The sequence below is a fragment of the Oncorhynchus mykiss genome, chromosome 16 (genome assembly GCF_013265735.2).
Source record: "Oncorhynchus mykiss isolate Arlee chromosome 16, USDA_OmykA_1.1, whole genome shotgun sequence".
Taxonomy (NCBI): domain Eukaryota; kingdom Metazoa; phylum Chordata; class Actinopteri; order Salmoniformes; family Salmonidae; genus Oncorhynchus; species Oncorhynchus mykiss.
Window position 1 is genome coordinate 27,823,812 of NC_048580.1, and position 62,646 is coordinate 27,886,457.

Consider the following 62,646-nt stretch of genomic DNA (forward strand, 5'->3'; position numbering starts at 1 on the left):
TTACTGGAGTTTTGTTGGCAGCTTAACATTCACACATAAACATGTCTACACATGACGCGTGGTTGCAAAATGACAGTCCAACCCAGAGTTCTTAAATGTTCACAATTTATGTAGTAATGCGTCAAATTCTTTTATAGGGTATCGTGATATCATTTTGCCAATTTTATATTGATACTGTGACTGAGTATTGATTTGCTAGGTAGTTAACGTTAGCTAGTGCTAGTCGGCTGTATTTCTCATCATAGCTTTTTCTCCGTCTTCTTTTTAAATGGCGAGCCAACATGTTTTGAGTACTTATCTACAAATTGTGCTTTCTCATGGCTCTCTTGTCCCTCTGCAACAGACATATATAGTGAGCAATATGTTTGGAACATCAAATCGCAATGCATATAGAGATCGAAGTATCGTGGTAATATCGTTTAGTGAGGTCCCTGGCAATTCCCAGCCCTAATTTAGCCACTTATCTAGCAACAGGTATTGTAAATACAGTGCGTTCTGAAAGTGTTCAGACCCCTTCACTTTTCACATTTTTTATTACGTTCCAGCATTATTCTAAAATGGATTTAAATAGTTTTATTTCCTCATTCTACACACAATACCCAATAATGATAAAGCAAAAACAGGTTTTTAGAAATGTTTGCAAATGTATTAAGAATAAACAAATATCACATTTAAATAAGTATTCAGACACTTTACTCTGTACTTTGTTGAAGCACCGTTGGTAGCGATTACAGCCTCACGTCTTCTGGGATGACGCTACAAGCATGGCACACCTGTATTTGGGGAGTTTTCCCCCATTTTTCTCTGCAGATCCTCTCAAGGCCTGTCAGGTTGGATGGGGAGCGTCGCTGCACAGCTATTTAAGTCTCTCCAGAGATGTTCGATTGGGTTCAAGTCCGGGCTCTGGCTGGGCCACTCAAGAACATTCAGAGACCTGTCCCGAAGCCACTCCTGCGTTGTCTTGGCTGTGTGCTTAGGTTCGTTGTCCTGTTGGAAGATGAACCTTCGCCCCAGTCTGAGGTCCTGACCACTCTGGAGCAGCCTTTCATCAAGGATCTCTCTGTATTTTTCTCCATTCATCTTTCCCTCGATCCTGATTAGTGTTGCAGTCCTTGCCGTTGAAAAACATCCCCACAGCATAATGCTGCCACCACCATGCTTCCCCCAACCTGGATGGTGCCAGGTTTCCTCCAGGCGTGATGCTTGGCATTCAGGACAAAGAGTTCAATCTTGGTTTCATCAGACCAGAGAATCTTGTTACTCACTGTCTTTTAGGTGCCTTTTTGGCAAACTTCAAGCAGGCTGTCATGTGCTTTTTTACTGAGGGGTGACTTCTGTCCGGCCACTCTACCATAAAGGCCTGACTTGGAGTGCTGCAGTGAGAGTTTTCCTTCTGGAAGGTTCTCCTCTCCCCACAGAGGAACTCTGGAGCTCTGTCAGTGACCAGGTCTTGGTGGTTTCAAATTTCTTCCATTTAAGAATGATAGAGGCCACTGTGTTCTTCGGGATCTTCGATGCTACAGACATTTTTCGACACAATCCTGTCTCGGAGCTCTACGGATAATTCCTTCGACATCATGGCTTGGTTTTTGCTCTGATATGCACTGTCAACTGTGGGACCTTATATAGATTGGACATAATTGGGAAAGGAACACACCAATCTATTAAATTTACCACAGGTGGACTCCAATCAAGTTGTAGAAACATCTCAAGGATGATCAATGAAAACAGGATGCACCTGAGCTCAATTTTGAGTATCATAGTAAAGGGTCAGAAAAAGGTCATGTTTTTTTTTTTTGTTGCAAACATTTCTAAAAATCTGTTCGCTTTGTCATTATGGGGTATTGTGTGTAGATTAATGAGGAAAATAATACATTTCAGAATAAGGTTGTAACGTAACAATATGTGGAAAAAGTCAAGGGTGTCTGAATACTTTCCGAATGCACTGTACTCCCTTAATTTATCATGTATTGTCAATGCTCAATAGGGGGAAGCCTCTTGTATGATTGAATCCTCCTCCTCATTGTACTTGGGTGTAGACTTTGTGTGTCCCAAATGGAACTATTCCCTATATAATGCCCTACTTTTGAACAGAGCCCATAGGGAATAGAGTTCTATTTGGGATGCAGCCCTGCTCTTGATCAGTGGGACGGAACCATTCCCTCCAGGCATCTACGTTGACATGACAGTTTTTCTGTTACACTGTGACAGCGCCACACAGGATCAATTGACTTCCTACCAAGCGTAGTTACTTTTGGGCAAGACCGAGTACAGCGCCAATCCATGTGGTTAAGACAGTAAAACAGTATTCTCATTCTCTCACTCACAGATTCTCTCACACATTTTCTCTCTTCGTCTCCCCCTCAGTGCTTTATGGATCGTACTTGTCAGCTCCTGTGTGTGACAGGGCGTAGAGCTTTTCAGCGCTGCTCTCCAGCCGCTCCCTGTACTCCAGGTGGGTGTAGTTGCCGGGCAGGACGCCCTCCGTGCCATGGAGCAGCCCCCAGCAGCAGCAGGCGATCACCGCCGTACTGTCACTGTCACCTGGAATTGGGGGAGAAGTAGGTGAATTGGGGAGGGAGATGGATGTAGAAGTGACTAAAATAGATGAGGGAGGAAGAGGTGGGAGAGGGAGGGAAAGAGAAGAAGGAGGGGCAAGAGAGGAATCAAGTAGATGGAGGTGGGTGGGTTACTGAGGTGAAGTTATGTGGAAGTGGATTCTAAATGCAACCATGTGGCCTGGGGTTGGTCTTGTAGTTTGTGCCACCGCTGTCAGTGCTCACAGTTACAAATATGTCCCACTCCCCTTCTGGCACACTCCTATCTCTTATTGACTGGCTAGCTGTCCAATAAACACCCGACAATTATGAAGGAGTGAAAATAAATATGGTTTTCAAAAAAATGCACACCCAATCTGAATCAAACGCACCTCTTATTTGCTTTTGATTAGTAAGGCGGGATGGTAGCATCTCACAATTGGATTTGCAGGACTTCCCCCAGACAAAAAAAAAAAGAAAGCTAAGTAACATTATGCCTTCCCATTGCAGTCACTGTATTCTTTATATACAGGAGAACTATCGCCTTGTGGCGAGGATAGCAGAGTTGCAAACTTGGCTTCAGGCGCAATCGTTAGGCAAGGGCAATCTAAGTGTAGGAAAGGATGATGCAGCGTCTGTGCCACCAGTAAATACAGGTGGTATTGTTAATCCCTCTGCACCGTCTTAGCCAGACGATTTTCTCATGGCTTCTGGAAAGAAATGCTTTCGACATGCACAACCAGTGTCGCTCATTCTGCAGATTTAGAAACTTTTCAACCGGTTTTCCCCACTAAGCAACAAGCCTGATTCAGAGCCTGAGCCATCTCGGGTCTCTCCTCCACCCGTTAAGGGGTCTGAGCCGCCGAAGCCTCCCACCATTAGCTCTGACAAATTGAAAACCCAAGTCATTGGTGACTCCATTACCCGCAATATTAGACTTAAATAGAATCATACATTGTTTACCACGGGGCAGAGCTACCGATGTAAAGGCTAATCTGAAGATGGTGCTGGCTAATGCTAAAACTGGCAAGTGTGGATGGTATAGGGATATTGTTATCCACGTCGGTACCAACGATGTTAGGATGAAACAGAGGTCACCAAGCGCAATATAACTGTTAACAATCACTGTTTGAAAACTGTTTTCTGCCCCTCCCAAAAGATAGACTTTGTACATAACTGGCCCTCTTTCTGGGACTCCCCCACAAACAGGCCTGCTGAGGAGTGATGGACTCCATCCAAGATGTAAGGGCGCTCTCATCCCATCTATCAACATACACCAGGCTCTATCTCTTCTAGCTCCACAGGCTGTTAGCCAGCCTGCCAGCTTAAGTGGAGTCTGCCACTAGCACAGTCGGTATAGTCAGCTCATGTCTGTGCCTTGATCTGGGTCGGACAAAACTAAACATGCCGGTATACGCCTTGATATCTCACTGGTAATAAAGACCACCTCCATTCCTGTCATTATTGACAGAGATTGTGATAATTTTTGTTTTCCCTTTATTTAACTAGGCAAGTCCGTTAAGAACAAGTTCTTATTTTCAATGACGGCCTAGGAACAGTGGGTAAACTGCCTTGTTCAGGGGCAGAACGACAGATTATTTTACCTTGTCAGCTCGGGGATTCGATCTTGCAACCTTTCAGTTACTAGTCCAAAGCTAACCACTAGGCTACCTGCCGCCCCAATATCTAACATCTCAAAATAGGACTACTTAATGTTAGATCCCTCACTTCCAGAACAGTCATAGTCAATTAACTAATCACGGATCATAAACTTGATGTGATTGGCCTGATTGAAACATGGCTCAAGCTTGATGAATTTACTGTGTTAAATGGAGGCCTCCTGGTTACTTGTGACCGTATCTCCTGCGCAATTTACCCTCCAAGACAATTTTCGTCTTTTGAGCTTCTCGTCAAGAACTCTTTTCAGCCTACTCAATCACATTTTATAGCTACTGTTTATAGGCCTCCTGGGCCGTATACAGAGTTCCTCATTGCATTCCCATCGGACCTTATAATCATGGCAGATAATATTCAAATGTTTGACTTGAATAATCACATGGAAAAGTCCACAGTCCCACTCCAAAAGGCTTTCGGAGCCATCATCGACTCAGTGGGTTTGTCCAACATGTCTCCGGACCAACTCATTGCCACAGTAATAACCTGGATCTAGTTTTGTGCCGTGGAATAAATATTGTGGATCTAAATGTTTTTCCTCGTAATCCTCGAATATCGGACCACCATCTTATTACATTTGCAATCGCAAGAAATAATCTGGTCAGACCCCAGCCAAGAATGATCAAAACCTGTGCTATATATTCTTGGACAACCCAAAGATTCCTAAATACCCTTCCAGACTCCCTCCGCCTACCCAAGGACGTTGGAGTACAAACATATGTTAACCGCTTAACACCCTAGATGCAGTCGCAACTCTAAAAACTTAAAATATTTGTCACAAGAAATTAGCTCCCTGGTATAACAGAAAATGCCAGAGCCCTGAAGTAAGCTTCCAGAGAACCGGAACAGAAATGGCGCTCCACCAAACTGGAAGTCTTCCGACTATCTTGGGAAGACAGTACCGTGCAATATCGAAGAGCCCTCACTGCTGCTCGATCAGACTACTTTTCCAGCCTAAATTTGAGGACAATAAAAACAAACCAAAATAAAAGTTCTATACTGTCACAAAGCTAACTGAAAAGCAGCACTTTCCATGTTTTATACTGTCGCAAAGCTAACTAAAAACCAGCATTCCCCAAGAGAGGATGACCTTCACTTGAGCGGTGATGAATTCATGAACTTCTAAGACTAAAAGATTATGATCATTAGAAAGCAAATTACGGACTCAGTTGTCCTGAATCTGCATAGGCTCACTTGAGTTTTTTAATCCTGTATCTTTCGATACATTCACGAAAATAGTCATGGCCTCTAAACCTTCCAGATGCTTTCTGGACCCTATTCCAACTTAACTACTGAAAGAGCTACTTCCTGTGCTTGAACCTTCTATGTTGAACATAAGTAACTGTTTCCTATCCTATGGATGTGTACCAAACTCACTAGAAGTGGCAGTAATAAAGCCTCTCCTGAAAAAGCCAAACCTTGATCGTGCCAATATAGAATCTCCCATTCCTCTCAAAATTTTGGGGAAAAGCTGTTGCGCAGCAACACACTGCCTTCCTGAAGACAAATAATGTATACGAAACACTCCAGTCTGGGTTTAGACCCCATCATAGTACTGAGACTGCACTTGTGAAGGTAGTAAATTACCTTTTAATGGCATCAGACCAAGGCTCTGCACCTGTCCTCGTACTCTTAGACCTTTGTGGTGATCGGTTGGTCTACAAGGACAAGTTCTTGCCTGGTTTAGATCTTATCTGTCGGAAAGATATCAGTTCGTCTCTGGATGGTTTGTCCTCCGACAAATCAATTGTATGTTTCGGTGTTCCTCAAGGTTCCGTTTTAGGACGACTATTGTTTTCACTATATATTCTACCTCTTGGTGATGTCATTCGGAAACACAATGCCAACTTTCACTGCTATGCGGATGACACACAGCATTACATTTAGATGACATGGTGAAGCCCCAAAAGTGCCTACCCTGGGAGCCTGTGTTTCATCCATAAGGAAGTGGATGGTGGAAAATGTTTTACTTTTACACTATGACAAAACAGAGATGCTAGTTCTAGGTCCTAAGAAACAAAGAGATCTGCTGTTTGAGCTGACGGTCTTGATGGTTAGTACAGTCTCAAATAAAACTGAAGGACCTTGGTGTTACTCTGGACCCTGATCTCTCTTTTGACGAACATATCAAGAATATTTCAAGGGCAGCTTTTTCCCATCTTCGTAACATTGCAAAAATCAAAAACGTTTTGTCCAAAAATGATGCAGAAAAGCTAATCCATGCTTTTGACACTTCTAGATTAGACTACTGCAATGCTCTACTCTCTGGCTACCCAGATAAGGCACTAAATAATCTTTAATTATTGCTAAATACAGCTGCTAGAATCTTGACTAGAACCAAACCATTTCATTATTTTACTCCAGTGCTAGACCATCTACACTGGATTCCTGTTAAGGCTAGGGCTGATTTCAAGGTTTTACTGCTAACCTACAAAGCATTACATGGACTTGGCCTTACCCATCTCTCCGATTTGGTCCTGCCGTACATATCTACACGTTTTGTTATACTCTACTTGACATGATCTTCCTGTCTTGTCTTGGAGGAGATCTTCATGGGCTATACTCAGCCTTGTCTCATGGTAGTACGTTACTGGTCTGTTGAGATCCCTCTAGTGGTGCGAGTGCTGCGCTTTTGTAAAGTGGATGGGGTTATAGCCTGCCTGGTTGGCCCTGTCTGGGAGTTTCGTCAGACAGGGTCACAGTGTCCCCACGTCTCAGCCGCCAGTATCTATCTTGCAAAATCTATTCTCTGTGTGGACCTGAGCCCTAGGACCATGCCTCAGGACTACCTGGCCTGAGATGACTCCTGGCTGTCCCCAGTCCACCTGGTTGTGCAGCTGATCTAGCTCATCTATGAAAAGCCAACTGACATTAACTCCTGATGTGCTGACCTGTTACAACCACTGATTATTATTTGACCCTACTGGTCATCTATGAACATTTGAACATCTTGAAGAACGATCTGGTGTTAATGGCCATGTACTCTTATCTCCACCCGGCCCAGCCAGAAGAGGACTGGCGACCCCTCAGAGCCTGGTTCCTTATCTAGGTTTCTTCCTAGGCTCCTGCCTTTCTAGGGAGTTTTTCCTAGCCACCGTGCTTCTACATCTGCATTGCTTGCTGTTTGGGGTTTTAGGCTGAGTTTCTGTATAAGCACTTTGTGACATTATGCTAATGTAAAAATAGCTTTATAAATACATTTGATCTTAATTGTTTTATCTAGAAAAGAGTAATGTCTGACTTATAATTTAATACAATCTCTACAGAAAGTCCTGTGAAGTAAACAATGCATGGAATGCGAGTATAAAAAAAAGTGGCCCAAGAGACCACACAAACCTTAATTTAAGCATATAGTTTATGTATTTCCTATATTCAGACAGTGTTGCCAATATTGTCCTTTCTAAGATGGCCATCAAGTCACTCACTACCAAGAAATTGTGACAAACACACAAGTGTCACATTCCCGGCGGATCACATTGCATTGCATCAACCAATGGTTGCATGCCACGTCCTTTACTGCGCAGTCGAGCATGAGATTGCTATATCATATGATGTGATTAGCTGAAATTTTAAACAGCTATCCAGATGTTGTAAGATCTGGCATGTGTCAGCAATGTAGTCAGACAGGAATGCGGCCAAACCATAGAGATCGATAGAACTCATCTTTGTATCTGTGCCATTATAGCGTCTGTGACGGCATCTCCATTTTGAAGTAGTCAATTGTCTTCGCGATTGGCTGATGACCTAGTTGGACAGGACTCCAACAGGGTCACCAGAAGGGATCAGCCAATGAAGTTGGAAGTCCCACCCAGTTAACTACATTAAAATGGTGGAAGCCCTCAATGGTGCTGCCTATGCTAATAAGGCCTTTTGGCCACTAGAAGCCTCTAGCATTCTCTAAGGCAAAACACTGCACTGTGAACTGACCTCCATGGAAGCCCTCACGGCTCATCAGCTCCTCCCAGTCTGACCCCTGCCCCAAGCAGGGCATCCAGGGCGATCATTGGAGCGCCGTGGCCGCTGCGGCCCGCCCAGCCCTTCAGGCTGAAGCTCTTATAGACCTCGTCTCTCTCCGCCGGCCCACAGGACGCCGGCCAAAGCACGGGGCCCGTCCTCTCGGAGAATACCTCTCAGCTCCAGGTACCTATGGAGGGGAAGGGGGTCATAGAAGGGGATGGAGGTGTGTGGGGAAGTTGCCCCTAGATAATAATCTTGGTTCGTTTTTTTTTATTTTACCCACTAATGGTTAGGGTTAGAATTGGGGGAGGGGAAGCTGATCCTAGATACCTCTGGGGAAACGTCACTCCAGAGCAGACTTGAATGCTTTTACATTGATTTTGTTTTTTCATTCCTTATTTACTGTACATCAGCATGTAATTAATTCCACCTTTCAGCCAGCTGCCTCGACTTGCTGAGGGTTATGGTTTGAAATCATAAGCTAAGATCTGTATCCATCCACATTATTGAAATGGAATGTTGCCAGTCATTTGATTGTGTATTATACTGTATAAATGTCATCCAATGTTATTGACCTTGACATGAAAAAAGTGTCTTGGCAAATAACGAACTTAAAATGATATGGCAGCTCAACCAAAACACACCCGCCCCCTATTGATTTTCATGTTATCATTGATGTTATTGTTTATTCTTACCACTCCCACTTCTCAGTGAAGTATCCCCAGTCTCTCTGTCTCCCTGACAGCAAAGCCCTGAAATTAAACAAAAGCTCTTGGCGATTGGACAGGCCTCCTTGACCAGGCCCAGCCCCCAGGTCGTGATTGGTCGGCACTGGACGGCGTATGAGGTGAAGAGCGCCGACACCACAGCACCGAGGAAAACGGTCGGGTGAGGGTGGGTCATCCTTCCTGTTTCCACAGCAATGGCCACCAGAGTGGACAGCTGCTCTGGACACGGGTACCTAGAAAGGGAGATAAGTGGTGGTGGATCTGAACATGGTAGGTGCATGTTTGACTACATTGTGACCCAATCCCTTCCACCCATCTGGAATGCTCCATGTGTATTTTCTGCCATGTTGGTAAGAGTGCATTTACATCTACCAGATGATGGATGACTAAGTACCGTCTCTTATATGTAAAAAAAGTTCAGTGGTGCAACTGTAATATTACCTTGGCCCATATTCCTAAAGCGTCACAGTAGGAGTGCTGATCTGGGTTCTGTCCATATAATCTCATTCATTATTATCTAAAAGGCAAAACTGATCCTAAAGCAGCACTCCTACTCTTCATTAGCTTAGGGCCTAATGAATTTTTCAATTGACTGATTTCCTTCTATGAACTGGCACTCAGTAAAATACGTATTTGAAATTGTTGCACGTTGTATTCATGTTTTTGTTCAGTGTATATTCTCTCTCTCTCACACACACACACACACACAGTCCGATGCACATAGACCTCATGGCTGCCCCACATCCGGTGCCATCAGGGCTGTAAGGGCACTCTGAAGCCCCCTTCAGTTCCCGGCCTCAACTGGGACACTCGTAAGGGTACAAGAGAGTGCAAATGAGGTCTAGAGTGTTTGTCACAGTACAAAAAATAAATGTAGGAACAAAGAAAAACATTTTGATAGTGCATTTGGAAAGTATTCAGTCCTCTCTACTTTTTCCACCTTATTCTAAAATGGATCAGTGTTTTTCCCCACCTCAATCTACACACAATACCCCATACTTTTTTTATTTCACCTTTATTTAACCAGGTAGGCAAGTTGAGAACAAGTTCTCATTTACAACTGCGACCTGGCCAAGATAAAGCAAAGCAGTTCGACACATACAACGACACAGAGTTACACATGGAGTAAAACAAACACAGTCAATAATACAGTATAAACAAGTCTATATACGATGTGAGCAAATGAGGTGAGATAAGGGAGGTAAAGGCAAAAAGGCCATGGTGGCAAAGTAAATACAATATAGCAAGTAAAACACTGGAATGGTAGATTTGCAATGGGAGAATGTGCAAAGTAGAAATAAAAATAATGGGGTGCAAAGGAGCAAAATACAGTAGGGAAAGAGGTAGTTGTTTGGGCTAAATTATAGGTGGGCTATGTACAGGTGCAGTAATCTGTGAGCTGCTCTGACAGTTGGTGCTTAAAGCTAGTGAGGGAGATAAGTGTTTCCAGTTTCAGAGATTTTTGTAGTTCGTTCCAGTCATTGGCAGCAGAGAACTGGAAGGAGAGGCGGCCAAAGAAAGAATTGGTTTTGGGGGTGACTAGAGGGATATACCTGCTGGAGCGTGTGCTACAGGTGGGAGATGCAATGGTGACAATAATGACAAAGCAACAAAGTTTTTTTTAAAGAAATGGATTAAAAATTAAAAACTGAAATATTACATTTACATAAGTATTCAGACCCTTTACTCAGTACTTTGTTGAAGCACCTTTGGCAGCAATTATAGCCGTCTTTCTTGGGTATGACACTACAAGCTTGGCACACCTGCAATTGGGGAGTTTTGCCCATTCTTCTCTGCAGATCCCCTCAAGCTCTGTCCGGTTGGATGGGGAACGTCGCTGCACAGCTATTTTCAGGTCTCTCCAGAAATGTTTGATCAGGTTCAAGTCTGGGCTATGGCTAGACCACTCAAGGAAATTCAGAGGCTTGTCCCGAAGCCATTCCTGCATTGGCTGTGTGCTTAGGGTTGTTGTTCTGTTGGAAGGTGAACCTTCCGGTTCTGCGTTCCGGTAGCAGGTTTTCATCAAGGATCTCTGTACTTCCCTGAGCTCAATTTCGAGTCTCATAGCAAAGGGTCTGAATACTTATGTAAATAAGGTGTTTCTGTGTTTTATTTTTAATACATTTGCAAAAATGTCTCTAAAAACCTGTTTTCACTTTGTTATTATGGGGTATTGTGTAGATTGATGAGAGAAAAAATATAGAATGTAACAAAATGTGGAAAAAGGGAAGGGGTCTGAATGCGCTGTACACATATCAGAGGAGATTTACTAGATTTAAAAAATACAAATATATCTAAACGTTGTTTGGACAAAATATTATGTGTTGCCTAAGATGCTTGATGGCCCTGGTTTCCTTCCTTCCATGTCTTTCATGCCCTCGACATAACGAGCAGCCACATCCTGCAGAAGCTCCTCCCCTTCCTTTCCTGCGAGAGAGTCAAACCAAACCTATTCACAGAGGCAACCCATCGAAACACAACACCCTTAGGTAAGTAGACATCTGTAAACAATGAGCAAACCATTTTGATTTTGGCCTCACCGGTGGCGAGCGCTTCTGCAGTGGCCAGGTGCAAGACTGTGTCATCACTGACCGGCCAATCAGAAAGCTGTGCTGTGATGTTCTTCAGCCCACCAAGCTCTTGCAACTCCTGAGGAAACAAAGATGTGAGTGTTGCCCAATTCTAAAATCAACCCTTTGCTCTAACACCTTGGTACTTCATGTAGAACTGAAAGATTGGATTGGTAGGCATATTAGCAGTGGTATGATAATGGCTCAACCTTTCTCTTTAAAAGGCTAGCTAGGTGGTTACACATTATACCCCTTACTACTTAAACATTATCCAATCCTTTCAGATGTATACTAGTGCCTGGTGTCTATAGGTCCTGAGGTTCAAGTTGGAACCAGTCATATGAATGGGAGTAGTACTGAATGCCATAGAATTATAACCTGAATCCACACTGTTTCACTTCACGATAAAGTAAAATAGTGCAATGCAGTTGGGATCCAGGCTCCCATCCTCCTGGGTCATTTCCAGATTGCCCACCTGGTGAATGGCTGGCTCTGAATCGTTATACTCCCACAGCTGGTTGCGGTAGCCCAGGGCATCGCCAACCCCACTCAGCAGCCTTGTAGTCCTGGAGGGTGGCAGGCCTGGCAGAGGGGAGGCGGGGATGGGTGTATAAGAGGGAATGAGTTAATACAATTGGTTGTGGCTCTGAGAAGGTTTAGTTGACTGGGTAAAATTGTATAACATTTTATGTAAATGTATTATAAGGGTCATTTCTACTGTCCGATGCCTTTTCTGTCCACCTGAAATATCACTTATTATTTAGTGTTAAATGTGGATTAAAAAAGGCTTTAATGATGAGGCTACCAAGCGGCGTAGCGGTCTAAGGCACTGCATCTCTGTGCAAGAGGTGACACTACAGTCCCTGGTTCAAATCCAGGCTGAATCACATCTGGCTGTGATTGGGAGTCCCAAAAGGCGGAGCACAATTGGCCCAGCATCATCCGGGTTTTCCCCCGGGGTAGGCCATCATTGTGAATAAGAATTAGTTCTTAACTGACTTGCCTAGTTAAATAAAGGTAACATTTTTTTTTTTAAAGGATTCAGTGCCTTCAGAAAGTATTCACACATTGTGTTACAACCTTAATTGAATCCATTTTAAATTAAGGCTGTAACTGGCCTACACACACTACCCCACAATGTCAAAGTGCAATTATGTTTGTAGAAATTTTTACAAGTGAATTACAAATGAAAAACTGAAATGTCTTGAGTCAATAACTATGAGGAGTAAAAATGTGTTGCATAATAAATTGCATGGACTCACTCTATGTGCAATAATAGTGTGTAACATGAGAATGGCTTACCAAGAAAAACATCCAGAAGGACAACTTCAAGGTAAAAAGGAGTTGGAGCGCTTGACAAAAAAAAGGTAGTGATTTATTTTTGTTGACTTTAATCCATTGTACAGGTTGCGAACAGTTGACGGACGTTTCAACATCAAGTTGATGTCTTCCTCAGGTGAATCACATGATTTTTCACCTCATCTCTTTACCCCACACATACTGTAAGGTCCCTCAGTCGAGCAGGGAATTTCAAACAGATTCAACCGCAAAGACCAGGGAGATTTTCCAGTACCTCGCAAAGAAAGTCACCCATTGGTAGATTGGGGGGGGGGGGGGGGGGGGGGGGGGGGGGGGAGGGACATTGAATATCCCTTTGAGCATGGTGAAATAATTAATTACACTTTAGATTACACTACCGTTCAAAAAGTTGGTCACTTAGAAATGTCCTTGTTTTTGAAAGAAAAACACATTTTTTGTCCTTTAAAATAACATCAAATTGATCAGAAATACAGTGTAGACATTGTTAATGTTGTAAATGACTATACTAGTTGGACATTTTTAATGGGATTTCTACATAGGCGTACAAAGGCCAATTATCAGCAACCATCACTCCTGTGTTCCAATGGCACGTTGTGTTAGCTAATCCAAGTTTAGCGTTTTAAAAGGATAATTGATCATTAGAAAACCCTTTTGCGAATGTTAGCACAGCTGAAAACTGTTGTCCTGATTAAAGAAGCAATAAAACTGGCCTTTAGATTAGTTAAGTATCTGGAGCATCAGCATTTGTGGGTTCGATTACAGGCTCAATGGCTAGAAACAAATCTCTTTCTTCTGAAACTCTATTCCATGTGAGAAATTGGCAAGAAACTGAAGATCTTGTACAACGCTGTGTACTACTCCCTTCACAGAACAGTGCAAACTGGCTCTAACCAGAATGGAAAGAGTGGGAGGCCCCGGTGCACAACTGACCAAGAGGACAAGTACATTAGAGAGTGTGTAGATTGAACAACAGACGCCTCACAAGTCGACTCCGCTAGCCCATTCCTCTCTCCAGTGTCTGTTCTTTTGCTAATCTTAATCTTTTATTTTTGTTGGCCAGTCTGAGATATGGCTTTTTCTTTGCAACTCTGCCTAGAAGGCCAGCATCCCAGAGTTGCCTCTTCACTGTTGACATTGAGGACTTGTGAGGCATCCCCCCAGACTTAAATTAGCAGACTTAAATTAGTGTTCAGTTGGCATCTTGAACATTTACAATGGATAATCAATCATGTAAAAGCAACAGAGGTGCAAATTATTAAACAATTGATTACTTAAGAGTTTATATTGCTCATGTATTGTTTGGTTGCAGAATTTTACGAATGAAAATCGGATATCAACTCGTTTTCTTATTTATGGTGTCCAAATGGGGCATCGATTAACAGAAAACAAATACATTCCAAATGTATCCCATTTTTCATTTTGTTCAAACCTGGAAGTACACACCCCCTAATAGAATATTTACTGACATGGTAGGTGTTTGTTTACGGTCTGGGTTGAGCTGCAGTGTCGGCAGCTCAGCAAAGCGATTAGACATTTGTGTGACAGGACGATAAAAATAGTAATATTAGTTAAGATAATGTAGTTAGCATCCCAATAGAACGAACTCAACAACAGCTGAAAAACGTTGGCTTGCACTACCTACTGACTAACTAGCAGGCTGGCTGGCCAGCCCTACCTAGCTACTGGCTATAGTCATGCTAGCTAGAAGTAACTAGTGGAAGTTAGTCCCTCAACCTGCTACAATATACGCCTTTTTATTGGTGTGGGTATAATTCACAAACATCATTTCCTGCTTACTGAAAGGCAGATGTAGAAAAGGCATGTGTGTGTGGGTACTAAATTAATTGCTAGAACAATTGGCTTACTTTTCTGAATATATACCTACCACCTTTTAGGGGGACTGATGATCAATGATATGGATTCAGTCTGATATTACTTGATTACTGATTCCCCCACACTCTCCCTCTCGCTCATTCATAGGACCATTCACACAGTCCAGTCACTCAGCCCTATCCAGAAACTCAAAGTTTGCATATTTCTCTAACCGTGCTGAGACAATCTGACTCGAGAACAGTATTACACTAGTTTTAAATTAAATGCTCAACAGTGATTATTGATCTCTCGCTTTGCCACCCTCGCAGTTCACTCACTCAGATGGTATGTAGGCTGGTTGATCGCACCTACAGGCCTGTTTGAGGGACAACTGGACAGAACATATCAGAATGCTTCCTTTACCCATCTTTCAAGGAAAGCACCTTCTTTACACTTCCTGTTTGGCATGATGCTCTCAAGGTGTCTCTTTTTCTCATGTTGTGTGGTATTATATATGGATGACTCCTAGACACTTTCAGATAGTCTCTTAATTGGTGTACATATCAGGCAGTTTACTTGTTACCTGTGTGTTAGAATGCTGTGTCCCTTTCACATAATTTGATGGATCCCTCCACTGCCACATGCTCTCTCTGTCTCCAGGATACATTAGGGGAAATTGCTTTGCTATTCCCACACTGCCAGACAACATCAACATGTTCCCTGTCCATCTAAACTTTGCTAACTCTTGTTCAACTGCTTTTTGATTAAATCTATAATTAAATGTTTACATTTGCTTCGATTGTGTTTTTTTTAGCTGAAATGGCGATAGATGTTTCAAAGGGTAGCTTGAAGCATAAAGCCCATTTTCCAGTAGTTTTAAACAAAGTAAAAACACAAATTCCTGTCCCAATTTCAATAATGTGTACCAATGTGGTATATTTGATATTTTTTGGGATAGTACAGTGTCACCACTATAGGCCATATCAAGATGCATTCTCACAACATTGATATCACTCATAGTAGATATGTGTAGGATGGTGCATTGCCCTTATCTGTTATGTCTAATACATACGCTGAGTGTACAAAACATTGCAGTTCTTGACATTCAAACCGATGCGCCTGGCACCTACTACCATAACCCGTTCAAAGGTACTTACATATTTTGTCTTGCCCAATCACCCTCTGAATGGCACCCATACATAATACATGTCTCAATGGTCTCATGGCTTAAAAATCCTCCTTTAACCAGTCTCTTCATCTAAACTGATTTGAAGTGGATTTAACAAGTGATATCAATAAGGGATTATAGGTTTCCCCTTGCTCAGTCTGTCATGGAATGAGCAGGTGTTCTTAATGGTTTGTACACTCAGTGTATTTCATAAGTGTTTCCAACGCAGGTTTCAAAATGGACATCTCTCTCCTATTTGGCAGTCACTTTTTCTCCAGATCATTAGTGTTTGTTTTTTGGGTGTTGATTTATATTTATGGGAAGGTCATCCAATTCTGGTGTTATATTTTACATGTACCTTGTAAACTGCTCTGTGTTCATATTTATTTTTACGAAACAGGAGGATGTGTTGCACTTTAGGTTGAGAGTATAGTGAGCACAGCAGGTAAAACGTTTCTGAAATGTGGGTGTGGGTTTAATGACTTCAACCCCAAGTAATGGCACTCAAGCTGCTTGATTAGGATTATAGGCACATTTGTGTGAATTTATCGACGTTGGATCTCAAGCCTAAACCTTGTGCTCTCTGCCCCTTCTCCTTTGGGCTACTCAGTTATTGAAGGTGGATTACTGCCATCTGCTGGATCATAAAACATACTGCTGCTGTAAGTCATTACATTTCCACTACTACATTCGTGCTGTTGATCACAACCAGTCATATTTAGTATCCATCGAAGCAACATTCACAAGGGAATTTAATTAATTTGGACTTTTGCTCAGTACTTGAAGGGTGTCATTTCCAATGCTACCGAGTTGCCAACACCGATTGGCTGGTGAGTGTTGAGCCAATATTTTCTTCTGTATCTACCTGCAGGTTCAGAGGCGCATATATATATATATATATTTTTTAATATGACAGAATTTCCAGACCAGGGGCACACGAGCGAGATTTACTACAAATAAAATTCCAGATATACCACATCAGTGCACATTGCTGAAATTAGGACAGGGATTGGTGTGTGTAATTGTATTTTACTTGGAGCCAAAAACAAAAACTACTGGAAAATGTGGCTTTATGCTTTAAGTTACCCTTTGAAACTTCTAACTCAGTGTCATCTGTCAACTTTTGGTTTTAAAAAAAAAACACACTTCAAGCTAATGTAAATATTTCATTAAACCAATGTAATCAAAGAGCAGTTGAACAAGAGTTAGCAAAGTTTAGGATCAGGGGGATAAAGTGGTTGATGTTGTCTGGCAGCACGAGATTGGCAGTGGTGGGAAAAGTGTCCAATTTTTATACTTGAGTAAAAGTAAAAAAATACCTTAAAAAAAAAATAATCACCCAGTAAAATACTAATTGAGTAAAAGTATTTGGTTTTAAATATACTTAAGTATCAAAAGTAAAAGTCTAAATCATTTCAAATGTCTTATATTAAGCAAACCAGACACAATTTTCTTATTGTTTTTTAAATTACGGATAGCCAGGGGCACAGTTCAACACTGACTAAATTCACAAACAAAGCATTTGTGTTTAGTGAGTCTGCCAGATCAGAGGCAGTAGGGATGACCAGGGAAGTTCTCTTGATTAGTGCTTGAATTAGACAATTGTCCTGTCCTGCTAATCATCCAAAATGTAAGGAGTAAAAAGTACATTATTTTCTTTAGGAATGTAGTGGAGTAAAAGTTGTCAAAAATATAAATAGTAAAGTAGTAAATAGTAAAGATACCCCAAAAACTACTTAAGTAGTTTACACCACTGGAGATTGGTGACAACACCAAAGCAGCTTCCCCTAATGTATCCTGGAGAGAAAGAGCATGTGGCAGTGGAGGGATCATTCAATTATGTAAAGGTAACAAGTACATGGCATGAAGTAGACACCAATTCAGAGGCAAACTATGTGTAAGTGTCTACGAGTAATCTATATGTAATACCTTGAGAGCATCATGCCAAACAGAAAGTATAAAGAAAGTGCTTTTCTTGAAAGACTGGGAAGGAGAAGGCGCTCAGCTGAGGTCCAAGCATTCTGATATGTTCTGTCCAGTTGTCCCTTCAAACAGGCATGTAGGTGCCATCAACTAGCCTATACACCATCTGAGTGAGTGAACTGTGAGGATGGCAGAGAGAGAATCAATAATCACTGTTGAGCATTTCATTTAAAAATAGAGTAGTACTGTTCTAGAGTCAGATTGTCTCAGCACGGTAGGGTACAGCAGGGTTAGAGATATGCAAACTTAGTCATGGTGCCAGGCCTTTTGCTTCTCGTCAGGGTGTTGTAGGAAGAAGTAGTGTAAACGTTTTTGGATCGGCTGAGTGACTGGACTGTGTGAATGAGAGGGTGTGACGGGAATCAATAATCAAGTAATATCAGACTGGATCCGTATCATTGATTATCAGCCCCCCTGAAAGTTGGTAGGTATACATTCAGAAAAGTAGGCCAATTGTCCTAGCAATTCATGTAGTATCCTCACACACATGCCTTTTCTACATTTGCCTTTTAGTAAACAGGAAAGGTTTGTGAAATATACCCACACCAATAAAAAGGCTGATTTTTAACTTACTGCATTGTTGATGTAACGTTAACTGGATGAAGTTCATGATGATCTGCTCAGGTGCCCTTCTCCTGCAGGCATATTCCCGAACCCACACACAATATCAGCATTGACTATAGCTTATCTGGATATTGTTTTAATGAATGTGTAAGAAATAGCTCTATAAAGGCCCAGATAGGTAGCCATTTACAGTAACTACAGTAAATTATTAGCCTACTCCATCAATGAGCACCAGCATCAGCCAGACAGAAGATCTAGCTAAGTTAGCTACAGAAAGTAATTTAGAAATATCACCTTGCTGTAGCAGGTACCTCTGGCTGGGCAGCTTCATCTTGTATCAGGTTGAGGGAATAACTTACTTCCACTAGCTAGTTACTACTAGCTAGCATGACTATAGCCAGTAGCCATGTAGGGCTGGCTATCCAGTCTGCTAGCTATTCAGTCAGCCAGCTAGTCAGCAGTTATGTTAGCCGGCTAATGCTAGCTAGCCAACTTTGCTCAGATGTTGAGTATGTTCTATTGGCATGCTAACTTCATGGTAAATTAAGCATTTTAGCTAATTTTACAATTTTTATATTCCTGTCACAGAAATCTCTGACCCTGTCCCTTTCTCAGCCCAAACTGTAGACAAGCACCCAGATCCTCCGTGAACCTCATTTTTTTTGCTTGATGCGTAACTCACAATTCTTCCCTGGATTGTGAGTTCCTCATAAAGCATAAATTGAGGTTCACGGGGGATCTGACCTCTAATTTGGACAGAACTGGTAGGCCTTTTATTGTAAATAATTTACACAAACACTTGAATGAGAAAAGGATGAACTGAAAATTTTTAAACTAAACACTAACTATGGGTGAATAGCTGCTTATTGTAAGGTCTACACAACGTCTCCCCCTTGTGTGAGTAAGAACAATTTGGAAACTTTTTGACCAGTATTTCATAGTTTTTTGTTGGAGGGGTTAATAATGGTATGGAAACCTTTTGAGATGCATATCCTTAGGAAAAGCTTATATTAGCATAACAAGGTGGTTGTTTGAAGGTTGTCTATCTGTTTGTTCAATTAATATCAGGGGTATTTGTAATTTACTCAAACGTAAGGCCATTTTCCTGTATTGCAAACGGTTTAATGCAGACTTTTACTTTCTACAAGAGACTCATGCTTGTTCTTCCGATCGATTTTTTGGGAAAAATCAATGGGGTAACAACCACTCTGCAGGTGTTGCAGTTGTAAGAGGTGCATTTAAAGGGAAGGTCATCAGTAGTAAGACTCACCACTCTGGATGTTGGTTAATTTTAAAAGTGAATTTCAACAGTGAAATGTTTTTATTAGGGAATATTTATGCATCCAACAACAAACAAAACAACAGGATATTATTTCAAGAATTTGAAGAAGAGATTCATGGAGTTGTGTGTGTATTTCAGGATATCAAAATTAAAAAGGACTTCACTTGGAGAAACCAGGACATGTCCAGACAGTCAAGAATTGACTTATGGGTGATTTCTAATTCATTAGATAACACTGTACTCAAGGTATTCTTTGAACCATTAATTCTTACTGATCATAAAGGGATATTTTTATCTTTAAATATGAATGGATCTGAAGTTAATAAAACAAATCGCAGTTATTGTAAACTCAATAGTAGACTGTTGGAAGAGGATAATTTCAAGATGGATGCCAAAGATATTATACAAGAAAATTGGAGGAAAGCCCAACTATTTAAGTCTTATTGGCAATATTGGGAATTAATGAAGTATGAAATAAGACAAACAGTCATGAAGAGGTAAAGTAATTGCTGAACTTAAAAGATTGAGGGAAGATCAACTTGGGAAATCCTTTCTCTAATCTCTATGGAGGCCCTTAATGAAGAAGGAAAGGGTCAGATATTTTCTTTACAACTAGAAATGGACCGACTGTTTGAAGAGAGAGCAAAATGGGCATTTGTAAGATCAAGAAGGAGATGGTTGAAGGTGAGAAAAAAAAATCAGAATTTACCTCTTCATAAGCTTAATATAGATGGCAAAGAAAATAAAAACCCCAAAGATATTTTTCAGAATTCTATGGTAATCTTTACACCAGTAATGTCACTAGTAGGACAGGCATATCTGCCTTTCTAGACTCTGTCAAATATTACGCAAAATTCATAGATGAAGACATTAAAAAGTCTTGTGATACATTTTTTTTATTTCATTAATATAAATTAATTAATCAGCAAGTTAAAAGATACATCTACAGGGAATGCTGGCCTTATTAGTGGATTCTATACATATTTTCAGGAGGATATTGTTGAATTTATATTTAATATTTTTAGCGAGGCAATTGATTTAGGGGACCTGCCTGTTTCTATGACAGGCCTCATTTCTGTAATCCCCAAACCAAACAAAGTTGTAGACCAATCACATTAATGAACAATGATGGAAAGATACTTGCATCCATCTTTGCAGAAAGACCTAAAGGTCTTGACCAAATCATTGATGATACCCAGTCTGGTTTTATGAAAGGCAGACATGTACAGTGGGGAGAACAAGTATTTGATACACTGCCGATTTTGCAGGTTTTCCTACATACAAAGCATGTAGAGGTCTGTATTTTTTTTTAATCATAGGTACACTTCAACTGTGAGAGACGGAATCTAAAACAAAAATTCAGAAAATCACATTGTATGATTTTTAAGTCATTTATTGCATGACATAAGTATTTGATACATCAGAAAAGCAGAACTTAATATTTGGTACAGAAACCTTTGTTTGCAATTACAGAGATCATACGTTTCCTGTAGTTCTTGACCAGGTTTGCACACACCGCAGCAGGGATTTTGGCCCACTCCTCCATACAGACCTTCTCCAGATCCTTCAGGTTTCGGGGCTGTCGCTGGGCAATACAGAATTTCAGCTCCCTCCAAAAATGTTCTATTGGGTTCAGGTCTGGAGACTGGCTAGGCCACTCCAGGACCTTGAGATGCTTCTTACTCCTTACATGCCCTGGCTGTGTGTTTCGGGTCGTTGTTATGCTGAAAGACCCAGCCACGACCCATCTTCAATGCTCTTACTGAGGGAAGGAGGTTGCAATACATGGCCCCATCCATCCTCCCCTCAATACGGTGCTGTCGTCCTGTCCCCTTTGCAGAAAAGCATCCCCAAAGAATGATGTTTCTACCTCCATGCTTCACAGTTGGGATGGTGTTCTTGGGGTTGTACTCATCCTTCTTCTTCCTCCAAACATGGCGAGTGGAGTTTAGACCAAAAAACTATTTTTGTCTCATCAGACCACATGACCTTCTCCCATTCCTCCTCTGGATCATCCAGCTGGTCATTGGCAAACTTCAGACGGGCCTGGACATGCGCTGGCTTGAGCAGGGGGACCTTGCGTGCGCTGCAGGATTTTAATCCATGATGGCGTAGTGTGTTACTAATGGTTTTCTTTGGGACTGTGGTCCCAGCTCTCTTCAGATCATTGACCAGGTCCTGCCGTGTAGTTCTGGGCTGATCCCTCACCTTCCTCATGATCATTGATGCCTCACGAGATGAGATCTTGCATGGAGCCCCAGACCAAGGGTGATTGACCGTCATCTTGAACTTCTTGCATTTTCTAATAATTGCGCCAACAGTTGTTGCCTTCTCACCAAGCTGCTTGCCTATTGTCCTGTAGCCCATCCCAGCCTTGTGCAGGTCTACAATCTTATCCCCTATGTCCTTACACAGCTCTCTGGTCTTGGCCATTGTGGAGAGGTTGGAGTCTGTTTGATTGAGTGTGTGGACAGGTGTCTTTTATACAGGTAACGAGTTCAAACAGGTGCAGTTAATACAGGTAATGAGTGGAGAACAGGGGGGCTTCTTAAAGAAATCTAACAGGTCTGTGAGAGCTGTAATTCTTACTGGTTGGTAGGTGATCAAATACTTATGTAATGCAATAAAATGCTAATTAATTACTTAAAAATCATACAATGTGATTTTCTGGATTTTTGATTCCATCTCTCACAGTTGAAGTGTACCTATGATACAAATTACAGACCTCTACATGCTTTGTAAGTAGGAAAACATACAAAATCGGCAGTGTATCAAATACTTGTTCTTCCCAATGTATGTAATAATATTTGACTAGTATTGAACTTGATAGACTACAATGAGCACATTATGGAAGATGGCTTTATGGCTTTATTTTAAGGCTTTTGATACAGTTGAACATTATTTACTTTTTGACTCTTTGATTTTTTGGTTTTGGTCAATATTTTCAAAGTGTAATTAAGACACTTAACAATAATAGTAACAGCTCTGTTACATTATCCCATGGAACTTCACAGAGATTCGACATTAGATGTGGAATTAAACAAGGATGCCCAATTTCTCTTTTTTCTTTTATTGGTCACACAAGTTAAGAAGTAAGGATTGCATTAGGAATATAATTCCTAATTTAATATTCCAACAGATTGGTGGTCAATAATTCTTACTCAAATGCAACTTTGATGTGGGTAAAATCATGTACAAACATTTTTTCACCACATAGGTATACAATCTGGAATAATAAAGACATAAAATACAAAAACAAGTCTTTGTTTTTCCACAACTGGTTTGACAACAGCATTATCTGGGTTAAACAATTATTGAATAATGATGGACAACTATATGATTATCCAGAATTCATGAGAACACACAATGTTACATCCACTACTGAGAAGTTTAAAATAGTTGTTAACTTCTTGATACTACCCATCCCGCATGCGTAATCATAGCCTCAAACTAATTAGCATAACGCAGCGGACATAAATACCCCCAGAAAATGTTCCTATTCATGAAAATCACAAATTAAATATATTGAGAAATATATTAGCCTTTTGTTATCACACATCTCAGATTTTCAAAATATGCTTTACATCCAACGCTAGACAAGCATTTGTGTAAGTTTATCATGGCATAATGCTATGCTAGGCTCTGCTACCAGCAGGCAACATTTTCACGAAAATAAGAAAAGCAATCAAATTAAATAATTTACCTTTGAAGAACTTCGGATGTTTTCACTCAGGAGACTCACAGTTAGATAGCAAATGTTCCTTTTTTCCAAAAATATTATTTTTGTAGGCTAAATAATGCCTATCTTTTTTCCAAATTAGCTCCATAATATTGACAGAAACATGGCAATCGTTGTTTAGAATCAATCCTCAAGGTGCTTTTCACATATCTATTCGATAAAATATCCACCGGGACAATTGGTTTCTCATAAGAAGTGATTGGAAAAATGGCTACTTGTGTACTTTACGTAAGATTTTCTGCGGGAGCCATCATGCTTGCTCAATGTGGTCCCTTACAGCTATTCTTCAACATAAATGCGTAAAAAGACGTATTGGGGGAATACATAGAAAACGTAAGCTCATTTGTAGCCCATTCACAGCAATATAAGGAGTCATTGGCATGAAGCGGTTTCAAAAAATGTGGCACTTCCTGATTGGATTTTTATCTGGGTTTCGCCTGTAACATCAGTTCTGTTGCACTCACAGACAATATCTTTGCAGTTTTGGAAACGTCAGAGTGTTTTCTATCCAAAGCTGTCAATTATATGCATAGTCGAGCATCTTGTCGTGACAAAATGTCCCATTTTAAAACGGGAACGTTTTTTATCCAAAAATGAAAATACTGCCCCCTAGTTACAAAAGGCTGTCCCTAAAGGTGTTATTCTTCTTTTAGGATAATATAACAATACTCCAAGTGCAACTGTTGACAATTTTGTAGCCTCAATACAGCTAGAAGGAATTTACATTTTAAACTATAAATGTAATAACGTGTATATAAGGAAACTATGTCAAGATGTTAACATTTCCTCTGCTAACATTTACTGGAATGCGACCCAAGGACAAGTGAACTGGAATTGTTGTCTGGCAAATATTGTATATCTAATAAGGTGAAAGAAGTATCATACAAACTCATTCATAGAATCCACCATGTAAAGACCTTTATTATACACAGATTCAAAATAGCTATTGATAACAAATGTATTTTTTGTGGTTGTGACCCAGAAACTCTACTTTATTTTGGGACTGTTCTTATGTCAAGAGTTTGGAGTGAGTTAGAATATTTTATTTTGAAAGAAACTGCTATTAATGTTAATTTGAGAGACTGATATTGTTTTATTTTGATCCAAATGATATGGACCATGATTTAACTTTCATTGTAAATGTGTTTGTTTTTCATGGAAGATTCATTCTGAGAAGTGGGCGGAGAACAAACCCCTCTTCACATTATTTAAGATCATTTCTAAATAATATTTCAATTATATCAGGAAATGTAAAAACAATGAAGCAATATGCACCATAAAACTTTGACAAATTGAATATGTATCTCGATATGTAGTACCCCTGTCTGTTAGGTTTATTTACTCTTGTTTGTATGTTTTTGTATTTGATATGTTCATAATAATACCAATACAAATTCTATAAAATAGGTCAAAAGACCAATAAATGAATAACACAAGGACCGACTATCCACAGTAAATATTATATTAGTGTGTGTGTACTACAAACGAAAAACAGGATACATTTTGTCGTTATTTATTTTCTGTTAATCGATGCCCCATTTGGACACCATAAACGAAAAACTAGTTGAAATCCAATTTTCATTAATAAAATTCTGAAACCAAACACATTAACTATTTCCAGTTTTTCTACTTCCTGGTTTGAATGGAATTACCAATGAACGGATGATGCATGGACCACAACTGACTTCAACTTTGCCGCGCTTTGCTTAGCTAGATGCAGGTAGACTAAAGTCCCTGATAGGCCTACATCTAATTTCAGGTAGCCTAGGCAAGAAGTACACTGAATGATTTAGCAGTTTGCTTAGTTCAAATTGAGAGACTAATTTATCCAACATGAATAGCGAGACAATTTCGAGGAACAGTGCATTCGGAAAGTATTCAGATTCTTGACTTTTTCCACGTTACAGCTTAAATCTAAAATTATTATTATTATTTTTTAAATATGGGATGGGGGTCTTAATTTCAATCACTGAACCAAATAATATGTCACTGACCGGCTAAAATCGGTCTTATGTAGCAAAATTTGAAATGAGTAGATACTCCGAGCTACAAAATGGTATATCATACACTGCATGTTTTAGGAAAAATTGGACAGTAATTCTGCTTTGAAAGTTGAACTTGTAAATTCACTTTTGAGAAAAGGGCCTTGAACGTTTTAGTATCTACTGGAGAGCTCTCCTTTGTCTACACCCATTCAGCATTGTTCACACCCTCTTAAGCTAGCTCCACCCATCTCTTTAAGGATTCACATGTGAGGTCATGTGCTAAACAGTGAGCAGTGTAGTAAAAATTAAAAGTGGTAGTAGCATACAATAAGGAAAAATTTCAGGTAAACAAAGTGTCCAGATAAAAATATTTTATAAATATTAGATGACGCTTACCAAGACACACTTGTCTAAATTAATGGGTCATGTGAAATAAATGCTATAAACCCCCAGCCACATCCAGTGGTGGAAAAAGTACTAAATTGTCATACTTTAGTAAAAGTATAAATCATTTCAAATTTCTTACATTAAACCAGACGGCACCATTTTTTATTGATGGATAGCCATAATTTACAAACAAAGCATTTGAGTCTGCCAGATCAGATGCAGTATGGATGACCAGGGATGTTCTCTAGATAAGTGTGTAAATTGGACAATTTCTGTCAATGTACATTATTTTATTTCAGAATCTAATGATGTAAAAGTTGGCAAAAATATAAATAGTAAAGTAATGTACAGATAACCCCCCCAAATACATTGAAGTACTTTACACCATTGCCCAAATGCCTTCACGGCAGTAAATTAGCGTACTTTATATACTGTTACACACGCACTTATCACATAGTATCCCATACAAGGTAAGGCCATGAAACCTGAGTGAGGTGCACATGTACAGTACATAAACAGATGCATGCACCATATATGTGGTGGACACTTGATACGGTTACATGATATTTTTGTGGTATGTCACAAAATCATGTTACGACCACACATATCAATTCATTTTATATATCAATATTTTGCTAAGTGGATGGGTCTCTACAGAAGGTGTAAACAGTACAGCCAAATGGTTAGTTGCATTGTAGCAATATCAGAAATAGTGTCAATATAAATACAATTAATATACAGCATGTACTAGAACAATATCAATAGATATCAGTGATAGACGAGGTAGTTACATGCATACAATCAGGGGTAAAGAGGCTGAGCAGCAGGATATAAAAAAATTGTAGCAGCAACGTATGTTAGGAGGGAGTCATTTGAATAGAGGCACTGTAGATAGTGCTGATGACTGGTCCGTCCGAACCGTGCATGTTTCTGTCCTGCCCTTGACTTTGGTGCAGGGCATGTGATGTCCAGTCCAGGTGGTGCTTGTACAGGCAGACCATCTATGGGAGGAAGGATGTCAGTGTTGCACAACATCAATTCGCCTCACAAGATAAGAAGAATAACCTCATACAATGCAATGGAAATGATTTTCACCTGAAGTGCTGGTACTGCTTGATCTGTGGCCGCGGCCTGAAGTACAAAGTCAAGTGTTATTGCCGGCCATAGCTTTCCACCAGCACCGTATCATCCTCCAGTCCAACCAGCTGTGGGATGTTGACCCCTGTCACAGTGCTGTCCTTCACAACACCAGCAATCTCAGACAGTGTTCACTCTGGTCTTTCTGAAGCGCTACTTGATGAGGCCGAAACACCAGTCGGGGGCAAACTTGGTGTGGCCTTTGATCTAGGAAGTGAAGTTCCAGACTGTTTGCTGGTTCAATAGGGGTCCCCTGAGACATAAATAATGTGAGATCAATATGATTGGTACTACTTTTATTGGTAGTCAATTAATCAAAATGTGTTTATGCTTTACATGCAAAGTGTTGATTCCTTGTAGAGAGGCCACACTGCTGCTTTTGTCACATGGGATGGCAGCAGCTTTCCACCAAAGAGTTTGTGTCCTGGGTGGAGTCCTGGTAATACTATTGCATTATCCTCTGCGTAGTTGTTGAAGTTCACCCCTTGCTGCAAGTCCTCATGCTTCAGATGTAATCTGTGCTTGCTGGGGCCAGCTCTCTTTTTGATGGGAAGCATTAGAACATTCTCCTTGTATGACTGGTGGGGGAGAGTCCGTGTTAATGGGATTTATCTGTTAATTGAATGATTAGAATATTCCACCCTGAAACCATATAATTGTATGGAATTGATTAGAATGTATAAAATTATAATAAATAAATGTGTAGTTCTAGTCAGAATTAGGGTAAAACAATATAGCTAATGTTTATAGTGTCTTAAAAACAACATTTGGTGCTGACCTGACTAGAGATTTGGGAAAGGACAGGGAGTACGTCCCAAGGTCTCCCTAATCTTTGTCAGCTGGTTAGTGGGACAGTATGTGCGTAGGATACCTACTGTTGTGTGTATGTATGTGCGTAGGATATCTACTGTTCGTGTGGAAGTATGTACGCAGCTATAAAATGGATGTCTTTGTATTCTTGACTTTAGAACGTTCCCGTGAATAAACCTTATTGATTATTTTAGCTGGACCTCTGTCTGTTTAATTTCAATCAGTATCTTACAAATCCTGATTTAGCAGACTGAGTAGTTTAATTGAATTGGTTTATGAACATTGAGAACATAATTCTCTTGACAGTCAGGCATGTTCTACTGATGCTGAAAGACAAATTCCAGATACAAATATTTTATCATTATACAATAGATATGAAATGGCATTGAGATATCACTACACACAGTTCATACATGTAATGTTAGCTAGCCAGCCATCTAACGTCAGCTAACGTTACCTAGCTAACAGCAGGCTTTAACTTGGTCTTTTGTTTATCTAAATAATGAACCATAAGCCCAATCCATAAAGACAAACCGATTGTCATTTCTAGCTAAAGTTGTATCCAGGCTGTATCACATTCGGCTGTGAATGGGAGGTGCACAATTGGCCCAGCGTTGTCTGGGTTTGGCCGGGGTAGGCCGTCATTGTAAACAATCATTTGTTCTTAACTGACTGCCCTAGTTAAATAAAGGGTCAATAAAAATAAGTCAAATAAAAAAGTTAAACAAATAAGTTCAATGTTAGCTAACGTTAGGCTATAATATAACTAGCAATGTGAAATGGCATTTGAGAAAACATCACTAACGTTGCATAGTTCATACACGTAAATTAATGTTAGCTAGCAAGCCAGCCGTCTAACCTCAGCTAACGTTAGCTAGCTAACAGCAATCTTTAATTTGGGGTCTTTCGTTTAGACATGTGACGTTAATGTTAGCTAGGTAGATAAACAATGAACTATAATCCCAAGCAATAGAGTACTAGCAATACAAACCGATTGGCATGGCTAGTGTGGGATCCTGTATTTTACATTATAGCCATTAGCATATATATGATTAAATATTATCTGATGTTGGTTGTGTGAGGTATCTGCATTTGTGCACTGGAGCATCATTATGAGATTAAACAACTGCTTGCTACTTGCCTGTTTGTGCGTGACAAGAACTGAGTAACATGGTGTGACCTGCATGTTGCAAAACTGTAGATAACAGCCCAGCAGATGCTTTGTCCTTGTGTTTGTATGTAACAATATTGAGCACATGGTGTGACTTGCTGTATCTTACAAAGTTGTGATAGGGAGGGGTGGTCATCACCAGGTTTCACTGAGATGGAAAAATACTGAACAACACAATAGCAGGAACTGAGCAACTGTTATAACTAGGGGGTGATACCAGAACAGTAGGAATCTATACATCGAAGGAGGGAGGACTCCAAGAAGCGCCAAGAAGCGGGGACCCGCCTGAGCACCTGCGATAGGCTGGGCAAGTTTAAACCACGCCCAGCCTCTACTGTGATAGGCCAACAGACGGGTTGGGACAATGTCTATCACAGTATAAGAACACTGTTTACATACATCTTGTCAGTTCTCTGTTTTGCTCTGCGTGGTATTACAGTGAGCCCGTATATACGAAAGTTGCATTTGCCATTTATTACTTAGCAAATAAAAAATACATAGTATACAAACGGTGACTCATTGCTATTTTTATCCTGATACCAGATTCGAATTTACGCAATTCTAACACTAGCTAAAGTTTTTTTCACTGACCGTTGTCGATAGCGCCTGAGAAATTCAGGGCAGCAATGTTATTGAGAGCAGTAGCAACATATTTGCAGTTCTCCATGGCTAACGTTATATCTTTTGAAAAGCAAATGCAGTAGAAAGGATTATGTACGCATAACGAGCAGCTAATTTTATAGACACAAGATGCTACACCGTAGACAAATCTGAAACTCATGTCCAGCCCACTCATTATCTCAGCCAATCATGGCTAGCAGGAAGGTTCCTTAATTTTTCTTTGGCTAAACCAACTAAACTCGTAATTTAACAACTTCATTCGTATTTACAGATGGCATGAAAGTTCACATGTTCGAGAAGGCATTTCTGCCAAAAAACGCATTTTGATAAAACATTATTATTTTTATTTTTTTTACATTCAAACGGCTCTCCTGTGAAGTCGTGACTTGCATTGTACGCCTAGTTTCCTGAAATGGTTCACAAATGGATATGAACTGAATATGCTCATCATCAACAGTCAGTAAAAAAGGCCGGCCCTCTCAATCTGATTGGCCTTCAGGATGTTTACATTGCTGATGTGTGAATATCCTTGTTACCCTGTATTATTATTGCATTTGTTGATATGCTTTTATCAGAGCATATGTTTACACATCCTGCTATTTTGTGTTCTTGCATTCCTATTTACAGTTGAAGTCGGAAGTTTACATACACCTTGGCCAAATACATTTAAACTCAGTTTTTCACTCAATTCCTGCCATTTAATCCTAGTAAAAATGCCCCGTCTTAGGTCAGTTAGGATCACCACTCTATTTGGTCAGAATAATAGTGGAGAGAATTATTTATTTCAGCTTTTATTTCTTTCATCACATTCCCAGTGGGTCAGAAGTTTACATACCCTCAATTAGTCTTTGGTAGCATTGCCTTTAAATTGTTGAACTTGGGTCAAACGTTTCGGGTAGCCTTCCACAAGCTTCACAGAATAAGTTGGGTGAATTTTGGCCCTTTCCTCCTGACAGAGCTGATGTAACTAAGTCAGGTTTGCAGGCCTCCTTGCTCGCACACACTTGTTTTAGTTCTGCCCACACATTTTTTTATAGAAATAAAAAAAATCCAACCTAAGTGTATGTAAACCTCCGACTTCAACTGTAGGTAGTATGGTAATCATCCTCTGGGTCAGTTGGGAAAGCAGGAGGGTCATAGTTGGGGTCAACACCAGGTCATCGTAGGAGGCAGGTAAAGCCAATACCATTAAACCAGGCATGGTCTTCTTCTCTGCCCATTTACTAAGACAACAAAAAACAGCAAAAGCCTATCAACACAGGAATTATAAGATACCCATTAAAATCTGGCCCATAACATTTCCAAATTTTCCAGTGAACCATTTACCCATCCTGGTCAGAACATCATCATCACTAGGGCTGAGAGCATTAGAGAGCTTAGACATATCAAGAAGAATTTTGGTCATGTTATTGGAGGAGTCAGGAAGTAACATTACACATTTGTCATCGAGATCCAGTCCCAGGGCCATACACTTGCCTTCCTGTGCTGACAGCAGGTAAGCCAAACTGTGCCTAGCCGTAACTGCCTTAATGACCAGATAACCTCTACCGCCGCAAATCCACATAAACCCCCAGGGTGATCCCATACCATCGTTTAGAGCAAGATAGGTCACTCTAGCGCTCTTCTTCAGGGAGTTAGCCTGCATAAGATCTACAATGCACTGTTACAGCCAAAGAGCCATTGTTACAGATACATAATGGTGGAACGCGTTCTTGCTTCAGATTCTCTAAAATTGGTTCAGCCACAGTGGTCCCCAGGTTTTCACTCCAACCATACATCGTTGGGTGAGTACACATAAGCCTTTTCCTAACTACCTTCTAATTATCATCATCCCGGGGATTATGCCGTGGCCAAAATCCACGAGTTACAGTCCCTATTTTATCCACAGCTTCTGGATTCCCATTTGTTAGACACCCTCCCCAGATCCCAGTCCCTTTTGATATGTTCTTATTACCCTGATCAATTTGCTTATGTCCATAAAAGAGTCTTTGGGTACAATTACACGGGCTCTGCTTGTCTTATGCCCTCCACATAAAATACAACATTCCACAGGCCTGATCTGTCTCTGCCATTGATCTACTCATTGAACTAAACAACTCTCTCATGGATTTGGGTTTAGACAAAATTAACACCGCAGTTCCGTTTGGGGACACTTTTCTACCTAAGTCTCGAACAAACTTTACCCACGTGTTGACAGGGCCGGCTTCACCCACATAAACAAGTAGTGTGGATAGACCCAACACAGTCAACCACCAACAACCACATGCGGTCGTCTTCCCTCTCTTATACCCCCTAAGGGTTTGTTTATTTACAACATAACCTTGCTGATCATGTAAAACAGTTGGTTCTTCAGGGCTTTGGTCTTGCCCTTCATCTATTTCAAGTCTTTGGTCTCGACTCACATCTGCTTCTGCCTCTTGTTTCAGGCTGTGTCTGGTACCATAATCTCCTGTGGGCTGAACAACTTCTGGCAGTGGGACAGGTGGTGCCAGCCAGACCTTTCCTGAACTCTGACTGCCTTTGGTGTTGCCATGGTTACCTTGAATGGCCCCATCCATCTTGGCTGGTTCCAATTTCTCTTGTGGACCCGGATTTTGATCCAGTCTCCAACCTCCACAGGCAAGTAGTCGGGGTCCTCACCTGGTACCATCTCCTGAGCTTTCCTAGTGTGAGAGTGGAGAGATCTGACAATATTAGTTAGCTCTTTCATGCACTCCAAGTGTTCTACTTCAGTTAGAGTGAGGTCTATTTTTCTGTCAGTCATGGGTCTGTGTGCGGGAACATTCATGGGTCTTCCTGTCAATATTTCATGTGGTGTACACCCCAGGCCTTTATTAACACTACTGCACATTTTCATTAACACCAGTGGTAAACAATCCACCCAAGATTTCTTGGAGTGGCATGCCTTAGCTAACCCTTTAATTGATTGGTTAGCTCTCTCGGTAACCCCATTACTCTGGGGGTGGTAGATAGACACAAACTTTTGGTCCACTCCCATAATTATGGCTACCTGCTTCACTACATCACCAGTGAAGTGGGTACCATTGTCTGCAGATAATACCTAGATTTGGTGTTCCTGAGGTTTTATCTCCCTCACTAGTAGCTTTGCTACTGTCTTAGCATCACAGTGTGTGGTGGGAAATGCCTCCACCCACCTGGTGAACCTGTCAATAAGAACTAAACAGTACCTTTTCCTTTTCTTTCTGAAAGATCCATAAAATCCACGGCAAGATGGACAAATGGTCCTCTTGGCGTAGGGAAATGACCTGGTTTCAGAGGTGTTCCTTTGGTAATGTTAAATTGCATGCACGTAGCACATCGAAATAGAAACAGATTCACATGCTGAGTCAAATTTGGACAAAACCAATCCAAAGAAATTGCCTCTATCATATCCCCCCTTGACAAATGGGCCACATGGCAAACAGAGGTGATAAGACAAGCTGGCAGACACAGTCTGCCAGACAGTCTGTCTCCAAATTTTAGAAACGTGGTCAATTTTACAACCCCGCAGTTGCCATACCAAATGAGAACCAACATCCAAAGCCTGTTTAGACGCCAAATCATCAGCGCCTTTCCCAACAGTAGCAGAGAAGAACATGGAGTGGCTATGACACTTTGAGGCAGCCAATTTATCAGCCTCAGCTGCCATGGCATTACCCATATTCACAAAATCTTTCCCCCCAGTGTGAGAAGCAACCTTCACAAGGGCAACATCATAGCCTCCAAGAGATCGAAAACCATAGTTATTTTACGAATAGGACTTCCACAAGCATTGTAAAAAACCCTACTCCTCCAGACACCACACCAGGACCCATATTGCATAAGCAGAATCACAGAAAATTGTAACCATTTTCCCTTATCCCATTTTACAGTCAGTGGTTAGTGCAAAAAGTTCAGCCTGTTGAGCTGAGAAAGTATCTGGTAATGGTTGTATCTCACATACAACCATTACCAGATACTTTCTGATGACCCTGGTTCTATCAATTGTCACAATACCAAACCCTGCATGTTTCTTCCCTGTAGTTTGATCTATATATGCAGAACCGTCAACGAAAAGCTCCAAGTCAGCATCAGTCAGGGCAGTGTCAGAGAGGTCAGGTCCTTTTTCCCATCTTCGAATATGTACTGGGGACACTGGAGGAAAGGGTCTGGGCCTCTTCATTGCTGAACGTCAGGAAAATTGGAACTGGTGGTGTTCTGATTTCCTTGTGGCCAGACACCTCCTCTTCCCCCTCTGTGGTTGATTTCCTCCGCGTCCTCCTAGGTGGCCAGGGTCAGGCTGGTAACCTCCTTGTGCCTGCTGGGGGGGGGTCCTCTATAGGTTTGGGGTTGCTGCTGATGTCCACCTTATTGTTGGTATCCTCCTCCGTTTCCTCCTGAAATGTCCTCTCCCTCTTCGGTTCACTCCAGGTGTTGTAGCCCATCCTTGATATTGAAGATTTTGTGGACATTGGTTCCTCATGTTGGTTCCTCATCTGTCCAAATTGTCCACACCCCCAGCATTGCATAGGTGGCATTCTGGGTGATGGGAAATCTGGGAAATTGTACACAAGGCACTATGGGCTGTGGTTCTGGTGCAGGTCCACTTGGGGGCGCTGTAGGAGCAGGAGTGTTCATCATCAACATGACAGGCTCACCTCCTTTATTACTCTCCTCCAATTGGGCCTTTTTTACTGCACCATCATGCCCCTGTTTTCTTGATTTCTCTGCTTGTTTATCACAAAGCCAGTTTTGGCAGTGGTGTCTCATATAATCCTCGCATTACTCACCCGCCTTTCTATCCCAGCCCACAACCTCCCTCAGTTGCATCTGTACTTTTTCTGGGAGGTTGAGGCAGGCTCTGTCGTAAAACATGTTCTCGGGGGCTTCAGAATGGTCATGGTGCTCTCCCAATTCCTCAAGCCATTTCTGTTTCAGGTTATCTATCCAATCTCAGAAATCTGAGTCAGGTCCAAATGTATAGTCAGTCTACTCATGTCTCACATGGTAGGGGACATATCTCTCAAGCAGTCACATAGGTGTTGTCTGCACTGGCTTAACTCCAGCTCAGCGGGTTGAGCCAATAACCCACAACGGATCATTACATCATTGAACTGTCCATGGGTGAGTGCCCAGGATAAAATTGCCTTCATATCTCCAAGGCATAGGTTCTGGTGGCCGTGCCTTGTTCCAAATTCTCTTATCCAGACTTCGGCTCCTTTCGACATTCTTGGTAGGAATTTAGCAGCAATTGCAATGTCTCCAAAACTCCAGGGCTTGTATTCAGCATAAATTTGCACCCCCAGGGCCTTGTTTGTACATTAGAGGGAACACGCTCTTTGGGTCATCGTCTGAACTTCTTGCGCTATATCCTCTACATTTTTCCTCTTCCAGTTTAATTCTTTCCATTTTCTCTTCTATATCACCTCCCATTCTTTCCTCTTCCATGAGTTGTTCTCTTAGTTTGTCAAATTGTCTCCTGTTTTTCTCAGAATCGTCATCCTGTAGGTCCCTCAGGTGTTTGCGGTGTTTGCGGACTTTACGCCTTAAGTTTTTCCATTGTTCTTCGAAAACACAGTATTCTTTTACTCGTTTCAAACTTTGTTCTTCCATCATATGGCAATTCTCACATCATATGGCAATTCTCACTGGTTTGTATGAGATCCTTTTCTTACTGCCTGTTTCCCAGTCCTTCTCCGGATCCCAGGGTCCACTACTGCCCTTATATGAACTGCTGGCCATATGCGGAATATTCCTGCCTTTGTCTTTGCCTGGGTTTCCTAGAGGGGTTGACGAGGACCCGAATTCCGAAATTCGCCAATTGCTGAAACTTTTTTCTCCGTCTCGTTCTACTCTTCTTTTTTTTTGTAGACTCTCACCCTCTTCTCCTTCTTCATCTTCTTTCATTAGTTCTCCTTTAATATTTACCTTTGTACCAGTTGCTGTTAAAGGGTATAAACCTTCTCTCACTTCCACACCTCCTTCTTTATCTTCATAAGGTGGGGGAGCTGTAGGGTGAAGGGGTCCACATCCCGGGTCTCTCTTTTTCCCCTGTTCCGCCACACTTTGACTCTTCAACTGTTTCAACTGACTTTGAGCATAAAATGTCTGTCCTTCAGTCCGAATTAGTCCAAATATAGTGGCTGACAGTATGGTAACCTTCTTATTACTCTTCTTCTTACTGCCTTGCCTTCCCTTGACTGTCACTTATCACATCACACGTAGTCTTATCAAATGTTCCTGTGACCGGCTATCTGTACTTTTGTTCTCTGTTGGTCCATTTATTACATTTTACAAAACAGTCAGGTCGGTTTTCAAGTAGGGATATTTGTCCTGTAAATATTGATTAGGACTAATATGTTACATTGGTGTGGGACCCACTGTCTCTGGTTGAATCTGTCATAGTGCCCCGTGATTTTGTTTTAATGGTACTGTAGAAAAACTGTATGGTACTGTAGAAAAACCCAGTTCTATCCCCAGATTGTTATTTTCTTTACCTTATATTTAACTAGGCAAGTCCGTTAAGAACAAATTCTTATTTTCAATAACTGCCTAGGGACAGCCCCTTGTTCAGGTGCAGAACAACCTTTCGGTTACTAGTCCAACACTCTAACCACTAGTCTATTTGCCCGCTAGTAGAACCTAACATAGGAGGATATACAGTTGAAGTCGGTAGTTTACATACACCTTAGCCAAACACATTTAAACTCAGTTTTTCACAATTCCTGACATTTAATCCTAGTAAAAAAATTCCCTGTTTTAGGTCACTTTATTTTAAGAATGTGAAATGTCAGAATAATAGTAGAGAGAGTGATTTATTTCAGCTTTCATTTCTTTCATCACATTCCCAGTGGGTCAGAAGTTTACATACACTCAATTAGTATTTGGTAGCATTATCTTTAAATTGTTGAACTTGGGTCAAAATTTTCCGGTAGCCTTCCATAAGCTTCACACAATAAATTGTCTGAAATTTGGCCCATTCCTCCTGACATAGCTGGTGTAACTGAGTCAGGTTTGCAGGCCTTCTTGCTCGCACACGCTTTTTCAGTTCTGCCCACTGATTTTCTATAGGATTGAGGTCAGGGCTTTGTGATGGTCACTCCAATACCTTGACTTTGTTGTCCTTAAGCCATTTTGCCACAACTTTGGAAGTATGCTTGGGGTCATTGTCCATTTGGAAGACCCATTTGCGAGCAAGCTTTAACTTTCTGACTGATGACTTGAGATATTGCTTCAATATATCCACAGAATTTTCCTGCCTCATGATGCCATCTATTTTGTGAAGTGCACCAGCCCCTCCTGCAGCAAAGCACCCACACAACATGATGCTGCCACCCCTGTGCTTCACGGTTGGGATGGTGTTCTTCGGCTTGCAAGCCTCCCCCTTTTTCCTCCAAACATAACGGTGGTCATAATGGCCAAACAGTTCTATTTTTGTTTCATCAGACCAGAGGACATTTCTCCAAAAAGTACGATCTTTGTCCCCATGTGCAGTTGCAAACCGTAGTCTGGCTTTTTTATGGCAGTTTTGGAGCAGTGGCTTATTCCTTGTGAGCGGCCTTTCACATAATTTTACTGTGTATATAGATACTTTTGTACCTGTTTCCTCCAGCATCTTCACAAGGTCCTTTGCTGTTGTTTTGGGATTGATTCGCACATCATCTCTAGGAGACAGAACGCGTCTCCTTCCTGAGTGGTATGACGGCTGAGTGGTCCCATGGTGTTTATACTTGTGTACTATTGTTTGTACAGATGAACGTGGTACCTTCAGGCGTTTGGAAATTGCCCCCAAGGATGAACCACATTTGTGGAGGTCTACAATGTTTTGTCTGAGGTCTTGGCTGATTTATTTCGATTTTTCCCATGATGTCGAGCAAAGAGGCACTGAGTTTGAAGGTAGGCCTTGAAACGCATCCACAGGTACACCTCCAATTTACTCGAATGATGTCAATTAGCCTATCAGAAGCTTCTAAAGCCATGACATAATTTTCTGGAATTTTCCAAGCTGTTTAAAGGCACAGGCAAGTTAGTGTATGTGAACTTCCGACCCACTGTAATTGTGATACAGTGAATTATAAGTGAAGTAATCTGTCTATAAACAATTGTTGGAAAAATTACTTGTGTCATGCACAAAGTAGATGTCCTAACCAACTTGACAAAACTATAGAAATTCTTGATATTGACTAGCATATATCCATTCGCTGTTATCAAATACACTCAACTCATACAACAATTGTCCCACACCAAATCTATAATCCCATCAATTATACATATATCAAAACAAAACCAGTGTCTTCTCTCAGGTAAGAACACCATACACAAAACCAGTGTCTTCCCTCAGGTAAGAACACCACACATAAATCCAGTGTCTTCCCTCAGGTAAGAACACCATGCTCATTTAACACTTTCAATCACTTGTCACCCAGTACCTCAGTACTGACTTGGTTCATCCTAATCTATAACCAAGTTCCTCACACAAGGTTCAATTAGACCCTCAGTAATTTCTAACTATTACACGTGGGGTTCTGTGTCATTTATCCCATATACATCCTATTACGGGCTTATACAGAAATGTAGGTATCGACTGTTCCTGTAATTATCAACCCTATGAGTGAGGTGCCACTTACATACTGGAATGAGTCATCAACCACACAGTGCTTTTTCTAATTTCAGACTTTTGGTTTAACAGGCATCTGTTTACCTTATAATTTGATGCACTGCACAGTGGGACGAAGATCATCCAGACGCAGTCGTCACTCACTCCTGGCAAGCTCGCCAAATGTTGGCTGGTCCTTTGCATGGAGTGATGTACATTTCCTTTAACAATCAGTCTTCCAGATAGATGACACAGAAACCTTGGTATAAAACTCTTTAGTAATAAAATGCTATTTCAGACAGAGATTCACATACAGAGTACCTTAGTAGTCTATAGTTAAGATCTGTGTGACGAAACAGTAGACCACACTCTTTATACAACCTACCGTCAATCATATCTTAACATGGTTATATTGGATTAGATACAAAGTATCTAAGATGAGAAAAACATGTCTTGATGGTGGTTTCTCACTCTACTATCTCGGCCTTGAGCCGGCGTGACTCAGCAGGTGCAGACAATTCTCAGCCTGAGAACTAAAGCAGTACATCAACATTTACCCAGTACTTTTCCATCATTGCGCATTGCGAGCATACAAAGGTTATCACATATATACAATAATCATGGCATTGGTGTAGCCCCATACCCGACCCCCAGGGTAACGCCCAACCTACCTTTCCAACAAGTCAGTTTGTCAAATTTTTACCCTGCTAGAGCTGCCACGGTCAACTGTAAGTGCTGTTATTGTCAAGTGGAAACGTCTAGGAGCAACAACTGTTCAGCCGCTAAGTGGTAGGTCACACAAGCTCACAGAACGGGACCACGAGTGCTGAAGCACGTAGCAATCGTCTTTCCTCAGTTGCAACACTCACTACCAAGTTCCAAACTGCCTCTGGAGGCAACGTCGGCACAAGAACTGTTCTTTGGGAGGTTCATGAAATGGTTTTCCATGGCTGAGCAGCCGCACACAAGCCTAAGATCACCATGCGCAATGCCAAGCGTCGGCTGGAGTAGTGTAAAGCTCGCCACCATTGGACTCTTAGCAGTGGAAACGCGTTCTCTGGAGTGATGATTCACGCTTCACCATCTGGCAGTCCGACGGACTAATCTGGGTTTGGCGGATGCCAGGAGAACGCTACCTGATGCAATGCTTAGTGCCAACTGTAAAGTTTGGTGGATGAATAATAATGGTCGGGGGCTGTTTTTCATGTTTCGGGCTAGGCCCAATAGTTCCAGAGAAGGGCAATCTTAACGCTACACCATATAATGACAATCCTAGACGATTCTGTGCTTCCAACTTTGTGGCAACAGTTTGGGGAAGGCCCTTTCCTGTTTCAGTATGACAATGCCCCTGCGTGCCCAAAGGTCCATACAGAAATGGTTTGTCAAGATCGGTGTGGAAGAACTTGACTGGCCTGCACAGAGCCCTGACCTCAACCCCAGTGAACGCCTTTGGTATGAATTGGAACGCCGACTGCGAGCCAGGCCTAATCGCCCAACATCAGTGCTCAACCTCACTAATGCTCCTGTGGCTTAATGGAAGCAATTTCCTGCAGCAATGTTTCAGCATCTAGTGGAAAGCCTTCCCAGAAGAGTGGAGGCTGTTATAGCAGCAAAGGGGGACCAACTCCATATTAATGCCCATGATTTTGGAATGAGATGTTCGATGAGGTGTCCATATACTTTTGGTCATGTATCTCTAGTTGCACAAGTGTTTGGCTTACAATGACGTAGTCTGGTCACAATAATTCCCATCAAATATATTTTGACACACATGGCTAGGGAAACCCCTTATCGCCCAGTAACTCTCCCTCTGACCATATCCTCATCCCTCTGGCTGATGATATCTGTGCCCTCTTGATGGACACTATGCCCCCAGGCACAGAGAAGAGGGATCGCCAACTCAGATCATCAAACTGTCCAATCTCTGGAGGGAACAACAAAAATAGCTCAATCTCAGCTTGGTTCGGCCCATGTGCCACCCAGCCAAACAGACTAACATTTTAATGCATAAATCCTTTAGTATTTTAACATTGTGTGTGTATTTCATACAACCTTGCAGGTTGTTATGATATTATTGCTTTGTAACTCTCAGCAAAATCTGTAATCGTGTCCATCAGGGCAACATTGTTAAACGTCAAACTCCATTATCTTATATGCCAAGGCGAACTGATGGACAGTGGACCAGCAGCCGTCAGTATGTAACCTGACATCACTGGAGGTGTTGATGGTATTTGTGTAGAACAACAAAGAAGTAGGCGGCCAGTACAAGCAGAACTTTTGTGAATTATTTACATAAATAAAATATATAAGTAGGAGCAAATCAAAATCAAATGACATTTTATTTGTCACATGCGCCAAAATCTGATTTATTTATATAGCCCTTCATACATCACATGATATCTCAAAGTGCTGTACAGAAACCCAGCCTAAAACCCCAAACAGCAAGCAATGCAGGTGTAGAAGCACTGAGGCTAGGAAAAACTCCCTAGAAAGGCCAAAACCTAGGAAGAAACCTAAAGAGGAACCAGGCTATGAGGGGTGGCCAGTCCTCTTCTGGCTGTGCTGTGTGGAGATTATAACAGAACATGGCTAAGATGTTCAAATGTTCATAAATGACCAGCATGGTCAAATAATAATAATCACAGTAGTTGTTGAGGGTGCAGCAAGTCAGCAACTCAGGAGTAAATGTCAGTTGGCTTTTCATAGCCGATCATTAAGAGTATCTCTACCACTCCTGCTGTCTCTAGAGAGTTGAAAACAGCATGTCTGGGACAGGTAGCACGTCCGGTGAACAGGTCAGGATTCCATAGCCGCAGGCAGAACAGTTGAAACTGGAGCAGCAGCACGGCCAGGTGGACTGGGGACAGCAAGGAGTCATCATGCCAGGTAGTCCTGAGGCATGGTCCTAGGGCTCAGGTCCTCTGAGAGAAATAAGAGAGAATTAGAGAGAGCATACTTAAATTCACACAGGACACAGGACACCTATATAGAGAGAAACACAATAAACCACTGCTGTATGTTTTATGTGAGGATGCGGGATGTTTCTCCCATTTAATTGTATAAATTCTTAAATAGTTGTTTTTAGTTAAAATATTCATTTTTACATAAATATTATTTGAACCATTCTTACTCTAATTAAAACATTGTTGATTGTATTAAATAGCAGGATATAAAGTACCTCATGCTGTACTCATATTGAAGAGACCAGTTGAAGAGATCTGGCGGGGGTTAGAGAGGATGATCCCCCTGTAGTTGCAGAAAAACATACACTGCTCAAAAAAATAAAGGGAACACTAAAATAACACATCCTAGATCTGAATGAATGAAATATTCTTATTAAATACTTTTTTCTTTGCATAGTTGAATGTGCTGACAACAAAATCACACACAAATGATCAATGGAAATCAAATTTATCAACCCATGGAGGTCTGGATTTGGAGTCACACTCAAAATTAAAGTGGAAAACCACACTACAGGCTGATCCAACTTTGATGTAATGTCCTTAAAACAAGTCAAAATGAGGCTCAGTAGTGTGTGTGGCCTCCATGTGCCTGTATGACCTCCCTACAATGCCTGGGCATGCTCCTGATGAGGTGGCGGATGGTCTCCTGAGGGATGTCCTCCCAGACCTGGACTAAAGCATCCGCCAACTCCTGGACAGTCTGTAGTGGCGTTGGTGGATGGAGCGAGACATGATGTCCCAGATGTGCTCAATTGGATTCAGGTCTGGGGAACGGGCGGGCCAGTCCATAGCATCAATGCCTTCCTCTTGCAGGAACTGCTGACACACTCCAGCCACATGAGGTCTAGCATTGTCTTGCATTAGGAGGAACCCAGGGCCAACCGCACCAGCACAAGGGGTCTGAGGATCTCATCTCGGTACCTAATGGCAGTCAGGCTACCTCTGGCGAGCACATGGCTGTGCGGCCCCCCCAAGAAATGCCACTCCACACCATGACTGACCCACCACCAAACCGGTCATGCTGGAGGATGTTGCAGGCAGCAGAACGTTCTTCACGGCGTCTCCAGACTCTGTCACGTCTGTCACGTGCTCAGTGTGAACCTGCTTTCTTCTGTGAAGAGCACAGGGCGCCAGTGGCGAATTTGCCAATCTTGGTGTTCTCTGGAAAATGCCAAACGTTCTGCACGGTGTTGGGTAAGCACAACCCCCACCTGTGGACGTCGGGCCCTCGTACCACCCTCATGGAGTCTGTTTCTGACCGTTTGATTAGTGGGGAGTTTTAGTAGGGTCCAAAAGCAGCTGGTCAGTGGTAGAACCGGTTAAGCTGGGTCATGGTTCTAGGTTGACTCAGAATGGACAGCTCTTTGGGAACAGTAGCATTAGAATAACAATATTGAGTTCGATGTCAACTGGGTAGCAAGGATGACTTGTTAAACAGAACAAGACATTTGAGTCGTTTTATTGAGTCACTCTATAAAAGTAAATAAAAAGAGGCAAGAAGACCAAATGCTGGAACCCAAGCCAATAACACACGGTTGCTGTTCCTGATGACTTGTTAACTCCTTCCATGTGTGAGTGTGAATGGATGACGGGGTGTGTCAATGTGTGTGAATCGGTGCATGTATTGTTTATTCACTTCAATGTGTCATCATTATGCAATTTTTATCAAGTTGTCATAGGTTTACTTTTAATTTGTAATTTCATACTTCAAAACAACTATCAGATTATCTTGAACCAATAACAAACTAATAACAATAACTTTGCCTTTTATTTAACTGGTAACATTGCCCAGTCCCTCAACCCAATTGTGCAACAATAGAGTGAGGGAGGGAATTGACTGTGATCAACCAAAGAATGCATATATTGATTAGGAAACAACATATTAATAAATGTAGCTAAGGATGCACAACACATGACTTGGCTAGTTAGCAAGCAAGCCTACATGGAGCAGAAAACTGTTAGCTGAATTTCCAGTGGTGGAAAAAGTACTCAAGTGTCATAAACACCACTGAGAATTTCAGTTTTTAATCCGATAATATTACAATTTCTTAACTCTACACACGTCGGAAAAGAGTGCTTTATCCTGCCGTCAAGCATCAATTGCCCTAGTCCCTGAAAGAAAACAGATAAAAAAACATATTTCCAACATTTCTCATTAACTAGCTAGCCAGATCATCAATTCAGGATTTAAAAACTGAGTGGTCCTTCATAATTTACACATTCCTGAATTAACTAGTTAATTTAACTTTGCTTGTTCATCTAAATAGCTGATGAGATTTGCCTAATATAGTTAGCTAGGTTGGTTAGTGGGCTGATCTCGAAAGCACACACTCTGCATTGCATGCCCCAATTGTCAAATTGAACGTTCATATCAAAGTCATTAGTTGAATATTTTAACATTTTTTGAATAAATAAAAATTATACTCACATTTCATGAAGTTGTTCTTTATTTGTATAGTTAGCTAAAAAACGTTCTCCCAAGAAATGGCTGAATGAAACACTGCTTCGCGTCAAGAATTTGTCCTTAACTGACGTTTCTAGTTAAAGGTTAAATAAAAAATATATATAATTAGAACTGACACAAAAATTATACCAATGAATGGAGATCCCCGACTCTCATCTGAAGCCACATTTGTGCATTACAATACATCGACAGGCAAAAAAATATATAAATTATGTTAGCACAGAATGCAGATCCACAAACACTTTTTGAATGCGCAAATTCACATTTCCACCGTTAGGTATTTCAGACCATTTGCTCACAAATCATTCTACATTTGTTCAAATTGTATTTTCATTTGTGAGCTGTGTTGAATAAAGTGCAAATCAATCCCAGAACAACAGCAAAGGACCTTGTGAAGATGCTGGAGGAAACAGGTACGAAAGTATCTATATCCACAGTAAAACGAGTCCTATATCGACATAACCTGAAAGGCCGCTCAGCAAGGAAGAAGCCACTGCTCCAAAACCGCCATAAAAAAAGCCAGACTACGGTTTGTAACTGCACATGGGGACAAAGATTGTACTTTTTGGAGAAATGTCCTCTGGTCTGATGAAACAAAAATATAACTGTTTGGCAATAATGACCATAGTTATGTTTGGAGGAAAAAGGGGGAGGCTTGCAAGCCGAAGAAAACCATCCAAACCGGTGGCAGCATCATGTTGTGGTGGTGCTTTGCTGCAGGAGGGACTGGTACACTCCACAAAATAGATGACATTATGAGGGAGGAAAATGATGTGGATATATTGGACCAACATCTCAAGATGTTAACTCAGGAAGTTAAAGCTTGGTCGCAAATTGGTCTTCCAAATGGACAATGACCCAAGCATACTTTCGAAGTTGTGGCAAAATGGCTTAAGGACAACAAAGTCAAGGTATTGGAGTGGCCATCACAAAGCCCTGACCTCAATCCTATAGAAAATCTGTGGGCAGAACTGAAAAAGTGTGTGCGAGCAAGGAGGCCTGCAAACCTGACTTAGTTACACCAGCTCTGTCAGGAGGAATGGGCCAAAATTCTCTCAACTTATTGTGGGAAGCTTGTGGAAGGCTACCCGAAACATTTGACCCAAGTTAAAGAATTCAAAGGCAATGCTACCAAATACTAATTGAGTGTATGTAAACTTCTGACCCACTGGGAATGTGATGAAAGAAATAAAAGCTGAAATAAATCATTCTCTCTATTATTATTCTGACATTTCACATTCTTAAAATAAAGTGGTGATCCTAACTGACCTAAGTCAGGGAATTTTTACTAGGATTAAATGTCAAGAATTGTGAAACTGAGATGAAATGTATTTGGCTAAGGTATATGTAAACCTCCGACTTCAACTGTACATATGAGATGAGTATGTAAGATACTGTATGTAAACATTATTAAAGTGACTAGCGATCCATTTATTAGTGGCCAATGTGTGTGGCCAAAGTGGCCAATGATTTCGAGACTGTATGTAGGCAGCAGCCTCTCTGTGTTAGTAATGGCTGATTAACAGTCTGATGGCCTTGAGATAGAAGCTGTTTTTCAGTCTCTTGGTCCCAGCTTTGATGCACCTGTACTGACCTCGCCTTCTGGATGGTAGTGGGGTGAACAGGCAGTGGCTCGGGTGGTGGTTGTCCTTGACAATCTGTTTGGCCTTTCTGTGACATTGGCTGGTGTAGGTGTCCTGGAGGGCAGATAGTTTGCCCCCGGTGATACGTGCAGACTTCACCACCCTTTGGAGAGCCTTGCGATTGTGGGTGGTGCAGTTGCTGTACCAGACGGTGATGCAGCCCGACACGATGTTGCGCCTTCTTCACCACACTGTCTTTGTGGGTGGACCATTTCAGGTTGTCCGTGATGTGTACGCCAAGGAACTTAAAACTTTCCATCTTCTCCACTGCTGTCCCGTCGATGTGCTGTTTCCTGAAGTCCATGATCATCTTCTTTGTTTTGTTGACATTGAGTGAGAGGTTGTTTTCCTGACATCACAATCCGAGTGCCCTCACCTCCTCCCTGTAGGCTGTTTCATCATTGTTGGTAATCAAGCCCACTACTGTTGTGTCATCTGCAAACTTAATGATTTGAGTTGGAGGCGTGCATGGCCACGCAGTCATGGGTGAACAGAGAGTACAGGATGGGGCTGAGCACGCACCCTTGTGGGGCCCCAGTGTTGAGGATCAGCGAAGTGGAGATGTTGTTTCCTACCTTCAACACCTGGGGGTGGCCCGTCAGGAAGTCCAGGACCCAATTGCACAGGGCGTGGTTGAGACCCAGGGCCTCAAGCTTAATGATGAGCTTGGTGGGTACTATGGTGTTGAATGCTGAGCTGTAGTCATAGGTATTCCTTACATAGGTATTCCTCTTGTCCAGATGGGATAGGGCAGTGGTGCAGAGTGATGGCAATTGCATCGTCTGTGGACCTTTTGGGGCGGTATGCAAATTGAAGTCGGTCTAGGGTGGCAGGTAAGGTGGAGGTAATATGATCCATGACTATTTCCGTTATCTTTGCCTTCTTGGGTACAGGGACAATGGTGGCCATCTTGAAGCGGGGACAACAGACTAGGGTAGGGAGAGATTGAATATGTCCGTAAACACACCAGCCAGCTGGTCTGCACATGCTCTGAGGACGCTGCTAGGGATACCGTATGGGCCGACAGCCTTGCGTGGGTTGACACGTTTAAATGTCTTACTCACGTTGGCCACGGAGAAGGAGGTGGGGGGCCCGCAGTCCCTTGGTAGTGTGCCACATTGGTGGCACTGTATTATCCTCAAAGCTGGGCAAAGAGGTGTTTCGTTTGTCTGGAAGCAAGACATCAGTGTCCGTGACGTGACTGGTTTTCTTTTTGTAGTCTGTGATTGCCTGTAGACATTGCCATATACATCTCATGTCTGAGCCATTGAATTGCGACTCCGCTTTGTCCCTACACCGACATTTTGCTTGTTTGATTGCCTTGCGGAGGGAATAACTACACTGTTTATATTCTGCCATGTTCCCAGTCATCTTTCCATAGTTAAATGCGATGGTTTGCACGTTCAGTTTTCATATCCATGTTTTCTGGTTAGGGAAAGTTTTAATAGTTACAGTGGATACAACATCACCTGCAACTTACTCACCGAATCAGCATATAAATTGATGTTAGTCTCTGAGGCTGCCCAGAACATTTTCCAGTCTGCTGGTAGAATTTAGGTAACCTTGTTCTCAAATTTGCTTTCTTAAAATCCACAGCTACAATAAATGCAGCCTCAGGAGATATATTTTCCAGTTTGCATAGAGTCCAGTGAAGTTCCTTGAGGGCCGTCGTTGTATCAGCTTGAGGGGGGATATGCATGGCTGTGGCAATCAAAGACGAGAATTCTCTTGGGAGATAATACAGTGGCTTGTGAAAGTATTCACCCCCATGGCATTTTTCCTATTTTGTTGCCTTACAACCTGGAATTAAAATTGAGGGAGGGTTGTATTACTTGATTTACACAACATGCCTACCACTTTGAAGTTGCAAAATATTTTTTCTTGTGAAACAAACAAGAAATAAGACAAAAAACAGAACTTGAGCATGCAAAACTATTCACCCCCCCCCCCCCCCCCCACCCCCCCAATACTTTGTAGAGACACATTTTGCAGCAATTACAGCTGCAAGGCTCTTGTGATTTTTCTCTATAAGCTTGGCACATCTATCCTCTGGGATTTGTGCCCATTCTTCAAGGCAAAACTGCTCCAGCTCCTTCAAGTTGGATGGGTTCTGCTGATGTACAGCAATCTTTAAGTCATACCACAGATTCTCGATTGGATTTAGGCTTTGACTAGGCCATTCCAAGACATTTAAATCTTCCCCTTAAACCACTCGAGTGTTGCTTTAGCAGTATGCTTAGGGTCATTGTCCTGCTGGAAGGTGAACCTCCATCCCAGTCTCAAATATCTGGAAGACTGAAACAGGTTTCCCTCAAGATTTCCCTGTATTTAGCGCCATCCATCATTTCTTCAATTCTGACCAGTTTTCCAGTCCCTGCGTATGAAAAACATCCTCACAGCATGATGCTGCCACCACCATGCTTCACTGTTCTCGGAGTGATGAGAGGTATTAGGGTTTGCGCCAGACATAGCATTTTCCTTGATGGCCAAAATGCTACTTTTTAGTCTCATCTGACCAGCGGACCTTCTTCCATATGTTTGGGGAGTCTCCCACATGCCTTTTGACGAACACCAAACATGTTTGCTTATTCTTTTCTGGCCACTCTTCCGTGAAGCCCAGTTCTGTGGAGTGTACGGCTTAAAGTGGTCCTATGAACAGATACTCCAATCTCCGCTGTGAAACTTTGCAGCTCCTTCAGGGTTATGTTTGGTCTCTTTGTTGCCTCTCTGATTAATGCCCTCCTTGCCTGGTCTGTGCGTTTTTGGTGGGCGGCCCTCTTTTGGCAGGTTTGTTGTGGTGCCATATTCTTTCTATTTTTTAATAATGGATTTAATGGTGCTCCGTGGGATGTTCAAAGTTTCAGATATTTTTTTTATAACCCAACCCTGATCTATACTTCTCCACAAATTTATCCCTGGCCTGTTTGGAGAGCTCTTTGGTCTTCATAGTGCTGCTTGCTTGGTTGTGCCCCTTGCTTAGTGGTGTTGCAGATTCTGGGGCCTTTCAGAACAGGTGTATATACAGAGATCATGTGATAGATCACGTGACACTTAGATTGCACACAGGTGGACTTTATTTAACTAATTATGTGACTTCTGAAGGTAATTGGTTGCACCAGACCTTATTTAGGGGCGTCATAGCAAAGGGTGTGAATACATATGCAAGCACAAAATTATTTTTTTTCATTTCACTTTACCAATTTGGACTATTTTGTATGTCCATTATGTGAAATCCAACTAAGATCAATTTAAATTACAGGTTGTAATGCAACAAAATAGGAAAAACACCAAGAGGGGTAAATACCTTTGCAAGGCACTGTATGGTCGGCATTTGATTGTAAGGAATTCTTGGTCAGGTAAACAAAAGGACTTGCGTTCCTGTATGTTGTTACGATTACACCTTGAGTCGTTAATCATGAAGCATACACCCCCACCCTTCTTCTTCCCAGAGAGATGTTTATTTCTGTTGGCACGACGCATGAATTATCCTAGTGGCTGTACCAACTCCGACAAAATATCGAGAGAGCCACGTTTCCATGAAACAGAGAATGTTACAATCTCTGTCTCTCTGGAAAGCAACCTTGCCCTAATTTCGTCTACCTTGTTGTCTAGAGACTGAACATTGGTGAGTAATACACTTGGAAGCAGTGGGTGGTGTGCACGCCTTCTAAGTCTGACCAGGATGCCACTCCGTCTACCTCTTCTAAGACAATGTTGTTTTGGGTCGGCCTCTGGGATTAAATCCAATGTCCTGGGTGGTGGTACTAACAAAGGATCCGCTTCGGGGAAATTCGTAATCCTGATCATAATGTTTGTAAATTGACCTTGCTCTGATATCCAATAGTTCTTCCCGGCTGTATGTAATAACACTTCAGATTTTCTGGGCTAACAATGTAAAAAAAAAGAACGAGGTGACCGGCGCTCGGCAGTCTACAAACAACCGGTCCTGGCAACACATTATTACGCACACCTACGCCTCATTAGGCACACCTGGACTTAATAATTTCCCTGATTACTCCCCCTTTATCTAGCATTCTGTTGTTATGACCCATCAGGCAGTATTGTTTCTATGCTACTCTTGTTCATGTATTCACTCTATGTTCGTTCGTATTAAACTCACTGACTGCACCTGCTTCCTGACTCCCTGCATCTGTGTTACAAACATAGACAAACCTTGTTTAAAATATGCTGAATTTGTACCTTTAAAACAATGTCAGATTTTCTAAGTTATATCCACTATCAGAAACAAAATAGGCTGGCCAGCACCTTCTAATGGAGAATTGATCAATCTACAGCTACCCTTTGGTCTCCCATCTAAGGTTTTAACCTTCCCTAGCCCTGCTTAGCTATGATATTAGTCACTTTACTATTACCATTGCTATTGTGGGAATGATTTTTGTGAGGTCTCCACTTAAAAACTAAGTTGCTATCAAAGTCATTCCAAAATGTAGGTTTTACTGGGAAATTAAATGTGACCATCATTTATCAATCATTAATGACGACATTTAGGCCTATATAGCATTTGAAAAGTAATCAACAATTCAACAGCAATTGAGTTCAACCCAGAATTCAACAAAGAATTGACAATACAATAGGCTTAGGGTTTCAAGCTCTGGTTGATTTCTAATGTAATTATATTTAGTGAAATTGAATTGTGTTTGGTTCTCAATGCAACCAAATATCATCATTTTTAAGGAGATTTATCTTCTGCTTGGATAGTTACATCTGTGCCACTGACTTAGTCTGACTTTAATTCCGGTTTGTCTGCAAATACAAAAATATACATTTTTGGTTGAGATGAAATGGAATTTAGACAAACTGGAAATTAAGTCAGTGTAACAAATGGAACTATCCAAGCAGAAAATACATCTCCTTAAAATGTTGATATTTGATTGCGTTGACAACCAAACACAATTCAATATCACTTTTTAAATATACAGTGCCTTAAGAAAGTATTCACACCCCTTCACTTTTTCAAAATGTTGTTGTGTTATAGCCTGAATTTATGTATAAAATGTATAAAATAAAATAAAATGTGTTAGTGTACTGCTCACAATACCCCATAATGCCAAAGTGGAATTGTGTTTATTCATTTTTACAAATGAATAAAAAGCTAAAAGCTGAGATGTCTTGAGTCAATAAGTATTCAACCCCTTTGTTATGGAAAGCCAATATAAGTTCAGGAGTAAAAATGTGCTTAAGTCACATAAGTTGCATGGACTCTGTGTGCAATAATAGTGTTTAACATAATTTTTGAATGACTACCTCATCTCTGTACCTCACACAAGTAATTGTTTGTAAGGTCCAGTGCTGGCTGGTGGGAGGTAATATAGGAGGACATGCTCATTGTAATGGTATAAATGGAACAGAGTCAGAAATGTGGGTTCCATATGTTTGATGTGTTTGATACCGTTTGATTAATTCCATTCGAGCCATTACAATGATCCCATCCTCATTTATATCCTCCCACCAGCCTCCACTGATGAGGTTCCAGTCAAGCAGTGAATTTCAAACCCACAAAGACCAGGGAGGTTTTCCAAAGCCTCGCAAAGAAGGGCACCAATTGGTAGATACATTTTTTTTTATTAAAGCAGACCCGTTTGAGTATGGTGACATTATTAATTCAACTTTGGATGGTGTATCAATATGCCCAGTCACTACAAAGATACAGGTGTCCTTCCTAACTCATTTGCCGGAGAAGAAGGAAACCGCTCAGGGACTTCAATAAGGATCGTACCCTTTCCTTCAATTTTTGCCTAAAATGACATACCCAAATCGAACTGCCTGTAGCTCAAGACCTGAAGCAAGTATATGCATATTCTTGATACCATTTGAAAGGAAACACTTTGAAGTTTGCGTAAATGTGAAATTAATGTAGGCAAATATATCACATTAGACCTGGTAAAAGATAATAAAAAAAATAAAATAAAAACATAAAAAGTTTTTCCATCATTGAAATGCAAGAGAAAGGCCATACTTTCAGATAGGAGTCTAGGTGTAATTTAGATTTTGGCCACCAGATGGCATCAGTGCGTGAGCAAAGTTTCAGACTGATCCAGTGAATAATTACATTACTGCACAATAAGTCTGCCAGGTGTTTGTCCAAATGTGCCGAATTAGTAAAGTGATACATTTTCAATTATAGAACTATAGAGAAAATACAAAAATGGTATGTAATAAAAAAATAATAAGTTTACACACTCCCAGGAATGTCATAATGATGGATCATTAGCTTATACACTAACTTTCACACATCTTGACGTCTGGGCGGGATGGATGTGAAGCCAGAGACAGCAGTTGACAGGACCTCCGGGTCTCCGGTGTGAGAAACAGTCACTTAGCAAACTGAGCCACTAATAGTCGGCAGAACCCTGAAGATGAGGCAGTGTTGAGACTGTTTTAATAAAGTAAAAAGGAAAGTTCTTCAGGCAAAAATATAAATTCACAACGTCAAAAGTAATTCCAAGAGAAAAAGGTAATCCTCAAAGTCAAAAGGTAAATCCACAAGGTGGTAGGTACAGCAGAAAAAAGCCTCAAAAGATAATCAAAAATAAAAAATAAAAATCTTGAGTACCACAAAGTTCAACTGGAGCAACAAATGTTCACAGCATCACTGGGGCTGGGTGCTAACATTCAAACACAGAGCAAAGAACTGAGGAAAACTAAGGGTTTAAATATATTCAAGGGAAACGAGGCACAGGTGCAAATAATAACTGGAAACAAGGGAAAACAAAAGGGTCAAAAAGCACAATGAGGGCATCTAGTGGCCAAAACCGGAACAATCCTGGCCAAATCCTGACAGCAGTGGGGTCAAACTGTAGACCCCAGTTCCTACATTTGAACATAGTTTTGTTTGGTAAAATCCATTTTTATGATACATTCTATCTCTGGGGCCCTCAGGAAGACAAATCAGAGCAAGATTACTAAATGTAAGTACATTATTTACCTTCATAGGTGAATGCATCAAACCAGTTGCCGTGATAAAAGTTTTGTTGTTGTGCACTCTCCTCAAACAATACCATGTTTTTCTTTTCACGGTAATAGCTACTGTTAATTGGATTTTATTTATTTTATTTATTTATTTTACCTTTATTTAACCAGGTAGGCAAGTTGAGAACAAGTTCTCATTTACAATTGCGACCTGGCCAAGATAAAGCAAAGCAGTTCGACAGATACAACAACACAGAGTTACACATGGAGTAAAACAAACATACAGTCAATAATAAAGTATAAACAAGTCTATATACAATGTGAGCAAATGAGGTGAGAAGGGAGGTAAAGGCAAAAAAGGCCTTGGTGGTAAGGTAAATACAATATAGCAAGTAAAACACTGGAATGGTAGTTTTGCAATGGAAGAATGTGCAAAGTAGAAATAAAAATAATGGGGTGCAAAGGAGCAAAATAAATAAATAAATTAAATACAGTTGGGAAAGAGGTAGTTGATAGGGCTAAATTATAGGTGGGCTATGTACAGGTGCAGTAATCTGTGAGCTGCTCTGACAGTTGGTGCTTAAAGCTAGTGAGGGAGATAAGTGTTTCCAGTTTCAGAGATTTTTGTAGTTCGTTCCAGTCATTGGCAGCAGAGAACTGGAAAGAGAGGCGGCCAAAGAAAGAATTGGTTTTGGGGGTGACTAGAGAGATATACCTGCTGGAGCGTGTGCTACAGGTGGGAGATGCTATGGTGACCAGCGAGCTGAGATAAGGGGGGACTTTACCTAGCAGGGTCTTGTAGATGACATGGAGCCAGTGGGTTTGGCGACGAGTATGAAGCGAGGGCCAGCCAACGAGAGCGTACAGGTCGCAATGGTGGGTATTATATGGGGCTTTGGTGACAAAACGGATTGCACTGTGATAGACTGCATCCAATTTGTTGAGTAGGGTATTGGAGGCTATTTTGTAAATTACATCGCCAAAGTCGAGGATTGGTAGGATGGTCAGTTTTACAAGGGTATGTTTGGCAGCATGAGTGAAGGATGCTTTGTTGCGAAATAGGAAGCCAATTCTAGATTTAACTTTGGATTGGAGATGTTTGATATGGGTCTGGAAGGAGAGTTTACAGTCTAACCAGACACCTAAGTATTTGTAGTTGTCCACGTATTCTAAGTCAGAGCCGTCCAGAGTAGTGATGTTGGACAGGCTGGTAGGTGCAGGTAGCGATCGGTTGAAGAGCATGCATTTAGTTTTACTTGTATTTAAGAGCAATTGGAGGCCACGGAAGGAGAGTTGTATGGCATTGAAGCTTGCCTGGAGGGTTGTTAACACAGTGTCCAAAGAAGGGCCGGAAGTATACAGAATGGTGTCGTCTGCGTAGAGGTGGATCAGAGACTCACCAGCAGCAAGAGCGACCTCATTGATGTATACAGAGAAGAGAGTCGGTCCAAGAATTGAACCCTGTGGCACCCCCATAGAGACTGCCAGAGGTCCGGACAACAGACCCTCCGATTTGACACACTGAACTCTATCAGAGAAGTAGTTGGTGAACCAGGCGAGGCAATCATTTGAGAAACCAAGGCTGTTGAGTCTGCCGATGAGGATGTGGTGATTGACAGAGTCGAAAGCCTTGGCCAGATCAATGAATACGGCTGCACAGTAATGTTTCTTATTGATGGCGGTTAAGATATCGTTTAGGACCTTGAGCGTGGCTGAGGTGCACCCATGACCAGCTCTGAAACCAGATTGCATAGCAGAGAAGGTATGGTGAGATTCAAAATGGTCGGTAATCTGTTTGTTGACTTGGCTTTCGAAGACCTTAGAAAGGCATGGTAGGATAGATATAGGTCTGTAGCAGTTTGGGTCAAGAGTGTCCCCCCCTTTGAAGAGGGGGATGACCGCAGCTGCTTTCCAATCTTTGGGAATCTCAGACGACACGAAAGAGAGGTTGAACAGGCTAGTAATAGGGGTGGCAACAATTTCGGCAGATAATTTTAGAAAGAAAGGGTCCAGATTGTCTAGCCCGGCTGATTTGTAGGGGTCCAGATTTTGCAGCTCTTTCAGAACATCAGCTGAATGGATTTGGGAGAAGGAGAAATGGGGAAGGCTTGGGCGAGTTGCTGTTGGGGGTGCAGTGCTGTTGACAGGGGTAGGAGTAGCCAGGTGGAAAGCATGGCCAGCAGTAGAAAAATGCTTATTGAAATTTTCAATTATGGTGGATTTATCAGTGGTGACAGTGTTTCCTATCTTCAGTGCAGTGGGCAGCTGGGAGGAGGTGTTCTTATTCTCCATGGACTTTACAGTGTCCCAGAACTTTTTTGAGTTAGTGTTGCAAGAAGCAAATTTCTGCTTGAAAAAGCTAGCCTTGGCTTTTCTAACTGCCTGTGTATAATGGTTTCTAGCTTCCCTGAACAGCTGCATATCACGGGGGCTGTTCGATGCTAATGCAGAACGCCATAGGATGTTTTTGTGTTGGTTAAGGGCAGTCAGGTCTGGGGAGAACCAAGGGCTATATCTGTTCCTGGTTCTAAATTTCTTGAATGGGGCATGTTTATTTAAGATGGTTAGGAAGGCATTTTAAAAAAATATCCAGGCATCCTCTACTGACGGGATGAGGTCAATATCCTTCCAGGATACCCCGGCCAGGTCGATTAGAAAGGCCTGCTCGCTGAAGTGTTTCAGGGAGCGTTTTACAGTGATGAGAGGAGGTCGTTTGACCGCTGACCCATTACGGATGCAGGCAATGAGGCAGTGATCGCTGAGATCTTGGTTGAAGACAGCAGAGGTGTATTTAGAGGGGAAGTTGGTTAGGATGATATCTATGAGGGTGCCCATGTTTAAGGCTTTGGGGAGGTACCTGGTAGGTTCATTGATAATTTGTGTGAGATTGAGGGCATCAAGTTTAGATTGTAGGATGGCTGGGGTGTTAAGCATGTTCCAGTTTAGGTCGCCTAGCAGCACGAGCTCTGAAGATAGATGGGGGGCAATCAGTTCACATATGGTGTCCAGAGCACAGCTGGGGGCAGAGGGTGGTCTATAGCAGGCGGCAACGGTGAGAGACTTGTTTTTAGAGAGGTGGATTTTTAAAAGTAGAAGTTCAAATTGTTTGGGTACAGACCTGGATAGTAGGACAGAACTCTGCAGGCTATCTTTGCAGTAGATTGCAACACCGCCCCCTTTGGCAGTTCTATCTTGTCTGAAAATGTTGTAGTTTGGAATTAAAATGTCTGAATTTTTGGTGGTCTTCCTAAGCCAGGATTCAGACACAGCTAGAACATCCGGGTTGGCAGAGTGTGCTAAAGCAGTGAATAGAACAAACTTAGGGAGGAGGCTTCTAATGTTAACATGCATGAAACCAAGGCTATTACGGTTACAGAAGTCGTCAAAAGAGAGCGCCTGGGGAATAGGAGTGGAGCTAGGCACTGCAGGGCCTGGATTCACCTCTACATCGCCAGAGGAACATAGGAGGAGTAGAATAAGGGTGCGACTAAAAGCAATAAGAATTGGTCGTCTAGAACGTCTGGAACAGAGAGTAAAAGGAGGTTTCTGGGGGAGATAAAATAGCATCAAGGTATAATGTACAGACAAAGGTAAGGTAGGATGTGAATACAGTGGAGGTAAACCTAGGTATTGAGTGATGAAGAGAGAGATATTGTCTCTAGAAACATCATTGAAACCAGGAGATGTCATTGCATGTGTGGGTGGTGGAACTAATAGGTTGGATAAGGTATAGTGAGCAGGACTAGAGGCTCTACAGTGAAATAAGCCAATAAACACTAACCAGAACAGCAATGGACAAGACATATTGACATTAAGGAGAGGCATGCTTAGTCGAGTGATCAAAAGGGTCCAGTGAGTGGAGAGGTTGGTTGAGGGTCACGGCGATTTAGACAGCTAGCCAAGCCAACCGGTAGCAAGCTAGCATAGGATGGAGTCTGTTGTTAGCCACCTCTTGCGTTCGGTCAGTAGATTAGTGGGGTTCCGTGAGGTAGAGGGGATTAATCCAAATCACACAACAACAACAAAAATAAGAACAATAGATATAGTTATAGAGGCCCGAGAAGAAAACATAATAATAATAAAAATAAATAAATTGTCCGATTGTCTATTCAGATAGCAGCCGGTAAGACAGCTAACGGTTAGCGGGCCGCAGATGGGCGTTCAGGTAACGTCGCGACAGAGGAGCCAGCCGGATCTCCTTCAGGTAGATAACGTCGGCAGTCCAGTTGTGAAGGCCCGGTGGGGCTCCGCGTAGGCAGTGAAACGGGTCCGGATAGGTGACTGCAGCCCAGGAGTGAATGATGGAACTCAGGAGTGATTGACAGAGCTGGCTAGCACCGGAACAATCGATGTTTGCTCCGGAATCGACGAAAGCCGACTGTCACACGGATAGCAGCTAGCTAGCTGTGAGATCCGGGTATGAATGTCCAGAGAGCAGTTGAAATCCAGGGACATGGAGAGAAAAATTGGTCCGGTATGTTCCGTTCCGAGCCGCGCTGCGCCGTACAAAACTGGCGATAGATTTTCGAGCTAAAGGATAGCTGATGACCACAAACCGTGGTTAGCTGAATACTAACGATTTGCCAGTAAAGAAGCTAACTAGCTTCTGGATTAGCTTCTGGGCTAGCTCCTGGCTAGCTTCTGGCTAGTTTCTGGCTAGCTTCTTGGAGTTTCTGGCTAGCTTCTTGGAGGATTACAGATCTGAGGTAAATAATAATTTTTTATAAATATAAATTGGTGAGGCTGGTTGCAGGAGAGTGTTTAGAAGATGAGTTGATGGAAAATAAAAATAAAATGTATGTGAAAAAAGTTGTAAATATATATATATATACAGGACACGACAAGACGAGGACAAAAGACGTCTGAACTGCTATGCGATCTTGAAAAAAAAAAAAAAGATACTGCAGGTAGATTAACAAGAATATGAGCTTTCTGCCCATATAAGACACCTATATGTCCAGGAATGTTGGCTGTTATATACAACATCATTCTGGTCACATTAGCACACGTTAGCAACAACCGTCCAGTTTTAGGGACACCGATCCCGTGTTAAAAAAGTTAGGATTTAATGGCTATGATAGGAGAACTGGGGATTGATCAACAACATGGTAATTACGCCACAGTACTAACCTAAATGACAGAGTGAAAAGGAAGCCTGTACATAATAAAAAATATTCCAAAACATGCAATAAAGCACTCGAGTAAAACTGCACAATATTTGCCAAAGATATGTACTTTATGTTCTGAATACAAAGTGTTATATTTGGGGTAAATCTGACACAACACATCACTGAGTACCACTCTTTATGTTTTCAATCATGGTGGAGGCTGCATCATGTTCTGGGTATGCTTGTCATTGGCAAGGACTAGGGAGTTTTTTTAGGATAAAAAGAACAGAATAGAGTTAAGCACATGCAAAATCTGTGGTGGTTTAATTCTGTATTATCAAATGAGGAGAGACAAACTTATCCCACAAGTCAGAGTTATACTTAAACTGAATCTTTATTAGTGAGAGCTCTGCAATAGCAATGGCTGGTCGACAAACCACCCTCAGATGATTCGTTGAGAGCCCCGACACAAAGACTACAAAATTATTTTGTAGCAAAGATCCACCCCATAGTCTACATAACAAACAACAGATGTGTGGAATGCGTCACAAGGTGAGACTTGATAAATGAGAAAGGAGAAAAAGGTATTATAATTATCTATAATACCTAACTAATTCTGATTCTTCCGCCACAAAACCTAGAGGAAAACCTGGTTCACTCTGCTTTCCAGCAGACACTGGCAGACAAATTCACGTTTCTGCAGGATAACAACCTAAAACATAAGGCCAAATATGCACTGCAGTTGATTACCAAGACAACATTGAATGTTCTAGTTACAGTTCAGACTTGAAGATGGCTGTCTAGCAATCATCTAGCAACTTGACAGACCTTGAATTTTTTTTAAAGAATAATGTGCAACTATTGTACAATCACAGATCACTGCACCTGTAAATAGCCCATCCAACTACCTCACCATATTTGTATTTATTTATTTGCACCCCAGTACCGCTATTTGCACACTCATCTTCTACACATCTATCACCCCAGTGTTCAATGTGACATACTGTAATAATTTTGCTACTATGGCCTATTTATTGCCTCACCACCCTTATCCTAGATCATTTGCACACACTGTATATAGACTTTCTCTATTGTATCGTTTGTTTATTCCATGTGTAACTCTGTGCTGTTGTTTGTGTCGCACTGCTTTGCTTTATCTTGGCCATTTTCAATATGGTGAGTTGAAAATGAGAACTTGTTCTCAACTAGCCTACCTGGCTAAATATTTGTGAAATAAATTTAAAAAATATATAAAAAATACAGGTGTGCTCTCAGAGACTTACCCAGAAAACTCACCGCTGTAATTGCTGCCAAAGGCGATTCTAACATGTATATGATTCTAACATTTTAGTTATAATAAATTAGCAAACATTTCTAAAGACCTGTTTTTGCTTTGTCATTATTCGGTATTGTGTGTAGATTGATGAGGGAAAAAAAAACACTTTAAGCCATTTTAGAATAAGACTGTAACATAACAACATCCGAAAAAAGTCAAGGGGTCTGAATATTTTCGGAATGCACTGTATGTTCCCCCTCCCATCTCTCTCTCATCTCGCTCACTCGCTCCCTCTTATTTTCTCCCTCATGCTCAGTCTTGGTACCCCTCTTTCCTTGTCTGCCTCTGCCCATCTCTCTCTATAGAAAATAAAGAACCACATTTCTTCTCTGGTTAACAAGTGCCTCCACATGATGGCATGGTTTCTTTAAACTTGAGTTCCTTGCAAAATCAGCAGAGATTCCATTTCACAGAAAATAGTTCTTCAGGGTTGGTGTATGATAGCTTGAGGCAATCCCATGACTACTGCACATTGTAATCCAGGATATAAAAAATATTTTGTCTCAGGAAATGTCTTGAGATCACACAGAGCTGAGATATTGATGGCTGAAGTATTGGCGATAGCCTGCTGGTAATTTCTTACATGAGATTTATCTGGCCATAAAGCTGATGGAAAGTGGAGATATAAAGTGGTGCATGTGATCCATGTGACGATACTCTTGAATAGAATAGGAGGCTTCTGGACCTCTTCTTGCTAGAGATATTCTGTCACTGTACCAACATCATCATGGAAACACATTGGTAAAAAATTAAAAGCAAACACAGCTCATGCACAATTATTTCCACATGTTTCTAATTCTGTGTATGTTTATGTGTGCGTGTGTGTGTGCATGCATGCAAGTTCATGCTCATATGCATGTGTGTAGTTTGGAGAGGCACATATGGATTGATTTCACACGTCACAGACATTCAATTCAATACATGATCATACACAGAAGCAACCAAGGGGTGTCAAAGTCAATTGAAGTTCACAAGATATCCAGATTCAATAGGACTAATTACCAACCAGGCCTATTTGCATTCATCCCTCATGTTGTTCTTTTTAAATGACCTGCTCCAGCTTCGTTCAGCTTTACTGAGCAAATTATTTTTTTTAGTTATGTTCTGAGATATACAGTTGAAGAGGCAACCAGCAGTTGTTACATACATTTTTGGACTTATACATTAATGATATGTACTAGGAGTGAAACAGTATGTGTATTTGTATTGAACCGTTTGGTACATGGTCCACAGTGCACGGTTCGGTACGCACTGCAAACTGAACGATACATTAATCATATTTTATAGCTGGGGGGGGGGAATATATATATATCTCGAGACTCGCTTCACTATCCCTCCTGTACACATTTTGCCCAGATATTAATACCTGCCTTATACAAAAGAACACCTTGAGAGCGAGTTGTCAGAAACGCAGGCTGTTGCTCTAACAACAGACAGTTGGACGTCTAGAGCTACAGAGAGCTACCTTACTGTAACGGCTCATTTCATTACGGCAGAGTGAGAGATAAAAAGCCATGTCCTTCAAAAACGTCCCCTTGAGAGGAGTCACACCAGTGTAAACTTGAGGGAAGAGCTAAGGGAAGTTGTTGCAGTGTGGAAGTTAGAGAGGGATAACGTAACGATTCCTGTGACCATTGACAACCCTAGAAAAATTGTAAATGCAGTTGCACTAGCTGGATTGGGGCCACAGATAGGATGCTTTGCTCACATTTAATCTAGCATCTCAAAAAGCAATGTCAGTGAATCCAATCTCTCACCTCTTAGCAAAGATCAGGAAGGTGGTATCCTTCTTTCATAAAAGCACAACTGCTGCACATGTTTTCAAGACAAAACAGGAGATGCTGGAGCTGCCAAACCACAAACTAATCGAAGATGTTCCTACTAGATGGAATTCAAGCCATGACATGGCTGAGAGATACCTTGAGCAGAAAGTTGCGGTGTATTCTACACTAAGCTGCGAGGAAGAATGTCAAAGATATTGTGACTTTGTCTGAAAATGACATAAGGCTAGCAGAGGAAGTTATCAAAGTGTGCAAACCTCTCAAAACAGTCACAACACTGATATGCACTGAGAGCCTTCCATCAGTTTTCATGGTCCTGCCTATGAAAACAATGATCCTGAAATCAATGGTGTCATCTGATGAAGATGAACCCGCAGTAAGGGATGTCAAGACTGCTATCAGAGTTAACCCGGAGCCTAGATATGCTGGCCATGGTGTCCAAGACTTCTTACACAAGAGCACAGCTTTGGACCCCCGGTTCAAGTCCCTGCTGCACCTGGATGCTGCTGCTCGTCTGAGAGTCTACAATGAACTCACAGCAGAGATTTTGACCAATATACAACAAATATTGTATTTATTTTGTTAATGTGACTTTTATTAATTAGTGATTTAACAATTCATTATAAAGTAATAATTGTAATTGTTATAAGTGTCTGATATATATTTTTAAAAACAAATCATATTTTTAAAGCCACTTCAGAGATAATCATTTTCATCTCATTTAATTCTGCAGGGCCAAGCCACAGATACCACAGGAGCCAACCCCTCTCCAGAGACGGCAGACGACAGGGGTTCTCCTCCAGAAAAAAAGTCTGCCATGGCTGAGCTTTTTGGGGAGTTGTTCACGACCCAGGAGCAGGGAACCAAGTCAAAGGTCATAGAGGAGGAGGTGACCTCATACAGGGCAGTGGACTATTCCTCTGGATGCTGATCCACTAAATGGTGGAAGACCAAAGAGTTAATATAGCCTCAGGTTGCCATGTTAGCAAAGCACTACCTGGCTGTGCCCGGGACCTCTGTCCCTAGCGAGAGGGTATTCTCTACAGCGGCTGACATTGTCACAGCAAGCCGATCTGTGCTCACTGCAGATAATGTGGATAGACTAATGTTCTAATTTAAAGTAAAACTTGAAAATCTGATAAAGTTGACATTTTTTCAAGTAACCAGTCTCAAGTGGTCCTATTTTATTTAAGGCACTGCTATGTGACTTAATTTTGATATATGCTGTTGGACTATGCACTCTTGTTGAAGTTCTGTTTTAAATGACTATTTTATTTCATGTTATAAGGCAGGCACTGCTTTTTTTTGTTGACCCCTTGTTTCCATATACTCCTGGGAATTCAAGCTACCTGTAACGAGTGCGCTGAGAGTCGGGAAGCAAGTTCAGGGAGTGAAAACATTTAATTAATAAATTAACAAAACAAAAAACATGAACAGCGCACCGACATAAAACAGGGACAATGATGACTGGGGAAGAAACCAAACAGAGTGACAAATAAAGGGCAGGTAATCAAGGAGGTTATGGAGTCCAGGTGAGTGTCATTATGCACCTAACGCCGGTGACAGGTGTGTGCCCTAACAAGCAGCCTGGTGACCTAGAGGCTGGAGAGGGAGCACACGTGACACTACCCATGTATACTATTATAATAAATGGAAAATCTAAATACAAATGACATATTTCTCAGGCATTTATTTTGTCGCTGTACCATATCGTACCGAACTAACCGTGAGTTTTGTGAACCGCTTCACCCCTAATATGTACCCATTGATTCTTAAAGAATATAACTCATAAATGTCTCATGAGCTTAGTTCAACGGTCGTACCCCATCAGAACCCAAAATATATGCATGTTTTACTCCAATGTTTATAAACAAAGTAAATGTAAACAAACACTATAGCCTCAAAACATTGATAAAACTATATTTTTGATGTCATGGATGGTCACTCTTGCATCCATAACTCTATGAATTTAAGAAGGATTACATTTCTCAAGCCCCATCCATAAGCTTTTTACCGAACACTTTGTTTCTAATCAAATCAAAAAGTTTTTGTCACGTGCACCGAATACAACAGGTGTAGTAGACCTTACAGTGAAATGCTCACTTACAGGTTCTAACCAATAGGGCAAAAAAGGTATTAGGTGAACAATAGGTAGGTAGAGAAATAAAACAACAGTAAAAAGACAGGCTATATACAGTAGCGAGGCTACAAAAGTAGTGAGGCTACATTCAGACACCGGTTAGTCAGGCTGATTGAGGTAGTATGTACATGTAGATATGGTTAAAGTGACTATGCATATACAGTGGGGCAAAAAAGTATTTAGTCAGCCACCAATTATGCAAGTTCTCCCACTTAAAAAGATGAGAGAGGCCTGTAATTTTCATCATAGGTACACTTCAAC

At 41.4% G+C, this 62,646-nt stretch overlaps 1 protein-coding gene across 1 annotated transcript; it reads right to left on the reverse strand.

Annotated features, from left to right (window-relative positions):
- Positions 1–2,371: 2,371 nt before the first annotated feature.
- Positions 2,372–18,644, reverse strand: adprh (ADP-ribosylarginine hydrolase). Its single transcript, XM_036945879.1, is given in 13 exon segments — positions 2,372–2,544; positions 8,139–8,184; positions 8,186–8,332; positions 8,334–8,355; positions 8,864–8,930; positions 8,933–9,129; positions 9,291–9,293; positions 9,605–9,663; positions 9,665–9,708; positions 11,225–11,323; positions 11,437–11,545; positions 11,942–12,048; positions 18,608–18,644. Coding segments are annotated over 13 exon segments (1,110 nt in total).
- Between the last annotated feature and the right edge of the window lie 44,002 nt (positions 18,645–62,646).